General features: G+C 40.1%; 1 protein-coding gene across 1 annotated transcript; it reads right to left on the reverse strand.

Moving 5' to 3' along the window:
- Window positions 1–18328: 18328 nt before the first annotated feature.
- Window positions 18329–20403, reverse strand: LOC122801181 (zinc finger MYM-type protein 1-like). Its single transcript, XM_044070742.1, has one exon. The coding sequence runs from the start codon at window positions 20199–20201 to the stop codon at window positions 18396–18398; it is 1806 nt and encodes a 601-aa protein (XP_043926677.1). The 5' UTR covers window positions 20202–20403; the 3' UTR covers window positions 18329–18395.
- Window positions 20404–72089: the final 51686 nt, after the last annotated feature.

The raw sequence follows: 72089 nt of genomic DNA on the forward strand, positions 1-72089 counted from the left end.
CAAAATATATAACTACATAATAAAATTTGGAGTTACAGATTTATACATAAATAATTCTAAAACGATTTTCATTCCAAAACCTAATACATTCGGCAATAACCTAATGACTACCGCCCAATTACATTAATTAACCTAGACATAAAAATACTAGCAACAATATTGGCTCACAGATTGAACAAAGTAATTTTCCTTATCATATCTCCTGAACAGTTAGGTTTTATGAATAATAGACAAGTCTGGGATAATACGTTAACAATAGCAGCAATAACAAATATGACAGTCAAAGACTCTTCCCCAAGTATGCACTCTCTGTTGATGCACAAAAGGCTTTCGACCGAGTCAATCTAAACTTCTTGTTCAAGATTTTAAAATGGTTTGCTCTTCCTGAGGAGTTTACAGCCATGATTAGAGTCTTATATAATAATGCCACAACTACATTACATATAAATAAAAAGAACTCACACCCTATACATATAATCAACGGCACTAGACAAGGATGCCCGCTCTCCCCATTCCTTTTTAACCTTTACTTAGAAGTCCTCCTTCTAAAGTTGTCAAAAAACATTTAACCACTCTATTTACATCTCAAATGTTCAAATTAAATACACAGCATTCGCTGACAATCTCAACATTTATTTTCGGTATCCCTCCACTGATTTAGTAAAAATTCTAAATTCTATTGACAAGTTTTCTGCAATCTCAAACTATGCTATGAACCCATGTAAATTAAAAATATTCCCATTAAATCCTCTTAATCATAAGGAAATTTTCTTTCCAGATTCAAAGATTAAAGTAGAATATTCACTCAAATATCTATGTGTCACCTTTATCCACCCACATAAAGAAATTATAAAAGAAAATCTTTACATAGTTTGGTCAAAAATTACAAAAGATTTGGACAGATGGGAAAAGTTAAACCTCTCTCTTCTCTCCAAGGCATCAATCATAAAAATTAATATACTTCCAAAAATATTGTATCACTTTCAAGCTGTTAGCCAATGTGTTCCAAACATATTCTTCTCCAGAATGAAAATAACACTGGGTAAATTTATGTGGAACCGAAGAACATTAGAATTAGTTACAAAAAACTAACACTACCCAAAGAAAAAGGTAGCTTGAGTCTTCCTGACTTTCAGACATACTATCATATTATCAATGCTAACCACATTGTGCGCCTAACCCAATATGAACCTTCTGTTACTTCCTGGATTCCTCTTTGGATAAAAATTTATTACCAGAATCTAAGCACCTCTAATATTAACCCAAAAATTATTCCTTTCCTCAACAACAAAACCCTAAGAAATTTCAAAATACATCCCATAATAATCAATAAGGTAACATGTTTTCAAAAGCTTGTCACTTCCTTAAAGATAAAGAACTCCTTAATTATGGCACAACCAATACACATGAATCCTGAAATCAAATTAAATAACAATATGTTAAAACCTAGAAAAATATCCAAATATTAAAAACTGTACAATATGGGACTTCTATCAATTAAAAGATCAACCCCTAAGCTATACTGTTGATCGCTTGGCATCAAATAAAAAATACCGTTTGATCATTAAACAAATATTATATTTAATAACCCTGAAAACATCAGAAATCAATGTAACTTCACAATAATTCCAGATATACCAACAAATGTATCTCCTATTTACTTCAAAAAAAAAACAAAATGCTATCAAATACTTATAGAATTATCACCCGACCCAAATATCAAAATGAAATTTTATACTCGAACTATTGGATGACCAAAAATGTGAAATTAACTAACGAACAAAAATTAGCGGCGATACACATAACTACATAACTATACTCAAATCATGATTAATAACAATGCTTACCATACACCACTCTAAGTAAAATAGATCCCAAATTCCTCACCATTCTGCCCCACATGTGCTAACACAATAGCTGACATTCTCCATATCTTTTGGTCTTGCAAAAATGTCCATAAACTTTGGTGCTCTCTAAGAGTGAAATTGGAGAAATCAGGCTATATGAAATCCACCCTCTCATGGGAAATGTCAATATTAAATATTTTCCCCAATACATACACATTAGAATCCAAACATATCATAGTAACATTAAGTGCACTACTTAAATCCTACATAGCTCTTAACTGGCTTGACAGATCTAAAATTTCCTGGTCAGAATTCAAAAATATAGCTATTCAATATGTTTTGGCTAACAAACTAAAAACTGTGAGTCAAAAGAAACTGACCTATTTCAAGAAATGCTGGGAAAAGCTTATAGGAATTCTATCCTGAATCTACGCAAAAACTAGAGTATATTACTTTATTATACTACCCCGAAATCAAAACCAATCCTTCTTCCAGCATAACGCAGAGACTACGTATATCATACTCTAAGAAGGCTATGTTAAATACATTAGGTATACCAATGTCAACTAGCACCTATATATTCAACTCTAAACTCTATCACAATATCCTTTAAGAGTGACAACCCAGTGTAAATATATGTAAATATTGCAAATAGTTCCTTTGCTAGATACAGGTATAGAATTATAATCCTCTTCCTTATAAAAATAACAATGGTCAATGGCAAAAAATTATACAAATAATTAGATGGTTAAACTTTTAGTGAGACTCCTATTAAACTGTATATTACATGATATGTTTGTCATTTGCCAAGGCTTATTATAATGAAAAATGGTTTCTTTTTTCTGTTTAAACTTTGTTTAAATTCTGCACCAGCAAGGACAAACTCACAGAATTTTGTGAACCATAGTATAATATGTGTTCTCTGATCCTATGTAATTCCATTGTTATTTTATCTCTACTATGTATTAACTGTTTATAACAAAAAACATTTTTTTGGAAACTGAAATAAAAATTTAATTTGAAAAAAAAAAAAAAAAAAAAAAAAGAGCCAAGACCTCTGGCTAACAAAGTCTGCAAATGATTGCAAACTGAGGACATCCAATCCCTCCAGAATGAACTTGCCCTACTAAAATCCTGATGAACTAAAATGGATGCAAACTAAAGAGTGTAGGATCACTTTCAGTAGACAACCCCTCATTTGATATGCACAGCCCTACAAAACAAAAATGTACTCAGAGACATGGGTACTTGGATTGACAGCTCCCTCAATTCTATGATAACAGTTGTAAGTAAAACCATTTATCCCGCACATAATGGAGGCTCTTACCAAACCTCTGGAATAAACTTCCCCTGCACGTTAACAGTGAAACTCACTGTCGTCCTTTAATCAACTACATGACTGGATGGGTACCCACAAATATACTCATGGAACGACTAAAATGGCCCTTCTAGAGAAAAGAGGTGCTATCTGATGAAGGGTACTGGCAAGGTGAGAATGATCATGTGACTCAGTGGCCTCAGAATATCTACGAATTTGTAAAGCCCAACAGAGAAGTCGGCTGTTAAAACTACACAGACAAATTCTAACAAGTTTAATCCCACTCCTGTTCACTTCAGAAAGCACAGGCAGCAGCCCATCAAAGATCACAGACAAAATGCAACAAAAAAAGAACCATAACATAAAAAAACAATAATTACACCACAGAAAGAATGAAAAGTTAGAAACTACTGGGACTAAATAATGTTAGCAAGCACAAAAAACAACACACAGCTTGGCAACCGAACTGCTACATAGCTAAGTTCTCTAAAACAGGAGTGAGCAGTCCTTGTTTTAGAAGCCAGTAGTTGATGCAAAAAAAAAAAAAAAAAACTTAAAAACAAAACAGGAAAAAAAAAAAAAGAGAACAATAACTAAAAATTTAAAACAGGGCTTAAAATGAAGTCACAGTACCAAGTGACACGACAAAGAACCTGGAAGACAAACAGCTACATATCCAGGTTATAACTCCAAGGCGAAATGTTTCTCTGTGTTTTAAACAGAGGACAAGAGAGCCAGTGGCTCAAACAAAAACACTAATCACAGAAAGAACAGGGCCGAAAACGGATTGGAAACAAAAAGACAATTAGGAGGGAAAAAGTTTAAACAGTGGGGAGTGGAAAGTAAAGTAACATCGGCAAGCAAAAACTGATAGCTACACTGTCAAGCTCATACTGGCTGTGAACTCCTGTTTACTTTAGATCAACAAAGTGGAGCTAGCACCCAGCCAACACAGATCTAGGCTGTAAAACTGCTGCACAGCCAAGATGTATCCATAAGGACAGTTGGTAACTCTGTTAGCTTTAAACTGATAGCAAAATGGCTACTGGCCAATTTAAAACAACAAGAGTTAATACAGAGAATGGATAGGAAAAGAAATTAAAAGGAGTTAATGACATCGATAAAAGAAATTACATTTAGTTAAAATACTGCAGGAAAAAACAAAAACACACTTTGTCAAACAGCTACACAGCTAAGTTCTAACAATTAACCCATCATTCATGTTTGCTTCAAATAGACAGTAAGGGAATTGATGACCATCAGAATGTCTTCTTCCTTCGGCTGCTCCTGTCAGGGGTCGCCACAGCAGATACTGTTTCCATTTCTTCGTGTCCTCTGCATCTTGCTGTGTCACACCAACCACCTGCATGTCCTCTCTCACCACATCCATAAACCTTATCTTAGGCCTTCCTCTTTTCCCGTTACCTGGCAGCTTCATCCTTAGCATCTTTTTCCCAATATACTCTGCATCCCTCCTCAGCACATGTCCAAACCAATGTAATCTTGCCTCTCTGGCTTTGTCTCCAAACCTTCCAACCTGGGCTGACCCTTTAATATACTTATTCCTAATCCTGTCCATCCTTGTCACACCCAGTGTAAATCTTAACATCTTCAACTCTGCCACATCAAGCTCTGACTCCTGCCTTTTTGTCAATGCCACTGTCTCCAACCCATATAACATAGCTGGCCTTACTACCCTCTTGTATACCTTCCCTCTCACTCTTATTGGTACACGTCTGTCACAAATCACTGCTGACACTCTTCTCCCACTCCATCCTGCCTGTTCTCTTTTCTTCACCTCTCTTCCACACTCACCATTACTCTGAACTGTTGATCCCAAGTATTTAAACTCACCCACCTTTGCCACCTCTACTCCCTGCATCCTCACCATTTCTCTATCCTCCCTCTCATTCACACACATATATTCTTAGTCCTGCTGACCTTCATTCCTCTTCTCTCAAGAGGATATCTCCAACTCTCCACGGTCTCCTCCACCTTTTCCCTACTCTCACTACAGATCACAATGTCATCTGCAAACATCATAGTGCACGGGGAATCTTGTCTGATCCCGTCTGTCAACCTGTCAATCACCATTACAAATAAGAAAGGGCTGAGAGCTGAACCTTGATGTAATCCCACCTTCACCTTAAACGCATCCGTCACTCCCACTGCAGACCTCACCGCTGTCACACTACCCTCGTACATATCCTGTACCAATCTTAGATACTTCTCTGACACTCCCGACTTCCTCATACAATACCACAACTCCTCTCTAGGCACCCTGTCATATGCTTTCTCTAAATCCACAAAGACACAATGCAACTCCTTCTGACATTCTCTGTACTTCTCCATCAACACTCTCAAAGCAAACATCGCATCTGTAGTGCTCTTTCCTGGCATGAAACCATACTACTGATCACTAATCATTACCTCCCTTCTTAACCTAGCTTCCACTACTCTTTACCATCAGTTTAATCCCTCTGTAGTTACTACAGCTCTGCACATCACCCTTATTTTTAAAAATCAGTGCCAAAACACTTTTTCTCCATTCCTCAGGCATCCTCTCACTTTCCAAGATTTCATTAAACAATCTAGTTAAAAACTCCACTGCCATTTCACCTAAACACCTCCATGCTTCCACAGGTATGTCATCTGGACCAAAAGCCTTTCCATTCTTCATCCTCTTCATAGCTATCCTAATCCACTGCACTTATGATTCACTATCCGCACATCATCCAACCTTCTCTCCCTCTCATTCTCTTCATTCATCAGCCCCTCAAAGTACTCTTTCCATCTGCTCAACACTCTCCTCGCTTGTGAGTATGTTTCCCTCATTATCCTTTACCACCCGTACCTGCTGCATATCTTTACTAGCTCGGTCCCTCTGTCGAGCCAATCGGTACAGGTCCTTTTCTCCCTCTTCAGCGTCCAATCTTTTATACAACTCATCATACGCCTTCACCACCTCTCTTTGCCATGCACCTCATCGCCTTATACTCCTCTACTTTCTTCATCTCTCTGACAATCCCACTTCTTCACCAACCCCTTTCTCTCCTGTACTTCTTCATTCCACCACCAGGTCTCCTTGTCCTCCTTCCTCTTTCCAGATGTCACACTAAGCACCTTTCTAGCCATCTCTCTTACTAGCTCTGCTATAGTTACCCAGCTATTCGGTAATGCTTCACTGCCACTTAAGTGCCTGTCTTAACTCTTCCCTGAACATCACCTCACAATTACCATTTTTTCAATTTCCACCATTTGATCCTTCAGAATGTAATGGGCCACAAATAAGAGAACAGGGCTGGAAAGGAGTTAAGGCAAATAATTCTACCACTCTCCCATTTCATTTCACACACGTACACCAGTGTCTGGATACAATCACTCCCATCACACAAACACCCAGGGCTTAAACTATCGGGTGCACAGGCACAAATAATTTCTCCAGAAGCTTTACTTGCCCTGCTGGTGATGATTACCTCTCAATTTAATTATGACCTTCACAATTTTGTTTCAAACAATTTATATTGTAAACCAATTGACTGTTACTTACTAGGCGCATTGCAATACCAATTTTGTATTTTGTACTACAATGCAGTTTCTAAGTTAAGCACCTAAGCTAAATTCCAATGCCCTGGATCAACTAATCCATAGTCCCACCAGGGGCTCCAATATCCTAGACCTGGTCATTACCAACGTGGCAAATCAATGCTCCATACCTATGGTCACCCCCTCGTTAGTCAGGTCTGACCATAAGCTAATCACCCTTAACATCCACATCCCACCCCCCAGTAAAGAAACAACCATAAAAAACTTCTCCAAAGCCAACTTCATGCTACTCAAGTCAGAAGTGACAAACTTCATGACACCCATGCAGACGGGAACTGAAAGTTCAACTGCTGAATCCTACACTAAGGCACTGTACGAGCACATCCACTCATGCATGAATCGTGCCATCCCAAATAGAACCAAAATGCTCTCATCTAAAAAAAGGAAGCCAATCTGGTGGTCCCCTGCCATAAACAAACTTTACAACAAAAGGAAGAAACTTTTGCAGAAAAGAGGAAAATACCAGGATGCATAAAACTCCCTTACTAGCCTCAGTAAGAAACTGAGATGCCTCATAAAATCCTCCAAAGCTAGTTATGAAAATAAAATTGCCAAAGATTCCAAAGACAACCACAAAGCATTCTATAACTATGTCAAGAATCTAAATGGCAATGCTCAGATCTTCTCTGAGCTAAAACAGAATGGCAATAAATATACTGATCCAAAGGATATTGCCAATATCCTGGCAGATCGATTCAGTGCCATCTTCACCCCCCTCTCACCCCCTAAATGGCCCATCTCAATACCGGAAGATTGCCAAATTCCAGTAATAACGGCCACACAGGTACAAAATGCACTCTCTAAAGCCAAGAATACAGCATCCATGGGACCAGATGACATCCCGGGCTGTGTACTACATGAACTACAATATGAACTGGCACCTCACCTAAGTGTCATGTTTAATCATAGCCTCACCTCAGGTTTCGTGCCCACTGAGTGGCGTAGAGCTACAGTTATCCCAATCCACAAGGGGGGGATCCACCTTGGATCCCGGAAAACTACCGTCCCATCAGTCTGACAAGCCTTATCTGCAAGGCCATGGAGCGTATTATCATGGAACTTATAAACAAAGACATTGGCAACCTTCAAACACTGGACCCCACCCAGTTTGGGCTTGTGAAGGGCCGATCTTGTCTCCTGAACCTGATTGACTTCTTTGAATCAGTCTCCAGAGCCATGGACAAGGGTAAGGTGGTCCACACAGCCTATCTAGACCTTGCCAAGGCCTTTGACACCATCCCCCACTCTGGAATCATAGATAAAACTTACTAAGTTGGGTATTAATCCCTATGTCACCCAATGGGTTGCTAAATGGCTTACTGATAGAACCCACACTGTAAAAGTAGCTGACTCCAAATCCAGCTCCAGACAAGTGACAAGTGGAGTACCTCAGGGTTCAGTCCTGGGGCCGCTCTTGTTTGGCATCTACTTCTCTGAAGTACAGGTCAACACTAAGGGACTCTGGCTAACAAAGTTTGCAGATGACTGCAAACTGGGAGCCATTATTGAATCCCCAAATGATGTGGATACTCTACAAAAGGGCCTTACAGAAACAGATGCTTGGTGCCAGAGCCATGGGTTCAAGCTCAATGCCAAGAAATGTTTAGTTATACCCTTTGGGAAAAAACATGTATCCATGAATTACCATATAGGTGGCAGTACACTAAACACAGAAAGTGTGATAAGAGACTTAGGGACACAGGTGGACAGTGGTCTCACCTTCGATAACCACATCGCCACAACAGTCAGGAAATCCTTCTATGTGGCATACCTCATCACGAAGGGCTTTTCATCCAGAAAAAAGGAGGTCATTGTCCCACTGTACTCATCCCTCATTAGACCCATTATAGAATACAACGCCCCATTTGGTATGTACCTCTCAAGACATCTGCAACAACTGGAAAGGCCTCAGAAATACCTCACTAAAAGAATCACAGGCCTAAAGCAGATGCCCTACGCTGACCGCCTTAAAAAACTCCAGCTATACTCTGTTGCATATCGTCTACTCAGAGGCGATCTCTGCTTAACACACAAGGCCATGTCAAACCCAGAGCTGTTGGACATGCTACACTTAAAGAAATCCCAATCCCTCAGAGCTACACGCTCCAGGGATCTAAACCTTGTCATCACAATAAACAAAACATGCTGGAGGGATAGGTTCCTGACCCAGAGACTCCCCAGACTCTGGAATAGATTGCCCATACACGTCAAGCAGAGTGCCTCTTTGGACCTCTTCAAGAGGAACCTTGACGTTTGGATGGGAGAAAGGAAATTCACCCCAGGGATCACGTCAGTCGCCCTGCTAGACAGGGGTCCAGGAAAGTAAATAATGTGGGAAGAAATAGCCAGGGAATTGTTATGGCTAGGCTTGTATAGGCCCTAGGGCTGATAGCCTAGTACCAACCTATGAACCTGCAGCATACCTTTCAACTTCTTAGGAAATATGGACAAAGCCAGAAATAATGGAAGGGACAAACGACCCAAAACAGGGACATATTTTAAATTACTGTTCCTATAAACTTAATAGAATAACAGGTTTTGAATTATTAAGCATTTCCTGAAGGATATGAACTGTGAGACTCAAATGTCCGACAGTATTTAGTATTATTTAGCGACGTCAATCTTCAAACATTTTGTGAAGAACAGACCAAATATACTGGGCGAAAATCTAGACAGCTGAGCGGTATGAACGGTCCTAAGACATTAGTGTTCAAATTCAGGTAATATTCAAATGACCCCCCCCCCAATTAAACTGCATTGCTTTTTTTTTCAACACTTTTAACAGCAGAGACCCTTCCCGTTTCTTTGACTTATCTCATCCCCCCGCCACATGAAATTAATAAATTACAAAGATTCAGTTGGGATTAACCTGAACTGCGTCTCATAAACCAGTGATTTACACCAGTAAACAAATACAAAAATCCCATGTTCATAAAAGGAAATTATATCGCATCTCTTAACCCTCCCTCTCCAAAACGCTACCACCACTCAAAGTGGAGCAAATTGGCAAAACAATTTCAACAGGAAGCTCAAAGCTTGATTAGAATGCGTTTTCTTCTTCCGAGAAAATACTGATAGTGCTCCCCTTTGATGAAAAACGTACGTTTGAAACCCAAAAGAATGAGTATTCCTAAGAATTACGTATATTTGACAAAGATGACTGCTACATCGCGGGAAGATTAGGTCAGCTTCCTCTACACTACTACATAAAAAAACACCCACTAGCTAAAAGTGGTAATTCTAATCTGAACAGCAATTACAAGTAACGCAGTTTCCTCGTTTTTTTTTTTTTTTCCACAGGCTATTTTCAAGTACGCGCTTACCGCCTCTTATTAAACTCTTGTTTCTACATTTGACGCTAGAGTACATTAGCCTAAACCTCCCTCCCCATAATTCTGTTAAATAAAAATTCGTAAATATATTCCAATAGGGTGCATCAACAAATCGGTCGATGACCCGTGCACAAGGCCTACATCTCCCGTCGGCGTATAAACCTAAATTGTAAGACAGCCAATGCCAAACTGTTGCACCAACTGTAATAAGAAACTAAATCAAAGTAAATGGTATAAAGAGCAACATTTAAAGTCACACAACGGAGTCAGTGCATTTACTGACCCGTTTCCCTACAGCTAGCCATTCTCTCGACAACGCGCCACTAAAATAAACGTAAGCGTGCACGTCTCGCAATTTAAAGGACGAAGCAGCCAATGATGTTGCGTTTCCAATGTTTAACGTAAGAGCTGGTAGAAGAAAATAAAACTTGTATCTTGCTAGTTGAAAATTGGTAAAGGCATTTAATTTTTGCACATCCCACAAAACTGGCAAATGCATAGTCTCGTACGTCTCAGTGTCAGCAGTCCCTGATTTTAACTCACATTTTAACTCTGCTCCTCCGTAATCTTTCTTAAAAACTGGTGACTTTTGTAGTACTACATTTTCTCTAAGTCACCAATTTTTAAGAGGGATTAAGGACAGACAGTTAAAATCTAAGTCAAAATCATTACACTTGCAATAAAAAAGCTATAGACTTCTTTTACTTCCGAAAATGTATACTAATTCAATTTCTATTATTTTGTTAATGTCTCAAGTTATTAACATTTTAAAAGTGCCCCAGGTTTGTCCCTGATTATTTCTTGATGTGTCCCCGATTCAGTAGAGGTTTGTCCCTCATTCATTGTTTCTCTGTATTGAAATACTCCTAACCTGTAAAAATGCATTTGCTGGCTGCAATTCACTTTAAAATGTAGCCATTTGTAAATGCTGTTCATTCAATTATTAGTAGCCAAATGAATACTCACAGATGTCTTTCCTTTCTGCAGTAGAATAATCAATTTGTGTAAAGTACAGTTGCATAGCAGGCGGCATGTGGTTAAAAAAGTGAAGGAAACCAGTACATCCCCCCACAACTGTCCCTAATTTTATTTTGTCCTTCTAAAACATGTGATTTTGGAAGAAAAGGCCATGTTATAGACTTAATAAATAACAATAATTAAACTTCCATACTTTTTACTTCAGAAAATGCATTCTAATTTATTTATTTATTCATTTATTTATTTATTTATTTTATTTTACATTTGTTGACTGGGATAGTTTGACTGGTTACAGGTCCATTTTCAGCGGAGGCCCGGGGAGGAAAGCTCCAAAACAAGCACAGAGAAAAAACAAACAAACAAGTTGGTACAATACATATAGGTAACAGACACAGATTGAGCAGGCAGCTTATACATATAGTAGATACTTATTACATACAGGTTACAGTCTCGAGATTACTCTAGCAGTTTATGCAACTCATCAATCAGACTAAAGAGAGTAGATTGAATACAAAAAACAATTGTGAATAAAGCATTTATATTATAGAGAAAGTACTAGTCAGGATTAGAGGAAGGGAATAACCAGTGTGTTTTAAACTACTTTCTGAGATTATTTTTGCATAGGGTTAGAAAGGATTCTAAAGTCAGTTCTGCTGGGAGTAGGTTGCATGCTTTGCCAACAGAGTTGGAAAACAGAGAGTCCCCAGCTGAGTTGTTGGATTTGTGTGTTTGAACCAGGAGTCTATTAGATGAGTGGAGTGACCGGTTATTGCTGTAGGGGCTGATAATGGTTTTACGCGCACGCGTATTTTCAGGTCAGTAGAGGACTTTATGCGCCACTATAAGCTGGTTGAACTGCACCAGGCTAGGTAGTTCAAGCCACCCTAGAAGATTTGCAACAGTAGTGACTTCTGTATGCCGTGCCGGTAGCAAATCTGGCAATGTGGTTGTAAGAGCAGGATAGTTTATTAAGAACATTTTTGTTCAAGTTGGCAAATAAAGGGGAAGCATAGAAAAGAGTACAGAGTAGATGGGATCGGGCAATAACATTTCTGGCAGGTGGTGTAAGGAAAGACTTGATTTTATAAAGGGAGCCAAGCTTTTTATTGATGATTTTGATGGTTTGATTGACATGCATATCAAACTTAAAGGGACACTATCTCGTTCCTCAAACGGCCTGCCAGCCTCGGACCGAATCTCAAAACAGTAACACCCACTTACCAAATGACCTCCCTTGTTTGTGACATCACTAATAACATCCCAACAGTCCCACCCACGGCATTACATGTCTTTAAAAATGATGCAAACTTTTATCCCGGTCCTGTTTTACTTCCCTCAGGAATAAGACACTCAACTCTTCGGTTCTCAGCTTTGTAGGTTGTTCTGTACTTCATTCTGTGTGTTTTGTTCAGTAAGTTATATTTTACGGTATTATATAAAGTTCGATCATGTTCCTAAAACATGATCATGAAATGCAGTAGCGTGTAATGGTAGGCATGTGTGGAAAACGTCAATATGTGATACTTTAGAGCATTCTATGTCTTTATAATAAGATGTTTTTCCAGTGCATATGTCAGATATTTTTATATTACGCTAGATGTTTTAACCCAGTTCTCAATTGCCAGCACACAACATTGCAGATTTTGTCTGTGCACGGCAGCCGTTTACTGTTCTGCGATCCGGTGGAAGTGCATTCTAAAGTAAGAGTCAGGGCAGCAGTTGAAATATATTCTTATTCTTCTGGATTCATTGTTGTGACACTGTATATTTAAAATGCACTCAAATGCATTGTTTCATATCGTAACCGTTCTTGCACCGACTGCTGCTTGGCAGATTTTATACCTGCTGTAAAAATCTATATATATTGAAGCAGGGCCGGCCTTAGCTCAAACGGCGCCCTAGGCGAAGCACTGCTCTGGCGCCACTTAAGCCCCACCCACACTGAACACAAAGGAACACCCCTATTTGACCCACAGAAGGGTCACTCCCACAAAACACTCCAGTTCTTTCCATGTTTAAATGCATGAAAATCCAAGTCATACTGTAAGACATCTTGTAGTTTAGTTGACTGCAATTGAAGGCTGAATATCCAAACCTGGTTGATCTGTTGCTTGTGTAGTGTTCATCTGCAGTCATGAGACAGTATTAACTTTTTTTGCAATGTGCATTGATGTTTCATTGATGTTTGTGTAGAAGTTCTTATTTGGTCTAGTGTAGCAGCAACTCTACATTTTTACTATATACCCTGATGTGCTTCATGCTCTTCACAGTTCAGCAATCAAGTCTACATACTTCAGACAGCTACATAGTGATGTGGTGGTGCTGCAGCTGTATGCTGACCCAGAGGCCAAAAAGGAAAGCAGTGTTACTACAGTCAGTGATGTCTTGAACTTTGCATACAACTTAACACTAAGCAGATTTCAGAATTGTATTGGCAGTGTTTATCCATTATGGGTTGCAGATGGATATGGGACCTTTAAATTCAGTTTTAAACAGCAGTGTACTACTTTCAGCCATCATGTCAATGCAAGTAATTTGAAGGCATATTTAAGACGAGAGACATTGATAGTGTCAAATGATTTATTCCATTACTTGTCAAGTACATTTTTATATGCAATCTTTGACAGTAAAATTTTGCATTTGTACAAACTGTCAGGTCTGGTTGACCAATTTGAAAACAGGTTTCAGTTGGCACAATTAATGCTAGAGACATTGAAATAGTCAGATTTTATTTCATTGCTGGCTACTAGACATTTACTTTATACAGTTCATAAATTGTCAGATGACTTTATTGCATTGCTCTCCCATTACATGTACAGTTCTATATGCATGTTTGACACTTGTATAAACTGCCAGGTGCACTTGAATTGTCACTTCATGTGAAAGACATTGGAAATTGTCATTTAATTATTCCTTTGCTGGCTACCAGATGAACATTTCCAACTGCAGTCTTCAACAATAAAAAGTGTTTCACTTGTAAAAACTGTCCAGTCTGCTTGATTTAAAACATTGGGTTTCAGTTGGCACAATTAATGTTAGACATTGAAATTGTCAGATTTTATTTAATTGCTGACTCCTAGACATTTCTATATGCAATATTTGACAGTTAAATGTTTAACTTGCAAAGTGTCAGGTCCACATGAGTAACTTCAAGACATTCATTTAGCTGGTTCAGTTCATGCTTGACATTGTAGTCCGGTTTTATTCCACTGCTGGCATTAGATGTACATTTTTATATGTACATGTTTCACAATGAAATGTGTGAGGTCCACGTGAATTGACACCCTTCATGTCAACAATAGTCATTCAAGTATTCCTTTGCTGGCTATTAGATGTGCATTTCTAAATGCAGTGTTCAACAGTAAAAAGTGATTAACTTGTACAAACTGTCAGGTCCACTTAAGCTGAAGACATTAGATTTCAGTTGGTGCACTTCAATGTTAGATATCAAAATTTGTCACATTTTATCTGCTGCTATTCATGCATTTCTATATGCAATACTTCACAATTAATGTGTAACGTGAACAAAAAAAAAGTGTCTGGTCTGCTTGAGTAATTTTGAAAAGGTTAGGCATAGTTCATAAAGACATTGAAATAGTCAGATTTTATTTCATTGCTGGCTACTACACATTTCTATTTAATGTGTGACTTAAAATGTTTAAATTGCCAAACTGTCAGGTACACTTGAAGACTCATTTAGCTGGTTCATGCTTCAGACATTGTAATAGTTTGGTTTTATTCCCCTGCTGCCATTTGATGTACATTTCTATATGCAATGTTTCACAGTGAAATGTTACACTTGTACAAACTGTCATGTCTACTGCAGTCTTAGAGATTTCAGTTGGCACATTCCCTCTGAAATGTGGTGTATCATTGTCTGGTAATTTATTAAAGACTGGCACTGACCCTATTGGCATTATACAACTACACCTTTAATTACACAATGAACAATGTCTACACAAGCCTAGCTATAACCAATTCCCTGAAACATTAGCAGATGCAAGAACAGGGTTTGACTTTGTTATAGCCATTCAGGTTTGCCAGTCACAGTAGTAGAGAAGTGCACAACTGACAGTACTCAGCTTCCCTACCAACTTTGCTGTACTGCTTCCCTACAGGAACTCTGGCATACTGCACAATTGTTATGCCTTACACTGTAAAATCTTGACTACAGGTTAAATCAGACGTGAAATCATGCATAGTTTGCACACCATTCATTACCTACCTAGCTACTTACTAAAGCTGCACTTATCGTGCCTTGCACTGAGCAAATCAATTATATCACCATAGTCTATCTGGCAAGATACCTCATTCATTGAGATCATAGCCAAGGCCACAAGTCTATCTTGTCACATAGTACTTAAATATGTTAGTTGTAGTTTGGAGAAGCTTCTCTCCCCAGATGCAACTGTCATTAGCAGTGTCAACAAAATGTGCAGAGCTACCACCACCTGTGGGAATATCTTAAGTAATACGCGCTTTATTACATTGACATCCAGCACTGATAATCCCTTTGGAGTAATGTGATAAAGTGTTTAATTCCTCATACAGCTGTACTACATCAATATCAGCAGATTCCAACTGGGTTAATAGACAGAATTGAAATATGTTCAGTAACTACCAAGAGTTCTTGTATGTTGTAGAGAAGCCAAAAGTAGCACTGAGCTGGACATTGAGTGAACCCGTCCTTCACAGATGACTGCATCAACATGTGTTGAGTTGACTTTATTCTGTTCAGGACTAAGTCATTTGGTTGATAAAAGCCCCCGCTTTCCTGGGTCTCACCTCATCTGCACCAGGAAACTGGAATTTTACCTCCAGTGCTTCTGCTAGCTCAGTAGTAGTTACTTTTGCCATTTTGTACCTTGTGGCCCTGTATTATGTTAAAACACTTTTCAGTTCATCAAGCAGAATCACTGCTTGATCAATTTGCATGGAAGAGCTTTGCAAAGGTTTACTGACTTTTCCAACCTTCACTAATGCATCATACCAGACCACCAGTGCTATTAAAAACTTAGCACTTCTTGTACTAGCCATGCTGCTTCAGATATGCATTAGGATCTTTTGTAAGTTCTGCCACTGAAACCAAGGCATTGGAAAGTGCACCCACTTTAGGGCGCTTGACACTTTCTACCCTACACTTCCACCTGGTCTCACAAAGTGGCTTTACAGATAGACCTGACACATCACAACATATTTTGTACCTCTGAAAAGTGTACATTCGTTGCAGATTACCAAAGAATGAAACATCTACTGAAGACTTTGCAGCATCACTTTTTACAAGATTGAGATTGTGACAGCCCGAGGGTACAAAAAATGCATGTGGATTTAAAGACAAGATTCCTGCAACACCAGAATGTTTCCTTTCATATTTCGAGCCAATATGTCATAACCCTGGCCTCTGCAGTTATCTAGTGGAATTCCCAAACTTAAGTTCATTTAACATGGTCAGTGAGAAATCCACCAGTAGTCCCAGTAACATGGAAGGACAAAAAGTACCCCTTTCCTTCCAGTTTCATTGCATTCACAAAACGGACAGTTTCATGTGACATGTTACACTTGTATTGTCATGTCTGCATGAGGCAACTAGTGTTCAGTTGGCACAGTTCACTGTATACTGCAACTGGCAGATAGACTGGCAATGACCCTACTGCCATTATGCAACCACACCTTCCATTATGCATGCAGAAATATTAGCAGACAGAAGAATAGGGTTCAACTTTGTCCTAGCAATTCAAGTAAGCCAGTTACAGTAGTACAGAATAGTGCCTAGTTGACAGTACTTTGTGCTGCTGCCCTGCAGGAACTCTGGCATTGAAAAGTATTGTTATGCCTTCCGCTGTAGGATCAGACTACAGAGTACATCAGATGTGAAATCATACATACTTTGCACATTGTTCAGTCTCTACCTAGCTACTTACAAAAGCTGCTCTTTTCATGCCTTGTAATCACTTATATCAGCATATAACATCTGGCAAGAGCAGTTATTAATTCAGATCATAGCCAATCCCACAGGTTTACCTTGCAACATAGTACTTGTTTGGAGAAACTTCACTCCCCAGATGCAACTGTCACATGCAGTGTCAACAAAATGCGCAGCTCTACCTCTAGTAAGAGACAAATACACGATTACATTAAGGACATCAAGCACTGACATTATTCCAAAGGGATTATTAGTGTTTAATTCCTCATACAGCTGTATTGCATCAATATCAGCAAATGCAAAGTGGGTTAACAGACAATTGAAATATCTTCAGTAACTACCAAGAGTTCCTGTGTGTTGAGGAAGCCAAAAGTAGCACTGTGAGCTGTAAGCGGAGTGAACCAGTCCTTCTCAAATGACAGTGCAACAACAAGTGTTAAAAGTTGACTTTAACACTTATTGTACTGCTCAGCAATGCTGCTTCAGAAATGCCTTAGGATCCTTGCCTTTTGTAAGTTTTGCCACTGAAACCAGGGCATTGCAAAGTGCACCCACTTCAGATCACACTGCTTTGACACTTTCTCCTTACACTTCAACCTGGTCCAAGTGGCTTTACAGTTAGACCCGACACATGCCAAAATAGTTTGTACTAGAGTTAGAATGTAAACAGTGTACATTCATTGCAGATTACCAAAGAATGAAACAGCATCTACTGAAAAGTTAGTTTGCATCAGCAATAACTAGATTGTGATTGTGTGACAACCAGAGGGTGCAAGAAATGCATGTGGATGTAAAGAAAATTCTTGCCTGAACAGTTTCCTTTCATGTTAACAGCCATTGTCATAACCCTGGCCACTGCAGTTTTGTGGAACTCCAACTTCAGTTCATTTACCACAATGTCACTGAGAAAGCCAGCAGTCTCAGTAGCCTGGAGGAAGGAGAAAAGTACACATTTCCTTCCACAGTTTCATTGCATTCAGCAATACAGACAGTCTGACATTTCTAGATGCAATGTTTCAGTGAAATGTTACACTTGTTCAGACTGTCATTTCTACTTGAGTCACTTAAAATCAGTAGGCTTGTTTTCACAATGTTAAATATACTGTACCAGTCAGATAATTGATCAAAGACTGGCAATGATCCTATTGGCAGTAGGCAACTATACCTTCAGTACACATGCAAGAACATGTGCAGTTGGCTTCGCTATACCCATTCAGGTATGTTACAATATAGAAGTGCATAGCTGGCCATACTTGGTGCTTACCTGCCAACTCCACTGTAGTGCTTCCCTACAGGAACTCGCATACTACAGAATTACTGTGCCTTCTGCTTACAACTGTTGTAAAGTCATACAAAATTTGCACATTGTTAGATTCATACCTAACCACTTTCTAAAACCGCACTTTTCTTGCCTTGCACTGAGCAAATCTATCAATTATATCAGCAGAGTCTATCTGGCAAGATATTTCATTATTAATAGAAATCATAGCCAAGCCCACAAGTCTATCCTGTAGCATAGTACTTCTTAAGTATGTTTTAATTAGTTTGAGTTTGGAAAAGCTTCTCTCCCCAGATGCAACTGTCACTGGCAAAGTCAACAAAATGCGTAGAGCTACCACTACCTGTGGGAATATCTCCACTAACCCACGCTTTTTCATTACATTAAGGACATCCAGTGCTGATAATCCCTTTGGCATAATGTGGCAAAGGGTTTTCAATTCCTCATACAGCTCTACTGCATCGATATCAGCAGAGTCATTGTGCGTTAAAAGATTCTGCAAGTCTTTACAGAGCTGCAATAGCTCATCATCAGAAACATTACAGAGGTCCTGTATGTTGTAGAGGAAGCCAAAAGTAGCACTATGAGCTGCAAGTTGAGTGAGCCTGTCCTGCACAGATGACAGTGCAACATCAACAAGAGAGTTGAAAAAGTTGATTTTAAAATTCTGTTCAGGACTAGTTAGACACTCATCATCACCTTCATAACCAAAAAGCTTCCTCTTTTTCCTGGGTCTCACCTCATCTGCACCAGGAAATTTGAGTTCTACCTCCAGTTCTTCAGCTAGCTCAGTAGCAGTCACTTTTGCCTTTTCGTACCCTGTGGCCAAGTATTCTGTTAAAAACCTTTTCAGTTCTTCAAGCAGAAGAACTGCTTGAGCAATCTGCATGGATGAGCTTTGTAAAAGTTTACTGACTTGTCCAACCCTTACTAATACATCATACCAGACTACCATCGCTATTAAAAACTTAGCACTTTTCATTGTACCGCTCAGTGATGCTGCTTCTGAATATGCCTTAGGATCCTTCCCTTTTGTAACTTCCGCCACTGAAACTAAGGCATCATAAACTGCACCCACTTGGTATCTCACTGCTTTCACACTTTCTACCCTACACTCCCACCTGGTCTCACACAGTGGCTTTACAGTTAGACCAGACACATTATCCCAAAATATTTTGTACCTCTGAGTAGAGGATGTAAACAGAGTATACATTTGTTGCAGATTACCAAAGAATGTAACAGCATCTATAGAAGACTTTGCAGCATCACCAATTACTAGATTGAAATTATGACAGCCACAGGGTACAAAAAATGCACGTGGGTTTAAGGCCAAGATTCTTGCCTGAACACCAGAATGTTTCCCCTTCATATTAGAGCCATTGTCATAACCCTGGCCTCTGCAGTTTTCGAGGGGAACTCCCAAACTTTTGAGTTCATTTAACACAATGTCTGTCAGAAAACCCCCAGTAGTCTCAGTAACCTGGAGGAAGGACAAGAAGTACTCCTTAACTTCCACACTTTCATTGCATTCAGCAATATGGACAGTCAGTGACATCTGTTCCTGATGACTGCAGTCAGGAGTGCAATCCAATATAATAGAGTAGTACTTTGCATTTGTTATCTTTTGCAAAATAGAGTCTCTGACAGACTTCGATATTAACATTATCAACTCGTTCTGAATGGTTTTCCCCAAGTAGTGATCATGGATCTCGGCATTACTGATCCGACGAAGATGCTCTTGTATTACTGGATCAAACTTGCCCAACAGCTGCACTAACCCAAGGAAGTTGCCATTACCACTTGTAAAGAGTCGATCCTCACTACCCCTAAATGCCAAGTTATGTTGGGACAAGTACTGACAGATTGCAAGAAGTCTTTCCAAAACGTTTCTCCAGTATTTTCTCTCAGACTTAATCATGTTCTCACGATGGTGATCAATGGTGGAGCTATTCTTAAGCCTCAAGTGCAAGTCACTCCACTTAGCAGCAGCTTCTTTATGTTTCACTGACCGCTCGTGTTCTACAAGCTTTTAGCCCAAATTTTTCCAGTCACATGTTCCTGTACTAGACAGGGCAACTAAATGAGTACTGCTGAAGAGTTTGCAACAAAAACAAAATACTAAGTCACTGCTTTCAGAATACACCAACCAAGACCTTCTGACTGTCTCACCATTTGTAAGTCTTTTTGTATAGAAGATAGGATTAAATCTTCTATGGTGATCATCATAGGGAAAAGCGTGATTCATTATCTGAACAGGCCCTTCAGCACTTAACAGAGAGCGAACTTTATCACCCATGGGATCTGGCCATTTACCAGGGTCACTATCGACTTCCCTGCATGTTACTGGAGCTACTTCCTTATTTTCCTCCTCACATACATCTACTACTTGGTCAGATACAGGACTTGCTCCTAGCTCTGACCACACAGGAATAGAGTCAATGGATGCCCCAGACACCGACTCAGCTCCACACTCTCTGACACACTCAGCATTACTACCTGCAAGGTCAGAGCCATTATCACACACCTCTGACTCAGATTCATTATCTGTACATCCAGTACCAGTATTGTCAACATCTACCATACAGCAAGCATCGCTGGAACTTTGGCAGGAACTGTCACTTTCACCTGGTCTGGAAGGACTGCTTGGCACCTCAGAGAAATCTGCCTCTTGAAGCATTTCACTGTCCCTGTCTTGCTGCTCACTGCTGTCTAATGTCTGACTAGACTGCATAAATCGCATCATTGAAGCACGTAAACTAGCCACTTGCAATTCTCAGCCTTTCTTTTTCTATTTGCTGCACCAGAAAGCTTCTTTGGACCTTTTCCAGGCTGTCTGTTAAAAATAAATTTTGGAAATTCAGATGTTAGGAATGGAAATTGCAGTGTTCATAAACTCCCTCAATTCTTAGAGCTGCCAACCCACATAAGTCTTTCAATTCACCCAACTAGGCCTTGCAACTACAAATGGTTGTATAACTAAGTACATGTATTAGAGACAACTTTATACTATACAAAATTAGAGCCAACTTTATACTATACAAAATTAGAAAACAGCCAAACAGTGTACAGGCTTCTCAATTGCTGGCACTGGAGAGCCAAATCTAATCAAGAATCAGTCATCTGGAACTAGAGCTTGCATACATTGTGCACATTTAACCCCCCCATCTCATCCTGTCCATGTACTTGTAAACATTTCGAATGTTACTGTACTGGTTCATAAAGTGATATCATGGCTCAATTTTCATCTAATTTACTGTCCACACAGATTGCACCTACAATGCAAGGCAGCAGGAATGCTATTCAGTTGTCATGGAAGTGTTTACCGATTCACAGATGCAGAGGAGGTGGTATTCATTGCAGAGGATGCGGTATTCATTGCAGCACTTGAAGCTTCTGAATATTTCAGTTGTTTCCTATCACGTTCAAGGTAACCAGTTTCCCAAAGATCTATGAAGGACGAAACATTAGTGTAAACATACTGTATGTTACAAAAAAAAAAAAAGAAAAAAGCCGACACCATTGATGCACCCCAGACGATCGCAAGTCATTTATACAACGCCACTGCAGAACCTCCGTATAATATGACTGCTACTGCCAGTACATCTCCTTGAGATATTATAGCAGAGTCTGTTCCTTAGACAGAACCTATTAGGCAGCCGCACTTGCTTCTTTCACTTGTACTACAAAATATTTATATACAAACCAGCACATGAATTACTATGTTAAATCATATTACCATTCTACATTCAAATTACATTTTTGCTGTGAGATCAGTGTACTGCAAACAATAAAAAAGTTCACTGCTATTGTACATAGTGTCTCCATCACTCCCATTCATACACTGCTATTCCTCCGCTATGGCAAGAAGGCCAAGTAAATTAAATTATTTCTTCCTACATGTTTTAATCAATAGGCATTTTGAACTTCGGCAGCACATGATACAAAACCTACCAACAAATACCTTTGCAGGTAACTGCACCAATGAACTGTCCTAAGACATTTTCAAAAGGGAAAAAAAAAATCACAGCTAAATAGCCAGGCACTGCGGTATATAAAAATTGCACTTACTCTACGTCTACAATTAGTATTGCCATTCTGACAGCAGGCAAGTAAATTGTTAACTCATTTCTGAGTGTCAGCAACTCAAACTAAAAATGCAGCAGTGCAAGACTCAAACCATAAATACTAAAAATCTGCACTGTAACTATGGTACTAGAAGTAACAATTTGCATTCAAATGCAGTTCAGAGAGTTAAGAAACTAACACAACTTCCAGTGCATGCATGCTCACTCAGCTTTGTTTCACAAGCACCCACATAGTGACATTTAATTTGCCACTGCTCATTAAATACCCGACAGTAATCTGATACACCAAAATTTCATGCAAAGGAAACTCAAACGTGTAAAACTGCTTTGCCCAACAGTAAAAAGTTGAGCAAGAGTAATATAGCATTTGACAAAATCAGAAAGTATAAATCACCACAAACATGCCTTCAAAAAACTGCACTAGCAATGCTTATGCTGCTATCAAATATGCTTTAACATACCATTGACCTTCAGTAAAACAATCAAGTACATCACACAAAAATGTTAGAAATAGATTATGAGGTAACAGCAATGCTGATGGATTGTTATAGCTGACATATGAAAATCCTGCAGAACAAATAGCTGTGGATCCAGCAGATTTTTCTTGTACTTAATTTATTACAGTTGTATGCAATGATTAGTGCTATGGACAGAGAAACATGGAGTAACAGTGCTTTCATATGTGTATAACTTAGTTTCAGAAAGGCTGCCAAAGACTCTAACTTGGTATACCCTCTCTTTATCACTTAGAAAGAATAGCTTTCTGTATGTCAATGAATTTCACTGTGACAGGGTGGCAGTTCTATCCCAACTACAGACTTTTGTACCGGATACTATATAAAAAGGACTCAGGAAAACACCAAAATTATGTCATTTGCCTAGTCTGTCTTGCAATAGCCAGGCATGGATAGAGGAACTTAAGACCTCTTTAATGCAAAATGATGTACAGCTATAACAAGAGCAAAAAGATAACATGGTGAAATATTCTTCTTATAAAATGCAAAGTGAACATACTGCCCACATGGCTCTGCATTACAGCTATCATTATCCAGCACTGAAACAGACATGCAAAGAAGAAACAATGCTAAAACTCTTGCCCTACTAAGACTCCTGCATGAAGTCATGAAAATAGTGATTGGTAAATTCCCTTTGCTCTCTTAACATGTTTTATGTTTGTTTGACCACTGCGGGACATTTCACTGTAGAGCTATTCAATCAGCCCTTGTCAAAGAGATTCTCCTAATGGCATTAGTCAAAGAAAGTTGCTCTGTTAAGTATTTCTGATTTGTTCATTAATTTCACATTGATAAACTGAAGTGAGAAGCGATAGTTTAAAAAATCTTTGACTACATACTCCAAAAATATAATTTTTCTCCATGCATAGAACAGAGACCTCATCTGGTCCTATGAGAGATTTCAAGCTAAATAAGGTAATCTGAAGAAATGGGTAGGCTGTCACAATAATTGACTCCTAGAGAATCCAGAAGAACTTCAGATCTTCCATCTGGATTTGAATAAGAGCTATAGTTATAAATGGGACGTGATGATATCTCCAAAATACAGAGAAAACACTGAGTGCAATGATGAACAGGCTCTGAAGACCCTAATCCACCAGCTCAAATAATCACACTTCTTGGTTTCAGAATTAAAATGATGATACTGTCTAAATTAAAAGAAAGAAAGAAGGGATTCAAGTTATTTTTATAACATGGATCTCATCTGCATAGAATAATGGTGACTGCCTATAAAGCAGGTAAAAGTTATATATCCACTAACAACCTGACTAAAAACGAGTTAAATAATGTTCCCAGCAGCTTCAATCTTTATCTGAGTACAGGCTCCCCATGGAATTGAAATGACAGACAAATCTGAAGCCTTTCTTATATTTATGACTACAATTCCAAGTCTGCCTACCAGAATATTATACAAACCACTCCAAGTAGTATAATATGCAAGTAGGCATCAGAGAGAAAATATGTCAAGCATGTTGCTATTGTAAAGTTTTCCAGCCACAATAAGATAATAGAAGGGTCCATTAAGCTAATACAACTCAAACCATGTTCTGCTTGAACTACCCAGATACCCTACAACACTCAAGCAAAATATTACCCAAATAAGCAGAATGGTCAAACAGGAAAAGCTATCAAACTTAGCTGGCCTCACATGAGCTATCCCCACAATGCAACCGCCAGGAAGACTGTTGCCTGCAGAATGTTTTACCATATACGTACTATAAAGGTCCATGTTTTGTGATGTCTTTGCTTTTGCTGAGTGTTTTTTTTTCTTTCATTGCATTAGAGTGTTTATGTACTGTTTGAAATCTTCATCAAAGTTACACTGGTATGCCCTTATGTTATAGCCCCCTTTCCCATACATGTAAAAAAAAGTTTGAGTTTCTACTAAATTACAAAATCACCGAGTATTACTGCCATTCAATAATGTCATTCATTAGAATTTCAAAATGCGTATACTGATGCAAAAGGCTGCTGTTGTAAGCGAGTAATAGTTACAATTTGTCTCTAATTTGGAAACTTTTTTGTGCCCCCTTTTTGCTTTGTCTTGATATCACACACACACACACACACACACACACACACACACACACACACACACACACACACACACACACACACACACACAGTTATGCTTAATTCTGTTGAAGTTCTTGTCATGCAATATATCTTGCACTATTAACCAATAGTTTTGCTGTATCATGTGTTTTTTATTAACTGTGATATTTCCAAAGTTCATGCGTAAGTATTTTTTTTTTGATGCAGTATAAATTTGTTACAAAATAGGATGTACGATAATAACGCTGGAGACAATCACCATAAAACAATAACGTAACCAAACAGCTGTACACGGCTCTGTACATTTTTTCTCAACAAATATCAGAAATATTATTTTACAAAAGAGAGTGCGTAGCATTTATGGAAAACATTGAAAGTAAGAGGAGACTGCTTCAGTTTGGATTGTCAGCTGATTTCCAATAAGTTTGCTTATTAGCCAATACAATAGCAGAAAAGTTATCTGTCTATTGTACCAAGAGCAGCTATTCTGAACAGAAACAATTTTGTCTGCACGTTAATTAGATTGTCAATGCATACATGAAAATTTACTTTAAGTTTTTGATTCAAGGCTGACTTTTAACAAATCGCCAGACTATTTTGTTTTCTCAAATTAAATGCAATATATACTTTTTTAACCGTGTTTCTGTTACACATCATAAGCCCGCACATGTAACCAACATGAGCATAAATTATTTGAAATTAGTGGGTCTCGGAGCTGTTATGTTCGTTTTTACCATTTTAATGTGTTTACTTATTGCTGTATCCTTTCTGTTAAAAATATGTTGATAAAAATCTCATAAGTGGAACATCTTTGGTATGTAAATACGAGAAGAATCTAGCAAGGTTGCTCCTTAGTATAAAAGGCAAAGAGTTTAACAAGATTTTACAGTAATTTTCATCTGTTTTATGATTCTCGCACTTGGCATGCAATCCCTCAGATTCTATACTAAAAACAAAAATAAATATATAAATAATGAATAACGGAAACTGCTCCTTTTTTGTATTTTAAGCAGCACATTTTATTTTTAACAGTATTCCAAAAATCGCTCACTTACCTCCTAGTCGCCGGTAGAAATTAAAATGCCAAAACACGTGCAAGTACTCAGATCCAATCCAGGAACAAAACGACGCTGACTCACATCCACAGATTCCAGGAAACGCGATCGCCACTAGCCAATAGGTGCACCCGACTCTCTAACGCATCAACGAAAGAAGGAACGAGAGGCAGGAGTGAGCTGTTTATATATGCTCAATGGATCAGTGTGGCCGTGATGTCAGTGGTACAAAGTCATACTGATAGGCTCATTTGAACAATGCTCCATAAGAGCGGCCACTCACAGCACATCAAGCATCTACATCATGCGGGGGGGGGGATGAAAATATGGCTTAGGGCGGACTCGGAGGCTGTGTTGGATAGAAAAAAACAAGAAGTTCGTGTTTGCAGTGGGGGAAGGCGCATTCCTAGCCTCTATGGGCGGTGAAATTTGTCGTAATGTTCGTGTTGTTGTTGCCTTTCAGTTTTCCCAGGTAGGGGCATTTCATTTTCAATTCATTTTCACAGCAGAACTCCGGTCCGCAAATATATACAATTGCGCCCTTTTAAGGCCGGCCTGTACGGCGCCCTAGGCGGTCGCCTAGTTCGCCTATGCCTAAGGCTGGCCCCTGTATTGAAGAATGACATGCGTGTTTTAGTTATTGGCTCATCATTTACAAATCAAAGTGTTATTTAAACTATCAAAATCAAATTGTCTTCCTTTCCGGCTATGGCTAGTACTTTTATTCACTTTTTCACTTTTATTGGAATCAAAGGATCCAGTTATTTCTGCAACTGTAGATTACAGGATCGGTTCTCTAATTCACCCACCATTAGCCACGTGTGCCTAAATGATTGCAAAGATTGTTTTATATGTGAGGTGTTGTTCCTGAATCTAAGTACAATAGCAATGTATTTTACTAATGTAATTTTATTTATGTCTGCGCTGTGTAACAGATGTTGCAAACGGTTGGTACTGACTGAAAAGTGGAACGTACCAAAGTTTCTAAATCCAAAACTGTTTCCTCTGTAAACTAAGGCAATGCTGTGCTGTAGCAATACATACTTAGCTGCCGCATACAAAGCTTTCCGATTTCTGCAGCATGTCCACTTGGAAGTGTCCGCTTTTGGCTCCATTTACCTACTAGTGTTCTTGTCCAAGCAATCACAGCCAATTCCTTTCCTTACTTTATATGCTTCATAAAATTCATACTAACCCCAGACCTGTGATTCTAACAACAGTCTGAGTCTACTCGAGTAATTTTTAAATAATCTCCCTATTTCACTTATGATTTTGGCCCGGTTGTTTGCTCTGCGAGGTAGTGAGGTGTAGTGCTGTGTTTCGGTGTGTGCCTTTCATTTAACATTATATACATTTGGGTGAGGGCTGACTCCTTGAATAAATCTTGACCATGTTGCAGCCATACATCACTTGCACAGCAGACGCTAACAGATCAAAACGAAGCCTGTTCTTGTGGACGAATTTCAGGCTGCTCAACTCCTTATTGGTCGGTAATCTGTTCTCTATCAGGTCCGCTTCATTGAAGCTGCGACCTGATTGGCTGCAGCAGAAAGTTATAATTTTTTACTCTGTTCACTTTTTATTTAACTATTCGTTCTTTATTTTAATTTTAAATATGGGTGCACTACGGGTGCAGATTAGGGTGGACGTGCATATAGCATGTACACATTATACCCAAAGTCCTTATTTTTGACCATTTGTCCCATTTGTAAGATGGGTTGTTTTTCTGCCAAATTAGGTCACAATAAGTAATTACTGCTGATTGCATTTCATACTTCATATGCCATTCTATACGAAGAATCTCCCTATTTGACCACATTTGTTCCACTTTTACTTATGTTTTAGCCCATATTTATTGCTCTGACAGGTAGAGAGAGGTAGACAGGTGCTGTGCTTTGACATCAATATTCTTTTGCAACTGTACATTGGTGTGTGTATTTCAGTGGGTGCTATTCTAAAGTAACTCGCACGGTACTCACTAGTCAGTCTGGTCCGCTTCATTGAAGCATACAACCGAATTGGCTGCAGCAGTAAGTTCACATTTTTTATTTTATTTGTTTTTTATTTTCCTTTTTTTTTAAATATGGGTGGATTACAGGTGCATATTAGGAAGAGCATGCTTCTGTCATGTACACGTTATCCCAAAACTACCGATTTTGCCTATTTATCCCATTAGCACTACTTGTGTGGTTTTCTAGCAAATGAGTTGACAATAAGTAATGAATGAAGTTACACTAGACCCGACAATTTGGTTTTACACTTCGGACCTGTTCTACAATTATTTTTAGGCTGGTTTGTAATATAATTTTGTATTATTATTTAACTATTTCACTATTCAATGCAGTCACAAAATAAGGAATGCTTTGAACTTTGCACTTTATGCATTACAGTCGCAGATGTCAAATAGTCCTTCACTTAGCACAGGTATAACTCATCAGTCTTAATTACCTAATTCCCGACTTGTGATTTGGGGATATCACCATGTACACAGGCTAAGGTTTATTATACAAACTATTAATCACTGATTACCTATAAGTTACTCCTTGTCAGGTATGAGTACCCATATTGTACAGACTGTATACATATACGTATAATTTCACTCCAGGCAAATTGGGACCCAGTCTGAAATGGGAAAGATACATTATGTCTCAGATGCCTTTATTAAAGCAAATGGGGTCTAGCCATGTCCACCTGACATGCATCCATCCTTTTGGGCTAATTAATTATGCAGTCTCACTTATTCGTTTCACCCCTTTTTATCCTCTCTTTCATTTCCCCTCTCTGTCTTTTTTATAACATTGCTTTGCACCATGCACTTCTCTTTCATGATGCTTTCTTCCTCCTTAGCCTCACCTTATTATCCAATTTGTATTGTTACTTTGTGAGGTACTGTTGTCTTAGGTTTATAGGTTGGTACTAGGCTATCGTCCCTAGGGCCTATGCAAGCCTAGTCACAACAATTCCCTGGCTATTTTTTACCACAGTCTGTACTTCCCTGGACCCCTGTCTAGCAGGGCAACTGATATGATCACCGGGGTCAATTTCCTATCCCCCATCCAATCATCAACATTCCTTTGAAAGAGTGCCAAAGAAGCACTCTTCTTGACATGTATGGCCAGTCTATTACAGAGTACTGGTAGTCTCTGGGTCAGGAACAAATCCCTCCAGCATGTTTTGTTCATTGTGATGACAAGGTTTAGATCCCTGGAGCATCTGCCTCTTAGGGATTTAGATTTCTGTATGTGTAACATGTCCAACAGCTCTGGGTTTGACATGGCCTTGTATGTTAAGCAGAGATCGCCTCTGAGTAGATGATATGCTACATAGTATAGGTGGAGATTTTTTAGATGATCATCATATGGCATCTGCTTTAGGCCTGTGATTCTTTTACTGAGCTATTACTGTGCCCTTTCCAGTTGTTGCAGATGTCTTGATAGGTAAAAACCAAATGGGGCATTACCTTCTATAATAGGTCTAATGAGGGATCAGTACAATGACCTTCTTTTTTCTGGATGAAAAGCCCTTAGTGCTGAGATGTGCCACATAGAAGTATTTCATTACTGTTGTGGTGATGTGGTTATCGAAGGTGAGACCACTGTTCACCTGTATTCCTATGTTTGTTATCACACTTTTGGCATTTAGTGTACTGCCAGCTATGTGGTAATTCACGGGTACAAGTATTTTTCCCAAAGGTGATAACTATACATTTTGTGCATTGAGCTTGAGCCCATGGCTCTGGGACCAGGCATCTGTTTTTGTAAGGACCTTTTGTACAATATCCAAATCATTTTGGGATTCAATAATAACTCCCAGTTTGCACTCATCTGTCAACTTTGCAAGCCACACTCCCCTATTGTGGGCCTGTACTGCAGATTAGTAGATGCCAAACAAGACCGTCCCCAGCAATCAACCCGGAGGTACTCCACTTGTCAGTTGTCTGGAGCTGGATTTGTAGTCGGCTACTTTTGCAGTCTGGGTTATGTCAGTAAGCAATTTGGCAACCCATCTATTGATGTAGGGACTAATGGCCAGCTTAGTATAGTTATCTATGAATCCACAGTTGGGTATTGTGTGCAGTGCCTTGGCTACATCCAGATAGGCTGTGTAAGTTATATGATAATATGTTCCATGGCATTGCATATCAGGATCGTCAGACTGATGGTGCAGTAGTTGCCAGGATCCAAGGTGCACCCTGCCTTGTGTAGTGGGATAATTGTAGCTGTGCGCCACTCAGTGGGCACGAAACCTGAGGTGACGCTATGATTAAAAATCGCACTTAGGTGAGGTGCCAGTTAATTGTGTAGTTCATGTACTACACAGCCTTGTATTTTGTCTAGTCCCATGGATGCTGTATTCTAAGCTTTGGAGAGTGCGTTTTTTACATGTTGCTGTTATTACCATAATTTTGCAATGTTTTGGTATTGACATGGGCCCTTTAGGGTGTGAGAGGGGGTTGAAGTTTGCCATGAATTAATCTTCCAGATTATTGGCAATATCCTTGTGATCAGTATATTTAATCACATTCTGTTGTAGCTCAGAGCAGATTTGACCATTGCCATTTAGATTCTTCACATAGCTATATAATGCCTTGTGGTTGTCTTAGCTTTCAACATTAACCCATTTGTCTCAACTTACATCTTTATTGCAAGAAATCTATGACTGGCATTCTTTTTGGGTTCCTGAGTTTTTAGCCAACCATTGGATTCAAACTTTGCTAACATGTAAAAAGCATGATATACCTTCTAGTACCCTTTGGTTTGGGGTCACCTTTGCTTAATTAATTTTTTTCCTAAACAGTTACCACTTTGCTGCCCTGGTAAATAATGTGTTGAAAGTATTCAGGGAAAAGTAAAGTTGAACAGTAACACTGCATTTATTCCCTAATTCCTAGTTTTCCATTCAAGTTATCCATGCAAGACAGAGTTGTACAAACATAAAAAACATCCTTGTCAAACCACATAGAAAATCATTGGTTCTACAGAAGGTGTAGGGTAATTACAACTTTGAGACAGGGAAGATGAAAATCATTTGCATAATGTATTGATACTGGAGGTGAGCATATATGAGTATTGTGGGTAATTGTTAGTTTGTGATGGGGTTGTGTTAGGGAGTGCTTATTGCAGTAATTCACCTTGGTCTAGCCTCGAATCCAGTGTTGCCAAAATGAATCATTGCTACAACTGCATGCCATTGGCTTTGTATGTGCTTCTTTCAGATGTTACAACATGGTGAGGTATACAGGCCTCTCACAATACAAAAACAAATGTCGCTACAGTTCCTTAGTTGTATACTTCCTTTAAAACAGTACAGCATTGTCTAAAAAGTTAGGTGGCCTGGTAGTAACAGGATGACACTTAGACTTGAAGTGTCCCAGGGTACCCAATGTGACATTTGTTGCATACCCCACAGTGCTACCACTGCCCTTGTGCTACCTGTAATTATTATTACTACAGCAAACCGCGCGCATGTGTGTGTGTGTGTGTGTGTGTGTGTGTGTGTGTGTGCGCGCGCATGTGTGTGTGCATGCGTGAGTCTCTGTTTGACTGAACATTGCTCTGCAATTTTTCTTAGGAACAGTGTTACAAGACACATAAAAATTTATGACAACATACTGTCAGTACATGGCCAAGGCTATGTTAGGCATTTATTTAATTTAGTGAGGAACCTCTGTGGACATTCCAGTTGTTGGAATATGCCTTGGCATATTTATCAAGAACAAAGGACATTGTTATGTCATGTGAACAAGTTCTGACTACCTGCAGTTGTGCTTTTGGTCAGTCGTCTAATGAGCTATTTTGTTGTAAATCACCGACAGACAGAAGATAACTGTTTACACAATGCTGTTTTACAGGAGCATAGTATTTAGGCATGACCTAACTAGTTAAGTCGTCCTCTCCTACAGAATTAGGGCAAGAGCAAATAAAGGTGGTAACTGGAATAGCCCCTATATATTTCATTCCCTGGAATATTGAATTGTAATTTGTCAAGACTAATTTCCCAAGTGGTCTGCCACTGTTTCATGATCCCTGTAATGTAGTAGATCATTGTCATGTTTCTCTTATACATTTACAAGCAATATTTTACCCATGCTAGTGGTTTACTTTGCAATGCTTTTTTGTGTCATTCGTTGCCATATATACATTCTTACCCTTTTTACAGTTATCCACCATGACTTTATTTTCCAACAAATGATCCTTTGCTCCTTATGCAGTTCTTTAATTGCTTGTTTGTTACTTTTCCATAATTGATTATTCTTGTGCATAAACATAAAGTTTATCAACAATAATAATTCTGCATAGTTTATACCTCAGCAAAAGGCAATTTATCGGACAACAGTGATAATTACACCGTGCAGGTTAACTTATACGTAAGAGCATTGCTTCTCTTATTGCTCTCCATGTTCTTGCTGGTTCAGGGTTTGCATCTGAACACTTTTTATTCATATCTACCTCTTGGTTCAAAAATGCTAATATCTCTTAACCAGAAGTTAAACTACTGCATCAGTGCCTCTGTTTTCATAATTATAGCCTTCTATTACCTGTGCTTAAATGTCTGCAGCAGTTATTGCATCCCATTTCCTATCCAGTGTCACTAAAATGTTTTATTCTTTGTTTCCATTTATCATCTTTGTTAAGTTCCGCAAGATCCACATAATCTCCATTATGTCTCTTTGTCCTTTTCTTGGCAGTCGTTAAATTCCTTTCACCTTGTGTCACAATTCACTAAAAAAAATCTGCAGTTTGTCAGTACATTGCTTATTGTTATTATTTTCCTTTTGGTGACACAATTTTCTTAATTGCTTTACAGTTTTCTATAGTCTATACTTCAATGATGGCATGTGATACCTCCCTTTCTTTTCCATTGCTAACATGTGTTTCTGTGTTAGAACTTGTTCACTTACTTATTTTGGTGAAGGTTAATATATCTTGTTTACTTCCCTTACATGGCATGGATCTCTATGAACATTTCAAAGTACTGCATTCATTTCTGGTTATCAAACTTAGGACATTCCTGTGTTATACTCACCGTAACCAGTCTGTTTCTTTCAGTTATATTTCTTTTAAATTGAGGGCATATTTACTGTTTTCCATTTCCTGTGTGCATTGCATAGCATCTTCTTGTGGCACATTCTTGTCCATTTAATCCTGTACCTTCTGTTTCTCTATCACATGGGAACTGACTGGACTTTGACTCCTAAACATTTACTACATTAGTTTCCAGAGTTTCCCATTACATCTTCATCTCCAGCTTCACGTGAAGGTTTACATTGGTTTCCTGTTGAATGCCACCCAAGTCTGTACAAATGGCACCTCAACAATTGCTCCGCATTTGACTGTTTTCGCCAATATATTTGCAGATCCATTGTCTGCAATGTCTGCACTTAATACTTAATATCCAAAGTACTGCATAGTCTCAATTTGTTCTTCATACAATCATAGCAGGGGAGTAGACTATTGGCCCGGAGGCTCTTATAATCACAGACGAGACTTTAGCCCATCTTTAGACAATTCAGAACACAATGCCCCTGTCATGCAAGGACATGCGAGGAATCCAATGGATTTATTTTATTTTTCCCTTCCAGTTATCCATGATACACTTAAAAAGGGGTAAAGAGGTACTCTGCTTGATGTCAAGAGTGAGTCTGTTCCAAACATGGGTGAGCCTGTGGGACACTAACCATTCATTTGCCTGTATTTCTCTTCACATATCTTTGGTGCTTCTCTTTTTGCATTGGTTACTTTTTCTTTCTCCTTTGCATAAATATTATAGCAATAACCCACGCCTGGGTGTGGGTAATGCGGGATTTGCCCACAGTTGGTGTGGTTTGGTCCCAAGGGGGAAGCCCGAGGGACCAAACAAAGACAACCGTGGGTAAATCCCGCATTACCCACACCCAGAAGTGGGTTATTGCTATTATACTATGACATTATTTAAGAAAATAAATAATTACTTTTCTTAAATAATGGCATTGTATAATGCCTCTTTGCTGCCCTTCCACAGCTGTCTGGTATCCGCGGCAGTTCTGATGTACTGCGCATGCCTACGCAGTACATCAGAGCTGTGGCCAAAAGCAACGGAGAAAGCAAAATCTCCGTTGCTTTTTTACTGTTTCGCTATGTTAAATGGGTTTAACATAGCGAGACAGCTTTAAAATAAGCAACGGAGATCTCCGTTGCTTATTTTAAAGCTGTCTCGCTATGTTAAACCCATTTAACATAGCGAGACAGGTCTAAAAAAAAGCAACGGAGAAAGCAAGATCTCCGTTGCTTTTTACACACTGTGTCGTTATGTTAAAGGAGTTTAACATAGCGAGACAGCTTTAAAAAAAGCAACAGAGATCTCCGTTCCTTTTTTTAAACCTGTGTCGCTATGTTAAACTCTTTTAACATAGCGAGACAGTGTTTTAAAAAAAGACTTATACTAATGGAAAAAGTCCGGGTGACCGGATCTTTTTCCATTAGTATAAGTCGATTTACAACGTGCACGCTGGCCAATCAGCGTGCACGTTTTGGAATATTAATGGGGGGTCATGGTATAATACACCATATTACATCTCTTTTTCTTTTCTATTATATGTTCATATGTCTTCTTCAGATGATTCCTGATCTTCCTGTTTCTCCCTACTTTAGGGACTTACTCCATCTTACTGTGATGTAATCTGTGTTACGCCTTCTACACCATATCCTTCCCTTTGTAGCTACTCCATAACTTCAACTTCTACTTTTTTAACTTCTGCATTACTAGTCTTGTTTTCTACATTCCATCCTTGAGATGTTATTTTAGTACTGTGAAATTTTCCATATCTGTATGCCTTAGCTTGTATTTCTCTTCCGATATCTTCAGGAATGCCTTCTTTAAAATTATTAATTTGGCTTACTCCTTTGCATACATATTGCACCAGTTGTAATCTCTTTATTTCCCATGTAACTATTTATTTTTTATGCTTTTCAAATTCCTCCTCTTTTTGTTGTTTATATTTTTGCACTTCCTCAAATGCTTCTATTTTCGATCAGGTCATTCTTTGTTTTTCACAAATATGGTTGCATCAATGAACAGAAACGTTCACTTGAAGCTTCAGACATTTTTTCTTGGCGACGTATTTTTCTTTTATCTATTTTATTTTTATTTATTTTATTTTACATTTGTTGACCGGGATAGTCCGATTGGATCAAAGTCCATTTACAGTGGAGGCCTGGGGAGATAAGCTCCAAACATATACAAGTGCAATACAGAATAAAAAAACATAGAAATAAAAATAATAATAAATAGAAATGCACATAAAAACAAAATTTCAGGAAAAAATATACATTCACACTGAAATAGTCTAAATTTACATGTAGGTTATTTCCAAAAGTACATAGTTCAGCATTGAATCGACAAGTATACAGGATAGAAATTACCCTGGTATAGTCAGGAGAAGTTAACAATAGCTATTATATAAGTACATTACATTCATAGGTTCATAGGTTCATAGGTTTATACTAGGCTATCTGCCCTAAGGCATTTATAAGCCTAGCCCAAAGTTTTGTGGCTTACGCCACTCCTTATATGAAAAAATATTGTGCCCATTAGTTTGTTGTGCCTCTGTCCAGCAGTGACACAGAGATGATTCCCGGGGTAAACCTACGATCTCCCATCCACAGGTCAAGATTTCTCTTGAACAGAGCCAGCGAGGTGCTCTGCCTCACATGGACCGGGATTTTATTCCACAGCATAGGGAGTCTCTGAGTGATAAATCTATCCCTCCAGCACGTCCTATTTATATCTGTGCTAAGGTTTAAGTCGCTTGCTCTAGTGGTTTTGGTGGATTTGGATTTTTGAGGTGGAGCATGTCCATTAATGGGTTGGACATGGCCTTGTATGTCAGGCACATGTCACCTCTGAGCAGACGGTATGCGACTGAATAGAGCTGGAGTTTCTTCAATCTGGCAGCATATGAGAGATTTTGGAGTCCCTTTATCCTTTTGGTGAGGAACTTTTGGGGTCTCTCCAATTGCTGCAGATGTCGGGTGAGATACATCCCGAATGGGGCATTGTACTCGATCATTGGTCTGATAAGTGAAGAGTACAGGGGAACAATGACCTCACTAGATCTGGATGTGAATCCCTTCATGATCAGGTGGGCAATGTAGAAGGTCTTTCTAACCACTTTAGCAACGTGAGTGTCAAAAGAAAGGCCAATGTCAACCTGGGTCCTCAGGTCCCTGATAACCTCTTCTGTGCTTAGTGGATTGCCACCTATATGGTAGCTTGGAGTTACCTTGTTTTTCCCGAAGGGTATGACTATACATTTTTTGGTGTTTAACTTCAGGCCATGGCTCTGGCACCAGCTATCTGTTTCCGTGAGTCACTTCTGAAGGATATCCATGTCCGATGCACTTTCCACTATGGCGCCCTGTTTGCAGTCGTCTGCAAACTTTGTCAGCCAAAGTCCTCCCATGTTGGCCTGTACTTCTGAGAAGTAGATGCCGAACAATAGGGGGCCAAGGACTGAGCCCTGTGGGACACCACTTGTGACCGGCTTGGAGTCTGACATAGCGCCAGCAACTCTAACCCTGTGGGTTCTGTCCTTAAGCCAGTTTGCAACCCATCTTGTGACATATGGGTTTACATTTAAGCTGGTAAGTTTTTCTACAATACCCGAGTGGGGTATTGAATCGAAAGCCTTTGCAAGGTCAAGGTAGGCTTAGTTAGCTTAGCCATGCTTGTCACACTGCCATAGCCAGATTAATGCTAGATGTTGTTTAATTGTGGCTTTAAATTGGCATAGAGAGGAGAGCATGGTCATGCCAGCAGGATGTATGTTCCAGGTTCTACTTACATACTTTGCAAACAGGGCCATGCCAGCTGCATTGTTAATTTTAGTTGTCTGGATTTGTAGCTTATTAGATGAGCGGAGCAGTCACGTGTTGTTATGGGGGAGGATAGTATTTCTAAGGGCTGGAGTATTGTCTGGGTTGTAGAGGATTTTGTTAGCCATTATCAGCAGATTGTACTGGATTAGATTAGGAAATTCCAGCCATCCAAGCTGTTTGAGGTTGATGCAGTGGCGGTGGGTGCTGAATGGCAGGCCTGTAGCAAACCTGGCATTGTGATTATAACAGGTTGGTAGTCTATTAAGTTCAGATTTCTTTATATTGGCTAGAATGGGGAAGACATATAGGAGTGTCGAAAGTAGGTGGGATTGAGCAATGGCTCTTTTAGCTGGAGGGGGAGGAAGGCTTTTACTATAGAGTGACCCACGTTTTTTTATTGATGCTCTTGATTGTCTCATTTACATGGTGGTCAAATTATAATTTATTGTCTATAATGACACCCAGTAATTTTGTATTGTGGTCGGGGCAGATCAGTGTCCTGTCTTTTGCATATAGATTGAAGGAGAAGGGTACAGACCTTCGGGTTGGTGGGAATACGAGCATTTTAGTTTTTTGGGGTTTAAGTAGTAGATGACGCTTAGAGAGCCAGTTTTCTATTTTTTGTTTGTGGCTGGTGTTTCATTTGGTGTAATGAGGGAATAGTAGAGTGAGGCAATGACCTCTTTCTTCCTGGATGCCAAAGCCTTAGTAAAGAGATGCGCCACATAGAAGGACTTTCTGGCATCAGTGCCAATGTGCCAGCCAAAAGAGAGGTTGGTGTCAACCTGTGTTCCACAATCTCTTATAATGCTTTCTGTGTTCAGTGGACTAACATCTATGTGGCAATGCATGGGGACTGGGTTCTTCCCGAAGGGTATGATAACACATTCTTTAGCACTGAGCTTAAGGCCATGGTTCTGACACATGATTTTGCTGTCATTGAGGCCTTTCGGTTGAATGACAGCATGAGCTGGATAGTTGTTTGTAGGTCACAACTTGCAATTGTATGGGAACTTTGTCACCAAGAATCCTGTTTTGTATGCCGGGACTTCTGAGAAGTACATGCTGAGTAGCAGAGAAGTCCGGGCCGATCCCTGTGGGACTTCACTTGGGACAGTTTGGCAGTCGGAGTAGGAGATGGCTACTTTGACAGTGTGCCTTCTATGTGTCAGACAACTGGCAACCATCCCAGTGATATAGTGGTTGATGCCTTGTTTGTTGAGTTTATCAATAATTGCCCAGTGAGTGATGATATCAAAGGCCTTGGCCAGATGGAGGTACACTGTATGCACTGCCTCACCTTCATACACAGCCCCGGTGATAGACTTAAATAAGTAAACCTGGTTGAGCAGGCATGATCTCCTTTTCCTAAAGCAAAATTGCAAAGGGTCTGCAGTTTGGAGACATCAAAAGTATTTGTTAATCAGGACCATTTTATAGCTGTCACTATCCCTGATTTCACTGACCTTCCCTGACTTTGCCTCATGACTTTGCTCTGTACGTTGTACAAAGTTGGATTTGATGGTGTATTTTTCATGATTATAGAGAGACAAATCTAGACATCATCCTTTTATACATCTTACTGACCGCAAATGCATGTTGATGCAAAATATGTTATTATATCAATTTTTACTTGAATTAGAGTAAAATTTCAAATCCTTTCCTGATTTTGAGCCTTTATTCGGCTATTATTTTTGGCACTGAGTAGATCTCTTCAGCAATGAAATTGAGAGTTCTAGTACTTGGTGTCCTAACAGCATATTTAAAGCTACCTGAAGCAGAAAACAATACCCCAAATATTGAGAGCTTGAGCTGTGCTTAAAAATCACAGGTAAGCACCGAGTTTGGTCACATTGAGCTGATCTATAGTGCTTACCTTATTCATGTCAGTTATCAGCTTTATACTAACAGAGTGATATCAGAGCCCTGGTTAGGTCAATAAGCAGAATCACAATATTAGTACATATTTTCTTATCAGTTGTCCACACCCAGCAATAATTTTGTGAAGACCCACATAGTTAAGGATGATTAACAAGCCGCTGCAACCATGGGTATTGCAGGTATGTAAAAGCCGGATTTGTTGTTATTCTTAATGGACAGAATGTCCACCAGCAGAGTTTAACTAAAGTAGGTAACTTTGTCAGTGGTTACATGTCTAATGGCATTGTAACGCTTGCTCCTGGAAAATAAACTGCTAAACTAAACATAAAAATATTTGAAATTTAAAGGAGATGTAAATGCTATTATTACCCACCTGGTTTATTAAGTCTACAAGCCTGCTGTTGGTTTGACAGACATGCTCCAAAATATCAAGATAAACTAAATTGATGTGCCTGGGGGCCCCTCAAGAACAGGGGTGCTACCAGCAACCACACGGGTGTGCTGGTCCGTAATGCCGATGATGAAGGTAAAGTATGGAAAAATTGACTCACGCAGTGCTGGTGTCCAGCAACGTGTGTTATGAACATTATCAACTTTGTAAGTGTAATGACCTTTCAAAGTCTCTTACGTGTGCAAGCGTAGAGGTACTTTATTATAGGTTTAGTGATTGCGTAAATCATTCAAGGCTTCCTTTGCAAAAAAAAAAATACAACCAACCAAAACAAGCAAATAAAAAACAATACAAAATAAATAGTTGTCGGAATACAAAATAAAACTGAAGGAATGCAAGGGTGCAGCTTTAACCCATGCTATGTATGTCGATGGATGTGTAATATGTAACAAACCTTTAGGGACACAGATGCATATGTCACATAACTTTTGGTAGAAGAATAATGAAACCATGTAGGGTGAGAAATAGTGAAAAGTATGCAGCCATATCAAAGGTAATGTTACTTGTTTTGACAGTGAAATAAGTTTGAGACAGAAAATCTGGGTGCCCTGTTGTGTGAGACAGGGCGCATTACAGATATCTTTGGTCAAACGGAAAGATGAATCAGACCTTGAGAGAAGTTTGCAACAGGGAATGAAACATAAATGCAGTCAGCTTCCCAGGACCTGTTTTTAATTTTTTAATTTAACACAGTTTCAGTGAAGACTCCATTCAGCTGCAGACACTAAAAGGAACAATGTGGATTACAACAGTATGAGTCCTACTTTGTGCATCAACTGGATTCCCCTTACCAAGTCCCATTAACATAAATTCAGTAGCTGCATTTATTCCAAAGTACTGAAGCTGCTTAAACTGGGGGATGAAATAGCAAGACATTTGCTAACTATTATGCATACCTCTGTGGTGTCTTCACCACAGCAGATGGCTGTTTCTCTATTCATGAGTAAATTTTATGCCCTTTGATCATTATACATAGCATTTGCATTCTTTAGGCCTGAGGTACGTAGGCACCACAGTGGAGTAGATGTATTGTTTCTTATCAAATATCCATGTTTGTAGCAGGACTGTTAATTTTTTTAATGTTATACATGTGAATACAAGTGCTGGTAGACTGATGACAATTGTGTGTTGGAGCAAAGTAAAGAAATCCAAATATACAGAAGCAATAAAACATAATGCACAATAGAATGTGAGTTAGCTGTACATGTCACAACCACAACCGATAATTATATGTGTCAGGCTGAATATTAGCGAGCAGTGGACATGCAAAAATTAGGGGAGATAATAACCGTTGACAACTACGATGACTGTATAGAAGGCTTACAAAATAATTGCAGTTGTGTGTGGTGAGGAGAGTAAAGCCATGGAGTGCTGTGGTTGGGAGCTAGGAATATAACAATATGAAAAGATGAATGCTAGAGGTTGAGATGGCTTTCTGGCATTTGGCACCCATGGAAGCTGTACATTGGTGACCCTTTGCGAAGGATCTGAGCCAGTGGTGTCATCACCTGAACAGTATGTCGTCGTGATGTACTTTTCTGCTGTTCAAGCTCAGGGTCAAGGAGTTGTGCTCTTGGGTAGTACACCGATAATGTTAGACCTCCATTTGGTCTTCCCGCTGAAGGAAACTGATATTTGAGGGAGATGACATGATTCCAATGTCTGAGCCATGTGCAAACTAAATTAGCCGTAGGTGTTCAAGTATGTTGAATACATAAGTAACTGCAGATAAAATGTGTTGCCTGCAGTAATGTATGTGTGTAAGATAAATGGTTGTTATGATAGCCTCTGTTACTGATGAAACCCTAGCAAAACGTAGGTTATTTCATCCACCGGTTTTGCTATTGGTCTACCCACGTTGTCATTCTGTATTACGTTGTACAGCTTCATAAAGAATAGAGAATGGTGAGTGGTGTCTAATGCATTGCTAGGTCATGTAGACCTGTGTGGCTGACTCGGACCACTATCTATAGCCTGTGGTACCTTTTCAATGAGTGTAATAAATTGGATTGTTAATTTCATACTATAGTTACTGAATTTGACTTTTTTATGTATTTATTTTACATTTGTTAACCCGGTTAGTCTGGCTGAGCTTTGGGCTCATTTTCAGCAGAGACCTGGGGATAAAAGCTACTCCAGACTAAAAAAAAATATTACATTTTAGTAACATAGTAGTAACAATCAGCTCTAAGAGCTTACAAGCAGAGACCTGGAGAGAAAAATAACTCCTCAGGCAATTCAATTATACAGAGTCTTAACAATTGGCAGACAAGTATGTGAGTTTTTGCAAACACGGATGTAAACAATTAGCCAAAGAAAATGTGACTAGTTACAGTATTATTTAAGCTGCTTAGAGCAAAATGAGTTAATAGTTTGGCAGATGCTTATTTAAAGTGGGTAGGATCTAGTTGTATAGGAGTTTGGAAACAAGAAAGGAAAGTAAGAATGGCTAGTAGGAGATGTAGGGGAGGTTGGGTATAGGAGACAGACTAGATAGGTAGGTTGTTTTGAGACTGTTATAGTTAAGAGTGTTTGGAGATAGAGGAAGGGAAGAGGTAGAAGAGGCAGGGGAATAGTGTTACAGATACATTAGGCGTGAGGTGGTGAAAGAGGTTTAAGGGATGGTGGTTTGAGGGTGGTTGGCTACAGTGGCAAGACCACTTTGTTTTTCGGTATGTCCTTGCAGCTAATTTGAAACTTTTGATATGCTGGAGGGATTTTATTCCAAAGGGGAGTTGGATCCAGGATGAAGCTGGGTTAGAGTTATAGCGAAGGCAGTCTATTTTGGTTTTGGGTTTGTAGATGTCTAATAATGCTTGATTTGAGCTGCGTAGCATGTGTGCAGGGGAAAATTGGGTTATGATAGTGGAGAGTCTGGGCAAGAAGGAGGATAGGTGGAGGCTAGAGTGGCCGATCTGTAGTTGGTATAGTTGGAACAGCTGAGGGAATTGTAGCCAGTCTAGTTGCTCTAGTGCTAAGCAGTGGTGTGACTTGTCTTTCTGGTTAGCTGCAAATCTGGCGATCTTATTATAGGTAGTTTAAAGCTTGGGAATAAGTGCAGAATTTAGGTTAGTGAATATGTGGCAGCTGTTCAGAAGTGTTGGGGGTAATAAAGCTTGGGAGAGAGTGATTCGGGCATTGTTAGTTAAGTATTTCTGATACGGACAAAGTGTCCAAGTTTCTGATGAGTTCTTGTTACCGAGTAGGGTTGCCACCTTTCTTTGTGGCTAAAACCAGAGTAAGGCCACACCCCTCGCATCACCCGAAACCCCGCCTATCCCCACCCAGTTCCTGCCCATTATGTGATGTCAGCATGCTGGAACGCCCTTTTTTTCCATTCCTGCTGCCTGCTTTCAGCTGATTTACTATGCTTTTCTGCAAAAAAGCATAGTAAATCAGCTGATTTAACAAACTCCGATAGTCTGTTTCCTTTTTCAAACAGAATACCAGAGTTTTTACAGTGTTTTCTGGACTACCGGATAAATACGAATAAAACTTGGACTGAGGTAACCTTTAAATTGCACATTACAGGAGAGAGCAGTGACTGTAAACTATCTTTTGATCTATGGTGAAAGCTGTGCTTTTGCTTCTAGCCGTCGCTGCACCTTTCAGTATTGGTCGCTAAAAATGTTAATTTTGTACTCACAATGTCACTTTTGCCTAATCTGCTCTGCATTTAAAAATGTACACATATCCCTATGCATTTTAATAAATGTATGCATAACTTTCAGCTATGATCTACATCTACTAAAAAAAGACTATTTTGGGAGTATTCTTTTCTTTATGCAAGTCACATGTTACTTCGGACACCTGTACTCCACATTTCTGAAATGTTCAGAATGAAAACAAATGCACTCGTACCTTTGTTGCTGCTAATCAGTGAATCAGGTTAATCAGTGAAATAGAAAACCGCCAAATGTATCTCTGACAGCAGGATGTGAGCCTTGTGTTGCCTCTGGAGTTTGGTACCATATTCTCTGTCCTTTCTCTGACAACAAAGTTTTCTGCTTCTTGTGTAAAGCATATCACTTAAACGTATGTTCCCTCCGGCTGCTCCGATTTCCTCCAACATGCAGTACATGGTTTGGACACTTTCAACATCAGAACTTATGTATGCGAGTGAGTGGTACTTATGAATTACCACGGCAGGGCTAACCAATGGCATTTTCCTGTGATCTATTGCAACGTAACCTACTAATACATGTTGCCCAATAGCAGATTGTCCTACTAACGGAACCAGTGTCATTCAAAGTGCAGGTTGGCCAAATTGACAGACTGTCAGATCTGAAAACTTTTCTGCTGTCTGATGGGGTCGGTAGTGGGCAGGATTACAACCTCCTCATTTTTTAGTTGATAGCGATGTGAGGAGGGCTTTCCTCCAGCTGAGCACCTGCCTGTTGCCAAAGAAAGATTTTAGGAAAGCCTGTAACTTGTTGTGGCAGTGGGTAGTGGTGCAAAACCGGACTTCATGTGTCCGGTTTTGAATGAAATCGGTAACCGGACAATTTGTCAGAAAACCGGACAGTCCGGTCAAAAACCGGACAGCTGGCAACCCTATTACCGAGTGAGTGATATGCAGATCAAACTTAAGCTAATTATCTGACTTACTTTTAGTTGTGAACTGGTAACTGTTAGCAGATCAATGTAATCCTGCTTGAAAAAACATTAGGATGTAGTTGGATACAATAATTACATACTGCTATCACAGTTTGCCATCATGCAGCGTAGGCAACTGCAGGTAGGCCATTTGTAGTAACAGCTGATTTTTTTGATTGTACCAGTGACAGCCACTGTGAAACATGTAGTTAACTGATTAATGCCTTTTCTGGCTGCTACAGTGCAGGCATTTTTTTTCTAGTTTATTATGATGTTTCAACATGGATAACAAATCGAAAGTAACATGTGAAAAACAAATATAGACATCCATGAAGATCGGTAGTATATGAAGGGATGTGATACAAACAGCAAATGTCATCAACATGTAGAATAGATAGAGCAGCAGAAATGGATTGTACATATTTGTAGATGGTCACGAGTAGTAATGTGTTGACAGGTTGCATGTTTTCTGTGTAAAATGTTGTTATTGTTAAAGGATGTCACACAGAATATGCATAAATTCAGTATGAAAACATAACAACTGGCATAGCAGGAAATTATGCAATAGGGGCTAGGCAGAGCACATGGAACTGATTGGTAACCGTCATCATGGTACTGTGACAATGGGTGTGTTCTTGACAGTATTCTTTGATAAAAATCATATATGGCAGGCAGGTATGAGGCAAACATTGAGCAGCATTTCAATGTCTGCATGGATGATGCTGCAAAAACAACAGAAAATGATATCCCCTTTGAATTGTTTCCCCTGTAATTTGTCCTTTCTCACGGCTCAACTGCACAGTGGCTTGCCACACTTTCACGGCCGCTGTAATGTAATAACTTAATACAGGGTGTATGTCATAACTTATTCCCTTCCCGAAATTTTTTGAACAACAAATGGGCCTTGGTTGCATTTGACTTTCTTTGGTGACCCGTTTCTTCTACTGCCATGCTAGAATTTTCTGCTAAATGACTATACACTGTGTCGGCATGAGTTTTGACTGTATAGTTTATACTTCATCCGAATGAAAGTTATTAGTGTATATTGTTTGCGATCAATTGCATGTTCTCTCTCAAGTAGAAGTATTGTTTTTACTGTTGATTGCCAGGTTGTTGTCTGTTGGGGTTGTGGATATAAATAGTTCTTAGTCATGGCTAACTATTCATGTAGAGTATTTAATACTTGTATCCCTACGTTAGGTACTGCATCTGGGCCTGGGGCTTTTCAATTATGATCTTTTCTAAAGTATGTTTCAAGCTGTATGGCTGTTACTTCATCACATTTCATGTCCTGTAGATTTGAACTTCTGTCCTGTACTTTTTCAATCCATACTGCATGTGTGTGATGTTCCACAGGATCTTCAGAGATATTTCTAGAAAATGTATGTATTTCTGTTTGTGTATGGTGTTTTCGATCTATTGCCATGTTTGTCAGTTCTGTATTAAACGTGTGTGTGTCATCAGTAAATAGCTTATGTTATACTTTTGATTTATATATAAATGCACATGCTCAACGTTCCTCTGCTGGTGCTTATATTTGTAGTCAATAATGTGTAATTGTGCATGGGTAGATCCTGATGTGATTGGATACTGCACATAGATTTTATCACATGTATCTGTCTGAGTATTTCTATCGCTGTCTTCCCTCTTCTGTTGTAATTGTGACTGTGACACTACTTATATGAAATGCATCATAGTTTTCTGTATTGAGTACTGCCATCAAGCAACTACAAAAGAATAAGGAATAATTACTTGTTGGAGGACCACATGAAAGTGAATGAATAAAAGGGTGCAGCTACCCCATGCTGTGTATGTCGCTGGCTGTTGGTATGTAACATACCTTTTGGAAAAGAGATGCATGTATAATATATATTTTGGGGCCCGAGATGCAATATGAAGCAGTGAGGGCATGGTGGGTGAGAAACGGTGATAAAAATGGTGCCAGATCAAATGCTCTATTACTTGTGTTGTCAATGAAATATGTTTGAGACAAAAAATCTGGGTGCCCTGTTGTGTGAGACAGGGCGCATTACGGATATCTTTGGTCAAACGGAAAGATGAATCAGACCTTGAGAGAAGTTTGCAACAGGGAATGAAACATAAATGCAGTCAGCTTCCCAGGGAGCTAGCTTCCCAAGACCTGTTTTTAATTTTTTAATTTAACACAGTTTCAGTGGAAATGAACCCCCTGTGGCTTTGGAGTGAGTGAAGACTCCATTCAGCTGCAGACACTATGAGGAACAATGTGGATTACAACAGGATGAGTCCTACTTTGTGCATCAACTGGATTCCCCTTACCATGTCCCATTAACATAAATTCAGTAGCTGCATTTATTCCAAAGTACTGAAGCTGCTTAAAATGGGGGATGAAATAGCAAGACATATGCTAACTATTATGCATACCTCTGTGGTGCCTTCACCACAGCAGGTGGCTGTTTCTCTATTCATGAGTAAATGTTATGCCCTTTGATCATTATACATAGCATTTGCATTCTTTAGGCCTGAGGTACGTAGGCACCATAGTGGAGTAGATGTATTGTTTCTTATCAAATATCCATGTTTGTAGCAGGACTGTTAATTTTTTTAATGTTATACATGTGAATACAAGTGCTGGTGGACTGATGACAACTGTGTGTTGGAGCAAAGTAAAGAAATCCAAATATACAGAAGCAATAAAACATAATGTACAACAGAAAGTGAGTTAGCTGTACATGTCACAACCACAACCGATAATTATATGTGTCAGGCTGGATATTAGTAAGCAGTGGACATGCAAAAATTAGGGGAGATAGTAACCGTTGACAGTTACGATGACTGTATAGAAGGCTTACAAAATAATTGCAGTTGTGTGTGGTGAGGAGAGTAAAGCCATGGATTGCTGTGGTTGGGAGCTAGGAAGTATAACAATATGAAAAGATGAATGCTAGAGGTTGAGATGGCTTTCTGGCATTTGGCACCCATGGAAGCTGTACATTGGTGACCCTTTGCGATGGATCTGAGCCAGTGGTGTCATCACCTGAACAGTATGTCGTCGTGATGTACTTTTCTCCTGTTCAAGCTCAGGGTCAAGGAGTTGTGCTCTTGGATAGTACACCGATAATGTTAGACCTTCATTTGGTCTTCCTGCTGAAGGAAACTGATATTTGAGGGAGATGACATGATTCCAATGTCTGAGCCATGTGCAAACTAAATTAGCCGTAGGTGTTCAAGTATGTTGAATACATAAGTAACTGCAGATAAAATGTGTTGCCTGCAGTAATGTATGTGTGTAAGATAAATGGTTGCTATGATAGCCTCTGTTACTGATGAAACCCTAGCAAAACGTAGGTTATATCATCCACCGGTTTTGCTATTGGTCTTCCCACGTTGTCATTCTGTATTACGTTGTACAGCTTCATAAAGAATAGAGAATGGTGAGTGGTGTCTAATGCATTGCTAGGTCATGTAGACCTGTGTGGCTGACTCGGACCACTATCTATAGCCTGTGGTACCTTTTCAATGAGTGTAATAAATTGGATTGTTAATTTCATACTATAGTTACTGAATTTGACTTTTTTATGTATTTATTTTACATTTGTTAACCCGGTTAGTCTGGCTGAGCTTTGGGCTCATTTTCAGCAGAGACCTGGGGATAAAAGCTACTCCAGACTAAAAAAAGAAATCATTACATTTTAGTAACATAGTAGTAACAATCAGCTCTAAGAGCTTACAAGCAGAGACCTGGAGAGAAAAATAACTCCTCAGGCAATTCAATTATACAGAGTCTTAACAATTGGCAGACAAGTATGTGAGTTGTTACAAACACGGATGTAAACAATTAGCCGAAGAAAATGTGACTAGTTACAGTATTATTTAAGCTGCTTAGAGCAAAATGAGTTAATAGTATGGCAGATGCTTATTTAAAGTGGGTAGGATCTAGTTGTATAGGAGTTTGGAAACAATAAAGGAAAGTAAGAATGGCTAGTAGGAGATGTAGGGGAGGTAGAGTATAGAAGACAGACTAGACAGGTAGGTTGTTTTGAGACTGTTATAGTTAAGAGTGTTTGGAGATAGAGGAAGGGAAGAGGTAGAAGTGGCAGGGGAATAGTGTTAGAGATACATTAGGCGTGAGGTGGTGAAAGAGGTTTAAGGGATGGTGGTTTGAGGGTGGTTGGCTACAGTGGCAAGACCACTTTGTTTTTTGGTATGTCCTTGCGGCTAATTTGAAACTTTTGATATGCTGGAGGGATTTTATTCCAAAGGGAAGTTGGATCCAGGATGAAGCTGGGTTAGAGTTATAGCGAAGGCAGTCTATTTTGGTTTTGGGTTTGTAGATGTCTAATAATTCTTGATTTGAGCTGCGTAGCATGCATGCAGGGGAAAATTGGGTTATGATAGTGGAGAGTCTGGGCAAGAAGGAGGATAGGTGGAGGCTAGAGTGGCCAATCTGTAGTTGGTATAGTTGGAGCAGCTGAAGGAATTGTAGCCAGTCTAGTTGCTCTAGTGCTAAGCAGTGGTGTGACTTGTCGGTTTGGTTAGCTGCAAATCTGGCGATCTTATTATAGGTAGTTTAAAGCTTGGGAATAAGTGCAGAATTTAGGTTTGTGAATATGTGGCAGCTGTACAGAAGTGTTGGGGGTAATAAAGCTTGGGAGAGAGTGATTCTGGCATTGTTAGTTAAGTATTTCTGATACGGACAAAGTGTCCAAGTTTCTGATGAGTTCTTGTTACCGAGTGAGTGATATGCAGATCAAACTTAAGCTAATCATCTGACTTACTTTTAGTTGTGAACTGGTAACTGTTAGCAGATCAATGTAATCCTGCTTGAAAAAACATTAGGATGTAGTTTATTTATTTATTTATTTTATATAGTTTGATGACCGGGGAGGTCCACTGCGCTCAGGAGCCCATTTTCAGTGGAGGCTCGGGGAGAAAATCTCCACATTACAAAATACAAAGATAAAAACAAAAATACAAAAGATAAAATTTAACATAAGATTCAAGGTACAGATACATAAGGATGCAGCCGTCAGTCTACATGGTATGAATACTGGTAATTTGTGATACAGAGGCAATATAAGGAATGGTGTTTACATAACATATGAGTCATATATTGAAATGGATGATTAAAAGGTTACAAAGAGTCTGAGTCTAGTAATGGCAGAGTGGTAGAACAAGCATAAATGTTAGGGATGGCAATAAAGGGAGAGCAAACTATTTACAGTATTTACATACACAGGACAACAGTAAATAAGTAGATATGAACAAGGTTGATAGTAGTAAGAAATTGAATAGCATTACTGTTAATATGTACAGTGAGGAGGCTAGGTGGGGAAAGTGCAGTTGCACTTCCACTTAGAAAACAGGTAGGAATGGAGTAGAGTTTTGAAATTATTAGGATTTTCTGTCAATCTTAAAGTAGGAGAGAGTGAGTTCCACTTTTTGGCTAAAGAAAAAGAAAGGAGGTGCTGCCCGGCAGGTCGTTTTGGTTTGTGAACATTGAGTAGGTTTAGGTGGGCCGATCGAAGTGGCCTATTAGGGGTATATGGTTGAAGGATGTTGGATAGTGCAGGACATTTAGAAGGGTTAAATAATAGCCTGTGGGCAGTGGTAAGTTGGAGGTAGTCTAGAAGGTTGGGGAGTTCTAGCCAGTTTAGTGACTGGAGGGCAGAGCAATGATGGGAGGAGTGTTTCGATTTGGTGGCGAATTTAGAAATTTTGTTATAACAAATTTCCATTTTGAGGAGGTGGAGGCGGATAAGTTAGTTAATAGAGGGGCACCATACATTAGTGAGGGAAAAAGATAGGTAGTGGCAAGCGTTTGTCTAGAAGAAGGAGAGAGATAGTGGAAGTTTCTGTATAACAGGCCAAGTTTTTTATGTGTTTTCTTTGATTACATACTGCTATCACAGTTTGCCATCATGCAGCATAGGCAACTGCAGGTAGGCCATTTGTAGTACCAGCTATGAAAATGTAGTTGGCAAACTCTGGAATTTGCTCCCCCCTAATGAGTCATTGTCTTAGCCAATTAAAAAAATAAATCGCCAGCTGTGTAAACCTCCATGGCTATGGCCTTGCTGTGTACCCACCTAGTAATTCAACATGACACAATTTATCTCTAGCTACATCCTATAAGTACCTATCTTATAACTTTAATTTTTGTGTATGCAATAAAAACTATACCATGGTATCTGATATACTGTATTTAGATTGCTTATAAATACTTTTACAAGAAGTATATGTAACATATCTGTACATACCCAGAAAATGTATAAACTGTACTCCTGTATATTTCTGTAACACTTGTTATTGTCTTTTTGTTGAATTAGTCTATAATACCTAAGTGAGGCAGTATATTGAATGCCTTTGCCAGCTGGAGGTAGGCAGTAAACAATTTTTGTCCATCATTCATAGCTCAAGTGGCCTTGTGAACATAGTCCAATGGGTTTAGCAGGTGCACTCTAGCCTTGACTAAAGCAAACTGGGATGGGTGCATTATTTGAATATTTCCTGTTTATTTATTAGATCCGTGATAACTGTTTCCATGGCCTTGTTTTTAAGACTAGTCCAACTTGTGGGTGCGTGGTTGCCTGCCTCTGTTCATGGGGCAGCTTTACATAGAGGGATGACCTTTTACGTACTGCATTCCCTAGGGATGAGGTCTGCCTGGAGGCTGTGGCTGAATAGACATTCTAGAGTGTCTGAGGGGTCAGTTTGCAAACCATATAGCAGGCACCCCTGGATGTTATGAGGGCTGATTGCTGTAGTGTGTTTAACTTTGAAGTGCGCAGTGAGTAACAGTTCTTTATAGTTCTTTAATAACACCAGGGGGGTGTAAGTGGTAGAGGGAATTTGCTGGGAAGTAAGTAATCATCTTCGACTCTCATGGACTTTGTCTTCTTCTTGTACCTTATTGCTGTTATGTGAGACATTTGAGTAAAGTTAAAGTTGTCTACTCTATCTTGCACATTGGTAACTACTTTAGGCAATGAAATGTTTATGACAAGGCTTTTGTCTCTGGACTATAAGGGTGAGAAATATGCTTTGAATTACAATTGAAATGTCTTGCAATCACAAGGAAATAACTGTCTTTTATTGCATGCATATTCCTTTACAATACAGGGCCTTTTTTTGTTTATAACTCACCAGTATGACTTTCTACATACATGTTAGTAAATAGAAACACACATTGCATTGGAAATAGATGTTTGATTTATTTTAGAAAAGAAGCAAGCAGACACACAGGTCCCAAGTGAAGTCATACTTTTATTTAATGGCCTGTTTCATAAGTATAATATCTAGGCATATATAGTTGTTGTTTTATATAATGTTACAGGTTGACATTGAAACTCTGTAAATTGCAATTAAAAGCAAGTTAGATATTATGTTGCAAACAGACAATTTGCTGGTGAATCACAACAATGCAAGATGTGTATAATACAGACTCGTTAGTTGAAAGAACACCATTGCACATCATTCATCATCATCATTCACTTCTTTCAGCTGTTCCAATTAGGGGTCGCCACGGCGGATCATCTGTTTCCTTTTCTTCCTGTCATCAGCATCTTGCTCTTTCACACGAAATGCCTGCATGTCCTCTCTCTTCGCATCCATAAAATAAAAACACATGCACATAAAAGTATACTAATATTTACAAACAGAAATATCATTCTCTTCTTTACATATGCAGTGTTCTAAATAGCTTATTAATATCTATACATTTTACATATTTACATCCATACAAAAATTCCAGCATGAACAATAATGCCATGATTGCTGGCAATGGTGTAGTTACAGTTTCACCTCACTTCCCTTTGTTATATTTTGCCAACTGGCTTCTTGCTTGAATTAGACTTCTGCCTTTTGCCAAACTGTTTGACATGCTTTCAGAACGTGGTATAAATCTGTACTCCCATCCAAATTTTCTGTTTGTGTCCTAGTCAATAAGGTCTATCAGCCATCTATATGCATGGTAATCCAGCTGAAATGAAGAAGTAAACCAACCAACAAACCAAGTTAAAAACAGCTGAATTAAAACATAAGAGTAATAAAGTAAATGATTTGAAACATAACGTAAGTGGAATTCATGGTACCTTGGAGACACAGTCCACATATAGTTGTTGTTACTTATTAAAATAAACTTTAAAATATTTATTTACAGGTACTTTGTTATGGGTGTATATGTAGTTGGTACTGTAATGGGACATAAAATGGTAAGCAGCACACTGTGTAAAGCTAAACTGTACAGCAAGTGTTGACATGGAGGGCATGTGCAGTTGAAAGATATCTGTACCACACTAATGGTAGTATGAAAATTGGTGTCATCAGTAGTATATAGTAATGATCTTATAATAACAATCCAATGAGATGGTTCATAGAAATAGAATCATCAAGAAACTGTTGTTTTTGTTGCCGTAGATATCTTATATGCAAAATGCACATTTAAAACATACTTGGTCATTATCTATTAGATTGATTAAGGTCACATATATATACTAGGCATGTAGTTGAAAGGAACAGCGAGAAGCGTAGCCACCTATGACCAAGCACTATAGATTTCAGCTCCATGGTCCAGAAGCACCATGCTATATAACACAAAGAGGAATTATGATTTCCAGCCTATTCATTTGTAATATTATTTAATGCAGTCTAAAGACCATGTATGCAATTGCTTGAACAGCATAGGAAGTTTATTCAACAAGTATTGGATTCCTTGGGGCAAAAATCTGTTGTGACATGTCATGTCGTATTTTTGTGCTGGTAAAAAATTACTTTTTTTGTTGTGTTTGTGCATGGTGGTCTGTGTTTTGAAACAGGGGGTGCCAGCACTGATCCCTGTGGAACCAACATAATATCAACAGACCGGCTGGTTGAGGTAAATTACCCAACTTTGACCGAGTGTGATCTGTGGGTAAGCCAGTTAGCAACCTACCTGAGAACACAACTGTATTCAATGGGGAGAGTTTATCATTGATGTGCAAATGTGGGACTGTGCTAAGCGAAGGTAGGTTGTATTCACATATTTGCCTTCTTTTATGGATCTGGTGATGTTTTTCAATAAGTATACCATGGTTTTAACAGCGATGCCCTGTCTTTGGCAAAACCAAAATGTGTCATATCAAGAGGTTGGAGATGACCTATGTCCTGATTTACAGTGTCCGCGCGGATTCGTTGAACGGCCTTACAGATAAGGATGGTTAAGGTTATGGATCATAGGCTCATAGGAGGTGAGCAGTCTATGGTCCATGATACATACTCTAGATCACACAGCAATCAAGAGGATGTTCCTGTTGAAGGACATGTATCCGTGCCTATTGTAATTCCTCATAGGATGATACTAAGTTACCAGGCTATTGGTACTGAGGCCCTTATCAGCCTAGCCAATAGTTTAGCAGATGTTTAGACAAGTCAGCAACCAATGACCCTGCACACCAGGGACACTGGTGGAATGCCAGGGGTGTATTTTTTTGTTCTCATACAGCTATGAAGGTCGCACTTAAAAAGGGATAATGAGGTAGTGTGGTTGATGTGGAGATGGAGTATATTCCAGAGATGGGGAAGTGTGTGGGACACATTTCTGTCACACCAACAAGTCCTACTGACATCAGAGACCAGGATGAAGTGATGCGTAGGGGTTGCTGGAGTGGAGCTTGATTTTTGGATGTGCATCAATACCATCAATGCGGGGTGTGAGATTGCTCTGTATGTCAGACACAGGTCACCTCCAAGGAGTCTGTATGAAACTGCGTATAGGGAAATGGCTTTTGGCCTGTCTCCGTATGTTACATGTTTGAGGACCTGGATTGTGTTGATGAGGAACCTCTGTGGTCTCACCAGCTGCTGCATGTGGTTTGGGTGGTACATGCTGAAGTCAGTCTTGTACTGAATAATTGGCGTATAAGAGAAGAATACAGGGATGTTATGAACTCATTACCCTGAGGGCATTTGCATTCTGGCATGAGTAGTTTTTCCAATATATGGTTGGGTAATTAAAGTCACCCAGGATAAAGGTAAAGGGTTGAATCTTGATAACTGGAAGAGGTCCAGATAGGTGGAGTGGGCATCTTGAGTCAAATTTGGGGGTCTGTATCTAGAAATAATTTGAATGGGGTCTTGTCAAAGGTTAAGTGCACTTGCAGTGTCTCCTGTGCGTCATAGTGTTTGACCAGCCAGGTGGCGTGTGTGTCTTTAATATATATTGAAATTCCATATCCTTTGGCTTTGCTGCCCATAGTGGGGGTCTGAATGTATGACAGGATGAGTAACCAGGTAAGGCTTGGGTGCTCTCTGCAGCTTTAAACCAGGTTTCTGTGACTGCACATATGTCAGCACCTTCCATGGTTAAGAATGTTTGCAATGAGATACGTTTCATGTTTAGACTACTAGTACTTAGCAGCATGAACTTTCAGTTGTGTTTTGTGGAAATGTTTATGTTGGTAGTATGGACGCCCTGAGATTTGCTCAAAAGGCAGTATGGGGGAGGCAAGGGCCTTTGGCAGAAGCCTGAAGCCCAAGTCAGACAGATGCAGGCCGTGTCTAGAAAAGCATCTTGGTCTGTCCATCATATATTCCCAGGCTGTCAGGTACTGGATCACCCTGGAATGACAACAGAAAGTAAGACAGTTGCTAAGGTCAATCATTTTCTGTTTATATTGAGTCATCATGGGTGACAGTAGAATGCTGCTTAAGGCCACGGACATACCTGTCTGTGACCCATATTCAGCAAGCTGAGTCATGTCTCTTCATATTGCCCAGGGAGGTAAGTGTCAAGTTGTTCACGACAACACGGACTATGATAGAGTCATAACAGTACCTCTTGTTCAAAGACTTGAGTGCGTGTGCGATCTAGCGGATTCTGGCACCTGACAAACAATTAACCGTGACTTTATGCGTATCCAGCATGGTGAGAGGCACATCTGTGTGTATCAGAATGGAGAATACTATGAATAATATGTTGGCTTTATAATAATGCCTTACTGAGAAAAGTCGCTAAGGACTCAAAAGACAATCATAAGGCCTTCTTTAGCTATGTTAGAAACCTGGGAGGAAACTCCCAGATATGCTCAGAATTAGTTCAAAATGATGTAAAAATCACTGAACCTACAGACATTGCCAACATACTGGCTGACAGGTTCAGTGCAAACTTCTCCCCCCCTCCCCCCCAAAAGGAGACATATCTATACCAGAGGATTGTAGCCCCCCAAACATCTCTAACGCTCAGGTGAGAACTGCTCTCTCCAAGGCGAAAAACACAGCATCCATGGGACCAGATGGTGTGCTCCACGAATTCAATGAGGAATTAAACCCGCAGTTAGGGCAGCTGTTTAATCTTAGCCTCACCTCAGGATACATACCCAAGGAGTGGCGTACGGCAACTGTGGTCCCACTTCACAAAGGCGGTGCCTCCACCGACCCTGGAAATTACCGTCCCATCAGCTTGACAAGCCTGATCTGCAAAGCTATGGAGAGGATCATAATGGAACTCATAAATAAAGACATAGGGGACTTGCAGACATTGGATCCAACCCAGTTTGGCTTTGTCAAAGGCAGATCATGCCTTTTAAACTTGGTTGACTTTTTTGAAACAGTCACCAAGGCCATTGATGAGGGCAAGGCAGTCCACACAGCCTACCTCGACCTGGCAAAGGCTTTCAACACAATACCCCACTCAGGTATCATCGAAAAACTCACCAGCTTAAATGTAAACCCATACGTCACAAGATGGGTTGCAAACTGGCTAAGTGACAGAACACACAGGGTCAGAGTTGCTGGCGCCATGTCAGACTCAAAGCCTGTCACAAGTGGTGCCCCACAGGGCTCAGTCCTGGGCCCACTCTTGTTCGGCATCTACTTTTCAGAAGTACAAGCAAACACAGGAGGGTTATGGCTGACAAAGTTTGCAGATGACTGCAAACTGGGCGCCATAGTCGAGAACACATCTGACACAGATATCCTTCAGAAGGGTCTTATAGAAACGGATAACTGGTGCCAGAGCCATGGCCTAAAGTTAAACGCCAAAAAATGCATAGTCATACCCTTCGGGAAAAACAAGGTTACCCCTAGCTACCATATAGGTGGCACTCCACTAAGCACAGAAGAGGTTATCAGGGATCTGGAGACCCAGGTTGACAGTAACCTTTCGTTTGACACTCACGTTGCCAAAGTAGTTAGGAAGACCTTCTACATTGCCCACCTGATCATGAAGGGATTCACATCTAGATCAAGGGAGGTCATCGTTCCCCTGTACTCATCACTCATCAGACCAATGATTGAGTACAATGCCCCATTCGGAATGTATCTGACCCAACACCTGCAGCAATTGGAAAGGCCCCAAAAGTTCCTCACCAAAAGGATAAAGGGTCTCAAAAATATGTCTTATGCTGCCCGACTGAAGGAACTCCAGCTCTATTCAGTCGCTTACCGTCTTCTCAGAGGTGACCTGTGCCTGACATACAAGGCCATGTCCAACCCGGAATTGATGAACATGTTTCACCTCAAAAAATCTAAATCCATCAGAACTACAAGGGCAAGAGACTTAAACCTTAACACGGTTATTAATAGGACGTGCTGGAGGGACAGATTCATCACCCAGAGACTCCCTATGCTGTGGAACAAAATCCTGGTACATGTGAGGCAAAGCACCTCGCTGGCTTTGTTCAAGAGAAATCTTGACCAATGGATGGGAGATCGCAGGTATACCCCAGGGATTACCTCAGTGTCACTGCTTGACAGAGGCACAGCAAAATAATGGGCATAGTATCCTTCAAACTAAAGGGGTGGCGAAAGCCACAAAACTCTGGGCTAGGCTTATAAATGCCCTTGGGCAGATAGCCCAGTATGAACCTATGAACCTATGGTTGCGAGACACTCGTGTGTGGAGTACACATGGTATGTGGTGTGGAGGGTCGTGCAGTTCTCTGGTGTTTTTGCATCTGATGTCTGCTTTATTTGGTTTGTTTTTTGTTCAGAAGATCAGCATATCTGGGTCTGTGTTGTGGAGTTGTGGGTGGTGTTTGAGGTGTAGTGATTGTGTTGACAATATTGCCAGTGCCAGATATACTGGAGTGTGAGGGAGAGAGCATAGACTCTAGCTTCTTTATGTATGGGTGTGTATTTCCTGTAGTTTGAGTCACACTTTTAATACTCCTTTCAAGTGGCATACGACAAATGCAAAAAAATATTTGTAAAACTAGCAATAAAACGTCAGTGACAGGAATGTTATTAGAAGGAGCTGTGCTGTCACCTTAGTGAAAATACCTCCTGCATGCCAGTGTATGACTGTATGCATGTACAGATGTATATAGCCAACACCATAACCCACATATAGGCATGTGCAAATGTGTATACATAAACATAGACATGATTAAAATGGGGAGACACATTTGTGTGTGTATGTGTGTGTCTATATATATATATGTGTGTGTGTGTGTGTCTGTATAGACATACAAATATATGTGGATCTATAAACGCAAAGATATACAGAAAATACATTGTAAACAACAAAAGCAATCAATATGATAAACACATAATACATACATTTATTTGCTTAAATTAATATCTATTTCCATCTTGATAAGGGAGTTAAATGGAGTCATCAACACAGCCATCTGAGTCACAAAAGAAGAAGAACATTTTAGAAAAGTAATGAGAAGTGTGATAATAAGACTGAGGTATATCGGTAAAACAGTTATGGCCACTGCATACTGAATTTTAATAAAATAGACACATCATCAGATATCTAGCATTTACAAATTTGACACATATTCAAAAATGCCTTGAATTGGAAGCCGATCAGTAACCAAATAAATAAAAACTTAGATTACATACTGCATAAATACTTATCCACACAGATATGAAAATATATACGAAAATATAGAGACTAGATGTACCTCAACTTTCATATGGTAACCAGTGTAACTCTACTGCAGACAAATGTTTAGGAAAGGAGTGAAAGATCTAAACATTTGAACACACTGGAGGGAAGAAAAATAAAACTTCAGTTGGATGGAATCAGTGTTATACAGAGAGTTACTGTGTGACTGCTGAAGGGCTTCAACTACTGGGAAAATACTTGTAGAGCACTAACATAAGTTGTGTGACATGTCTTTTTTTTTAAATGGTCTAACATTTTCTCGTTTTATAGTCTAGGACATTTGCAACTCAGTGGGTTTGTTTGCAGGTTGTAACTGTCCAAAGCAGTGCTGTTGTGCGAAATGAGGGAAAGTGTCTTTATAAAGGCATGTCTGCATGAGTACATGCATGAATAAGGAACACTACTGCTGACCATATGAAAAATAATTACCAGCAAAGAGAGAAGGGCATGTATCAACAAACATGAAACAAATACAATTGCCCAAGCTGGTATAAACATTCCACTAAGTTTCACAAAAAAAACAAGCACATACTAAAGGAGATGTAATTTCACTGCTACAAAGGCTGCAGATCTGAGTATGACTGAACTGTATATCTGGATGAGGCTAAACCAGTCAGTCAGCTAATGTAGTAGGCTATGGGTGGGGGAAGATAAAAACAAAAGGACAAACTGTAAAGATTGCAGAGAATGACCACCACCCCCCCCCCCCCACTGAAGTTTGTGAAATCTGACCTACAGTATGCTAAAGAGCTTGTGTGAAAATCCTGCCTCTCTGTGAGCATGTGACTTAAACAGCACTAAAATGTAAACAAAGCACTCTAGCAAGCTACTGATTTTTGAAACAAGATAGTGCCCCTTTAAGGTTATTGTCTACTATGACACCCAAAAGTTTGGCTTGGACTTCTGAGGAGATAATAGTGCCACTGTTCAATGTTATAATGAAGGAAGGTGGGGAGGACCTACTAGTGGAGGAGAAAAGAAGCAGCTTAGTTTTGTTAGGATTTAAGATTAGATGGCGATTAGAGAACCAGTTTTTCAACTGTGTTGAATGTATTTTGTGTTAATGTGAATAGATTAGTTGGAGAGGTGGTGGAACAGATCAGAGTGGAGTCATCTGCATATTGAATGCAGGTAGCATTTGGGATGACAGTGTGGAGTTGTTGATAAAGATAGAGAAGAGGATGGGACCTAGTATAGAACCCTGGGTGACTCCTAAAGTGATAGGTAGATGAGTTGATAACTTGTCCTTCCATAGGACTGCCTGTTGCCTACAAGCAGATAAGATTGAAACCATTGGAGAGCATGGTTATCTAAGGAGATGGCCTTTAGAGTATTGATAAGTAGTTGGTGGTCAACCATATCAAAGGCCTTAGAAAGGTTGTGGTTTATAGCATTAGAAAAAGAGAGGAGGGCAGTGGTGGTACTAAGAAATGGTCTAAAGCCATGTGGAGAGTTGGCCAGTAGGTTGTTCTGTGTAAGATAGTGCATGAGTTGTTTATGGACACACTTTTCCATGATTTTGGCTAGTGGTGACAGAATAGCAATGGGTCTGAAGTTAGACAGTTCAGTGGGGCTGCCTCCTTTATGGAGAGGTATAACATGGGATATTTTTCAGATCTTGGGGATGGTAGCTTCGGATATGGCTCTATTGATCAAGATAGAGACAGGGTATGCTATGACATCAGCAGCTTTTTGCAAATATTCTGCAGGGAGGAGGTTGGCTGCTAGAGTGGTCAGTCTTAATTTCTTAATTAGGGCCTGGATAACCGTAGTGGGAACAGGTTGAAGGCTAAAGGAGAACTGGGTATTGTGTATGGCAGTATTTGAACTAGAGCAGCTGGGAGCGAGATTTCTGGCTAGAGACTGGATAGTCTCTGTGAAGAAGCTATTGAAGGTATCTGCCATGTCATCTGGTCATCTGGTGATTTATGTTTAGAATCTGAAGGGTTTGGAGTGATAGTTGGGCCTGGGTGAAGAAGTTTTTTTATTCCTCCCAAACCTTTTGTGGTTGGTTTTGGTGTTTCTGTTGCAGATGGCAGTAGAAGTTATTTTTATCTAGAGTTATAGATTTTTTAGTGTCATTCCTAAGTTGTCTATATCTAAGTTTGTTGAGTGGGGCTTTTGTCACATGTCAGGTGGCCCATGCTTTGTTTCTTCATGCAATTCTAGATTTAGTAGCTTTAGAGAGCCAGGGTGTGATATTAGTTTTGGTCTTAATAGAGCGGACAGGAGCATGGGAGTCCAGGATAGTAAAGAATTTGGGGTTAAAGTATGCTACTGCTTTATCTAGTGCAAGGTGTTTTAAGACAGACCAATTGCATACCTTAAGTTAATTTTGGAAATTAGTGAGGTTAAATTTCATATTATTTCTTATTGTTTTCAAGGTGGGCTGGTATGCTTTGTCTGCTTTGAGCTTAATGATATAGGTAAGGCAGTAGTCACTTAGGTCATCAGGCAGAGTTCCTGCCTTGTACATTTGGGAACATCCATTGATGAGTATCCAGTCTAGGGTGCTTTCCTTGTTATTGCATTTACTGATCCTGATGGTGGAGGATATGACCTGTGTAAACCCATAAAGGTTTACATGGGTTGTAGGAGATTCAGAGTAACAGGTGTTCCAATCAATGTTAAAATCTCCATGAACAATGGTTTCTTGGGGGGTAATTAGTGGATAACCAATATAGGATGGCTTCAGGGGTGGGGGAATGTAAACACAGACAATGTTTATGCTTTTATTTTTGTTAATTTGTAGTTTGGTAGTCAGAATTTCTGCATTGCTGACCTGGGGTGGTTGTTTGGAGTCTGTTGAGACAGTTAGGGTCAACATGAAGAGTATGGCTACCCCAACACCTTTCCTAGAGGTCCGGTCTAATCTAAGTATATTGTACCCTGGTGGCAGTACCTCATTCTCCTTAGTTTATGGCTTTAGCCACATTTCTGTGAGGCAGAATATATCTGGGGTATGGACTGCTAAGAGGGCATGTAGGTGATGGACTTTGTTGCTTATGCTTCTGATGTTTAGATGGCAGGCCAGGAATGAGTTGGGGGTCTATTTGATGGAGCTAGTAAGGGGACTCAGGTCAACAGGTGAGGGTGGACCGGGGTTTAGGTGGATGTCCCCATCCATTGTGAGGCTATAGTGTAATCTGATTAAGAGTTTCAATATTTTGTTTAGAGTTTTTTGATAGTATCTGGTTTTAGGGCTGATGCATCTAGGTCTAGTAGGTTGGTAGTTAGTAGGGATTAAGGAGTTGGGCTTGATTGGAAACATGAAGTGTACACTTTTATTTGGTAGTAAAGAGTGGAAGTTTGAAATTTAGGGTACTGGAATCCTAGGTAGTGTTGATTTTCATAGGTGGTGAGGAGATATGGGATGAGCAACATGGGTAATAGAGAAATTACTACGACTATTCTGGGTGAAAGTATTGCTACTGGCTGTGGCATTAAGTTAGAACAAAGAGATAGTAAGGAGCTTGGACAGGAAGCAGCAGGGTGAGGGAATTACAATTAATTAGCAGGGTGTAGCTGTATGATTAAGGAGGGAAGGGGGTGTGGTTTGGTATTATACATTTAGCAGCACTAGGGGCAGGTGGAATTAGGGGGCAGGATGGGGTACGCAGTGAGCCTGAGCGAAGTGAGGGTGAGCGCAGCGGAGCTGAACCAGATCACAAGATGCCTGTACTCACTGCTTACAAGGTAAGTGTGTTATAATTTTTAAGATGATGTATTTATTTAGGTATTACCAGCCAGGTTAACAAAACTAGTTTTAAAGGACTAAAGGTGTTGAAATGAGCGAGGAGACCTGTTTTCAGTTTAACAGCTTCTTTATTAACTGCCCTGGAATGTTACAATGCTGTGTTAACTGCAGTGAGTAGAACACGCCCACCTGCAGTTGCTATGGCCAACCAACACATACACAGCATAACCAGATCATTAAACCAACTCATCTACATCCTCTCCTTTTAGTTACTTCTTTGTATGAAAACCAACTCATGCTGTGTATTGCAAAGTTGAACCACAATGACTCAAACTTAAATAATGAATGATGAGCTAGTAAAACAGACGGTATGGAACAAAACGTTCAGCTTTTACCACTGGCTATCTAACATGGCAACTGAATACTAGATAAGTAAGAACCAAAATACAATGAATTAGTACATCACATCCCTTTTTTTTTTTTTTTTTTTTTTAAGAACAGTATTTGGGGTTAGGCTTACAAATGTGACCTGAACGTGTCACATAGGGGGTATCACTGTGTGTCTTCTTGGTGGGAGAGCAAGCTACAGGAACTTGCTGCACACTGGAATGCTGAGTATGCGCAGGCATTGGTTGAAGTGCCTGCCGGGGCCGTGGAGCGAGGGAAGGAGTGTCCGGTGTGGCAGGGTCAGCTGGATGGGAACCACCATCGGCAGGATTGATCTGTCGAGGTGGTGGCGGTTCACCAACAGGTAGGATGTGGCGATGATTTCTCCTGTAGATGCCACCATTAGATTCAATGACGTATGAGCGTGGCTCACTGCATACCTCCTTCACTGTGCCCAGGTGGTCGTGTCCCTTAATTGCCTGCAACCTGACCACTTGGCCCTCTCTGAGTGGTGATAATGGGCGGCTTGTTGAGTCGTAGTACTGCTTCTGAATGAGCCTTTTCTTTTTAAGTTGCACATTGACCTGTTCCACGTCCTTTGGGGCTGGTTCCAGCAGACGGGTGCTGACAGGAAAAGTTGAGCGAGTCTGCCTGGACATTAGACGTTCTGTGGGTGATCCCAGCGTTTTGTCACGCGGGACATTTCTGATGTTCAGTAGGTTGAGGAAAACGTCTGTCCCGTCTCTGTGAGACCTTTCCATCAGTAGCTTGGCACTGCGGACAGCCCTTTCAGCCAATCCATTGGACTGGGGGTACTCTGGGCTGCTGGTTATGTGGACAAAGTCCCACCGCTGGGCAAACACTTTAAAACGCTGACTGGTGTATTGTCTTGCATTGTCAGAAATCAGGGTGTGAGGTACTCCGTGGACGGAGAAGTGTCTTTTCAGTTTTGTGATCACCGCTGCTGAAGATGTGTCCCGGAGAAGGTCAATTTCAAACCACCCTGAATAGGAGTCGACCAGCACCATGTATTGTTGTCCATGCCATTCGAACATATCCGTGGCGACCGTAGACCAAAGCAGGGCAGGAACCGGATGTAGTTATAGAGGTTCCTTCTGTTGGTGTGGTCGGGTACTGTTACATACAGAGCAGGAGAGCAGCTCTCTTTCGATGTCTTTGTTCATTGCTGGCCAAAATACAGTGCCTCTTGCTCTGCGCTTTGTGGCTTCTAAGCCTGGGTGACCTCTGAGCATAATATTAATATATTCTTGTTGTAGGGAGTCGGGGATGACCGTCCTGTGACCTTTAACGACGCCGTTCTCCACTATCAACTCTTCTCTATATGGGAAGAATGGACGCACAGACGGCGGAACCTGGCAGTCTTTGCTGGGCCAGCCATTCTGAATCACTGTGCTTAGAGTTTGCAGGACCTGGTCCCTTGCCGTGTGGGCTCGTAGCTCCTCCAGCCTGGCTGTAGAGATGTAGCTGACAGACATCACCTCGAAGTTGTTATTTGCACTTTGAGTTTGGGAAACACTGTTGCTTGGGGCTCGTGACAGAGTATCCGCAAGGTACATGTGCTTGCCCCTCTTGTAAACAAGCATTAGGTCATAAGCTTGTAATTGCAGTAACATCCTCTGTAGGCGAGCTGGGGCAGTGTGGATTGGCTTCTTTAGGATTGTAACAAGGGGCTGATGGTCTGTTTCAACTACCGTGGGTTTTCCGTATATGTAGTCTCTAAACTTGGTACACGCAAACACAACTGACAACAATTCTTTCTCGATTTGTGTGTAGCGTGTCTCAGTATCAGTGAGCATGTGAGATGCGTATGTTACTGGCTTACCACTTTGCAGACATGCAACACCCAGTCCGTAATGTGAAGCATCACAGGTTAATGTCACTGTCTTCTTTACATCAAAATACGATAGGACTGGTGAGCTGGCTAGGCATGACTTGAGGTGTTCGAATGCTTGTTGATGTTGTGGGAGCCAACACCAGACGGTATCCTTGTGTATTAGGTGCCTGAGCGGTGCTGCAATGCTGCTGAGATTTGGGATAAATTTTCCCAGGTAATTTACCATACCAAGGAAATGCTGTACAGCCAGGGAATTTTGGGGAACTGGCATATTTGTGATAGCTTCCGTCTTTGTGGGGTCGGCCCTGAGACCTTCTTTTGTGAACATGTGTCCCACGTAACAAACTTGATCCAGACGGAACTTACATTTGTGGGGGTTTAGTCGGAGTCTGATCTCTCGTGCACGGTCAAGTACCTTCTTTAGGTTCGTGTCGTGTTCTGCAGCATCACAACCTCCCACAATGATGTCGTCAACTATGATGGCACAAGGGTAGCCAGCGAATAGTTGCTCCATTGAGCGCTGGAAAACCTCACTTGCTGAATTGATGCCAAAAGGCATGCGTAGAAACCTGTAGCGCCCAAAGGGTGTGCTAAATGTAGTTAGCATTGATGACTTATGGTCGAGCTTTATCTGCCAAAATGAGCTCTTCGCATCAAGCACTGAGAACAGAGTCGCACCTGCCATTTGGGTGGCAACTTCCTCAACACTGCGCATTGGGTAATGGGGTCTCTTTAAAGCCGTGTTTAAGTCTTTAGGATTAATGCACAGCCTTATCTCCTCTTTGTCTTTCTTGTGTGCTACCACCATTGATGAAACCCAGTCTGTGGGCTCAGAGACCACTGTAATGACTCCTTTGCTGGCCATGTTTTCAAGTTCTGACTTAACTCGGGCTTGCATAGCTATAGGAATGCGGTGCGCTGGCCGGATGACGGGCTGCACCTCAGGATCTAGAGTCATGGAATATATTATTGGAAGTTCTCCAAGCTCGTCGTTGAACACATCATCATACTGTTCACGGACATTTTTTGTAAAATCAATGTCAGGCTCTGTACTGACCCGGTGGCTCAGTGTGACAAGTCCTAGACGTACACATGCTCGAAACCCCAGCAGTGGCACAACATCATGATCCACAAGGAAGAACGGTAGTAAGTATTGTTGTCCATCCAGTGACAGAGAAAGTGTAGCAGAACCGGCTGTTTCGATCTTGCTGCCTCCATAGGCCACTAGGTTTATTGTTTTATTGCATGTCAAAATCTGTCCCTCATACAGCTGGAAAAAAGTGCTTTTTGCCATCACATTACATTTTGCCCCCGTGTCGATTTTCATTTTAATAGGCTTATCTCGTACATACAGTGTGACAAATCCTTCATCCTGGTACTCTACTTGGGTATTTACATTGTCCACAACTGCAATGGGCTCGACACCATCTACATAGAATGTGTCATCAGTGTTGATGTCCGGCGGCTCCAGCTCTAGCTGATGCACGGGTTGTTTGTTATGGTATTCTTTAACAAAACTTTTCCTTCTAGGATGCTCATGTTGAGGCTTGGATCTGCAACATTTTTTGTAGTGGTTCCATTTTTGACATTTGAGGCATTGCTGGCCAAACGCAGGACATTTGTCTCGCTGTGCAGCGTGGTTGCCTCCACAATTGTTGCAGTTCCTGACGAGTTTTACATCCTGCCCACTTACAGGCTTATAATTTGTCCTGGGACGCCATCTGGTGGAGCTTGGCTGCAGTGCATCCACCGTTGCGGCCGGCTGTTTGGCAAGAGCCCTAGTATTCTCCTCAGTCATTTCATAAACACGACAGATAGAAATGGCTTTGGATAGGGTCAAGTCACTGTCACGTAAAAGGGCCTTCCTTATACTGTCATTATTTATGCCACAAACAATCCTGTCACAGATTAACTCATCTGTTAAATCTCCAAAATGACAACTTTTGGCTTTAATCTTTAAATCACTAATAAAAGACTCAATAGTCTCACCTTGTCTCTGATTTCGGGAATGAAACTTGTGTCTCTCCATTATTTTATTATATTGTGGGTTGCACATTTCCTGAAATTTCTTTTTTAAACAGTTGGGGTCCTCTCTGGACTCTGCTGGATGAATAATGGCTCCGTCCTGCCCGTCTCTTGCGGGTGGCACCCTAATTTCTGCGGTATAGACAAACGAGCGTTCCCTTTCGATGGCTTCTGCCCCTGCTAGATTGAGGAGGATATAAGCTTTTGTTTTGTCTGGTTTATCTGAGTGGGCCGCCTCAATAAAGATGTCATACTCCCTTTCAAATACGCGCCAATTTTCAGCAATGTCTCCATCGAAGACGAGTGGGTCTGGTCTGCGAAATCCTTCCGCCATGCTCTGTTAGCCCATTAGCCACTTGTAACGCGTACCTCTTTTTTTTTTTTTTCTTGAACGAGGAAAAATGATGAAAAAATGCTCATTGGCGAGCAACTTCTGACACCATGTTGAAATGAGCGAGGAGACCTGTTTTCAGTTTAACAGCTTCTTTATTAACTGCCCTGGAATGTTACAACGCTGTGTTAACTGCAGAGAGTAGAACACGCCCACCTGCAGTTGCTATGGCCAACCAACACATACACAGCATAACCAGATCATTAAACCAACTGATCTACAAAAGGACTTGTAAACATGTCCCTAGATAATGCTATTCAGTAGCGACTGTGTGTAATTCAACTTTAGAGAGTTTATTAGTATGTAAGGGAGTTTTTCAATAGCGACTGTAAGTAAGCCAGTTTTAGAGAGTTTCTTAGTTTTAAGGGGCTCGGGGACTGTTTACCAGTGCTAAGGACCCAGTTCCATTAAGTTACATAGTTCACATATGCAATATTTTAAGTAAATTAACCTTAAGCAGTCTTTTAGAGTTCGGGGCAGGGTGGTAAAGCCTTCCACTTTTGTCGCAGGATGGGTAGTTTTCTTTTTAGCGTTGTGTGCCTTTCAGAGGAATCAGAAGTGGGGCAGAACCTAAAAGGATGTAGCAGTTAGTTTCAGCTTCTTGCCCTCAATTAGTGACCATTACAGTATCACATACAGACATTTATACATGCAAACTCTAACAACTGTACCTCGCACAGTTATTGCAGAATTTCTGTTAAGCAATCAATTTCAATGTTCAATATAGCTTTCTAACATTAACAACTTATTTAACACTACACCAAAAGTCCCTACTGTAATAGCACTTAGCAGAAATAGCAATCGTTATATAGCAGTAAGCATGTCAAGCAGAGAATATAAATAGTAAAAAACTCAGTGTACATAGACTGTGTTAGCTAGCAGGTTTAAACATTCATCAGTAATTCTGGGAAAATAGCTGTACACAGTAAATAATTAAGCTTTTGTACAGTTAAATTACATACTGTGCTTAACAGAATTCAGCCAGCTGTGTCCTAGAGCACTGGAAATTTGAAAAATGGTGGTCAGTGTGAGAGGGATAAGTAACTTCGGTTCTGCAGCTAGATGATGGAGGGAAACCAGTTTGTGATAGGCTGATCCAGATCACAAGATGCCTGTACTCACTGCATGCAAGGTAAGTGTATTATAATGTTTAAGATGATTATATTTAATTCACCTCCTCTTATTCTTTTAGCTCCTCACGTTAATCATTAATATTTTAAGAAGTATCCCTGATTATTTCTGGATTTATCCACAATTCTGAAGGAAAGAGGGTGAGAGGTATGATTACAAGTACATGATTTTAACTGTTCCTGCTCTGATTTTGCATTCTAGGCCCTTGTTAAAAAAAACATCAATTGTTCAGATACACAAAGATGCACAGTACTAAGCCTTGTCCGCTGTGTGACACCTGCATTCAAAACATGAATGTGAATCACACCCACTTAAAGAGTTCCAGTATGAGACCCAAGAAAGAAAATTCAAGAAATGCAGAAAAATTGCAAATGTGTATTCACCATAACAAGGGAGTCCTTCATCCTTGTCACCAAATACTGCTGAGGGGACTAGAGCCACTTGTCTGATCCAATTTGGTTGTTTGCCAGTGCTCTCTGCCTTAAGCTCCTAAACTTTTCCCTCTGTACCTCTTAGCTGTCCAGTTTTTCACAAAATGACCATATTTTTGCCTCACATTTGTGGTCAGTTCCTCATATAATGTGTGGTTTTCTGCAAGTCACTGAGGACTGAAGTCACTAAGTAATGACAGGCATTTGAGTTTCAGATTTCATGTCCTTCAGAAAATGCTTGCTAACAAGACATGTTTTATTTTAGCAACTTTTTAAGTTTATAAGAGCAGTATTTAAAATGGGTCCCTGTTTTTCGGCCTTTGTCCCCCCGTGATGTCCCTCCTCTGAGCCGGTGATCAAGGGGCCTTGATCCTCACCATTGACACTGGTGAAGAACATTCACTGAGAAAAAATAGACACACAGTATTTTTAGATGCAGCTCTCTCCACCAAGTAGAATTTCCCTTAAGAGCACACAGGGAATGCACACTCCAGTCCTGCAGCTGGGCTTTCTCTCCAGGCCCCATATAAGACTTCCCACTGACACAGCTATAGAGTTGAGTCCTTAGCTGGGAATTCCAAGCCAAGTCCTCCACCACCCTCTCTGTGAAATCAGTGCTGTCAGTGTCCCTGTTCAAAGTAGTGGACACACACACTGTCTTTGAGATTTGATTTTCACACACACACACACACATACATACATACACACACACACACACACACACACACACACACACACACACACACACACACACACACACACACACACACACACACACACTTGGGAAAGACTGATACAGCTTACCCTCTTTGCCATCTCCACCCAGACTATAAGGTAGATACACCACCACCAGAAACCCACAGCCAGCTACTCCAAGGCTCCTACCAGGGTACCCAATTACTCTTAGTAAAATTAATTATTATACAAACTGGAGTGGTAACCAAGCAGCAAGACCTTCAGGAACATAGAGCCACAGTGCCATTAAATAAATGCGAGTGCTCTCAGAAGTTAAATATTTTCTAAAGGACCAGCCACAATGAAAGGTATAGACATATTTAATAACTAATACAAAACATGAAAATACTGAACATCTATTTACAATAAATACCAGAGCTTCAATTCACAGGAAATATAAAAAAACAGATGCAAAGACTCAGACAGATACAGAAAAACAATATTTAGCTAATCTTCCTATATTTTCCTAACCGATAAGGAATTACTGTTCCCTAGTTACTTACTAAAACGAGGCAAGTTGAAGCTAGTTGGGTTTCTTTGTTGTCAGGTCCAGGACAGAGTGCATCTACCACATCTCCTGCTAGTATTCAAATACAATTTCGCTGCTGGCTACAGAATGACATCACATTTGGTCACCTGACTCTGTGGTTCCCACACTACCCCCTCACTAGTAACTGAGCCAGGATTTGGCACAGATGTGTCAAAATATATACATAGAACTTTGTTAAGGTAGGGGGAGCAATGACAACTACAGTAGATCTGCACTGAGCTGCTTTCTAAAGAAATCTGGGAATGAGGGTTATTGGTTGGTAAGAATAAAATAAGCAAGGGGACAACTAATAGACTAGATTATTCCTTGAGGTGAATCCCTGTGGGAGCAATATGGTGAAGTAGCTGTTGCATTCTGTGGTGGCTGGAGTGGCAAAGAGATCACAGCAGGGTGTACCCTAAAAACTAAATATTTGTTCAGCCACCATTAGATTGAGAAACCACTTGTGAGGCATCAGGATAGATCTGCTGAGCCTGTCCACTAAACAGCTTTCTCTAGAATATGCTTTGCTGCTAGAAAGCTATGAGGATCCAATGTCCATCATCAAACTCAAACTGCCTCTCTGCAAAGGGACTAGGATGTGGTTCCTCCCTGCTTGCTGATGTACCATACCACTGAATTGCTGTCTGTTTGAATTCAGATCACCCCCTGGAGAAGGAAGTCCTGAAATTCCTGCAACAGCAAGAGGACTGCTCTCATTTCCAGGGCATTAATATGAAGATTGGTCTTTGTGTCCAAACTCGTTGAACCATCCTCCCCTCAAAATGCTCCCCCCACCCCAGAGATGAGGCATCTGTGGTGACTGTCAGTGATGGATGAGGCAAAATGATAGGGTGGCTGGGTAGAACATGTGGAGAAAACAGCCTCTAAGCTAGGTGCCTCCTGTAGGCCTGTAGGATGAAGTTATGCAGATTGGTAAAGATGGGGGGTCTGACATTTGTGACCGCTGGGCATGGGGTAACTTGTAGGTGGGCATGAAAGACCACTGTTGGGGAAACTACAATGAGTCTTAAAACTTTCAAAACTAGCATAGGTGGAAGAGGCTGATGTTATAACAGAAGAAGTGCTGAAGATCTTAAAGTTTGCACTGCCTCTAGTAGGAGACTAACAATGCAAGCTTTTGCATTTATGCAGTAACCAGTGAATTTTATACTCTGTTTAGTGTGGTTCTATAATTTTTCAATACTGACTGATATACCTAAAGATTATCAGAGCTACAAAAGTAGCCTCTGGCTGCTAGTAAAAACCAAGATCATTGCAATGAGGAGAAAATTGCCCAGGTAGGGAAACACATATACCTCTCTAAGTCACATATGGGCTGCAATTACTTCCATACACTTGACAAACACCTGGGGGCTATGGTGAGACCACAGGGCAGGGATCAGAATTTATTGTGACTGGCTCCCAGCCTGAAGTGAAGATAAGGCCCCCTGGAGTGCTTTTCAGTTTTATGTGGAGATAAGCATCCTGCAGGTCTATGGAGTACATCCAGCCATCTCCCCTTAGACAAGGCAGGATTGCTTGCACTTTGTCCATTCTGAATAGGATCTTTATGGCAAATTGGTTTAGGCCAGTGAGGTCCTTGGTTTTCTTGAGTCCTAGAAAAGAATCTGAAACAATTTCTTAACTCTGTCTGGTCTGGTTGAACCTATTATATGACTGTTTTTTGAAAAAAGATGAACAATTTATCTCTTTGACACTTTATGCTGTGGGGTAGAACATCTGGGAGCAGAAGTTTCTGATTGGATAGGGGAAGGGAAAATGAAATGAAGTAGCCTGTGGATAACTCTTACCCACCTGTCTCATGTGATGGCCAGCCACACAGTTGAGTGAAGAGACAGATGCGCCCAACTGCTTTCTCCTTAGAAGGAACCGTGAAAGCCATGATTCTGCAAAACCCTTCAATCTCTTGAGCAGTGTCTGTTAATAGAACTGCCATTGCCACAACTGTTACTGTCTGAGGTAGAATCAAAGGCCTGACATTTGGATTTTTTAAATCACAGGGGCTTTGTGCCCTTCTGATTCCTGTTAAAGTGTTATTGACAGCTCTCCAATCAAACATCTACAACAGACAGTGTCTTGCCTTCTTTTTCATACCTCATCAGTATTTCTTTCACCATAGGTCCAAAAAAGGAGGTGATATTATATGGGGTATTGGTGAAGGATGCTTTGAAATTGTCCACAAAATCAAAAAAGTGGAGTCAAGCATGGTGGTGCATTATAATACCAGTGCGTGCTGCTGTAACCTCTCCTTCTGCTATGTTATGAAGCAGCCATATGGAAAGGCTTGCTTGTAACGGTTTATTGTAAGCCTGTTGAAGAAGCGTTTTCAAAGTATCCATAGCCTGGGTTCGTAGGTCCTTCTGAAAGTGATTCATGTGAGTCAAGTAATTCAAAACCTTCAAGGCAAACATGCCTGAGGCATAAGGTAGCTTTAACATTCTGTCTATTATCCAAGATTCTCTATTAGTACTCTACTAGTAGGATGGATAATTGAAGACTTTTTGGAGAGTTCCCTTTTGGTGGCTGCTGCAATAATCATGGAGGACACTTTGACCAGAACTGCCTATCTTCAGGAGGGTGTAAAAATTTTATCCAGTTTACATGATATAGCTTTTGCCATGCCAGAATCCTGCCATATACCCCTAGCAACAAGGTCCATGACTGTCCACTGGATGGACCACCCAACAGTTAAAGGGAACAAAATCATGTGCATCAAAAATCACTTTCTCATTCTAAGAGGGTGCTAAGGTGGGGCAGAATCCACTCTTTCTCATTAGTTTAAGGATTTTGCCAAAGTAGGCATCTTCAGGAAGGGGTTGTAAGGAATCTTCTCAATCCTCGTAGTCCAAGTCTGAGGTGAGAAACTCTGCGTGGAAGTCTACATGTCTCCTTTTACATGCCCTCTTCCTGGGGATTTTTTATTGTGACTAATCCAAGTCTCTGGAAGAATTTGTTAGCACTGTAACTTTTTCTTTGAGAACATCAGGTCTGTTCTACCAATGAGAACCAAGAAATGGGGCTTGAAACAGTCAGGTGAGCATCAGAGGGTGCAGGTGATGCCAAAGGAAGCCCTGATGAATGTCTAGATGGAAAAGCTATTATCCTCTCTATGACTTTGAACAGCAATCTTGAATCTATCAGTGCCTGGGAATCTAATTGTAGAGTCAAGACATTTCCTGCTGAAGATCAAGTCCTTGGCACCGAAGAACCAAATTGGTTTGAGCCAAAGACCAGAGCTTAAAGGCTGAAGACTCC

Source organism: Protopterus annectens, chromosome 4.part1, assembly GCF_019279795.1.
Source record: "Protopterus annectens isolate FY-2018-M chromosome 4.part1, PAN1.0, whole genome shotgun sequence".
NCBI classification, from domain to species: domain Eukaryota; kingdom Metazoa; phylum Chordata; order Ceratodontiformes; family Protopteridae; genus Protopterus; species Protopterus annectens.

Coding starts and splice junctions, on each gene's coding strand:
- LOC122801181 (XM_044070742.1), bottom strand. CDS start 20,201: ATGATTAAGTCTGAGAGAAAATACTGGAGAAACGTTTTGGAAAGACTT.